The 70,290-nt window shown below is 40.5% G+C and overlaps 1 protein-coding gene and 1 non-coding gene across 2 annotated transcripts; both read left to right on the forward strand.

The window, feature by feature from the left end:
* The first annotated feature begins 35,448 nt into the window (after positions 1 to 35,448).
* On the forward strand, positions 35,449 to 35,521 carry TRNAH-GUG. The gene has a single exon. It is a non-coding gene; the product is annotated as a tRNA-His (tRNA).
* A 15,500-nt stretch (positions 35,522 to 51,021) lies between these two features.
* Positions 51,022 to 64,209, forward strand: PTGER4 (prostaglandin E receptor 4). Its single transcript, XM_040262403.1, has 3 exons — positions 51,022 to 51,577; positions 52,036 to 52,963; positions 62,276 to 64,209. Exons 2-3 carry the CDS (start codon positions 52,079 to 52,081, stop codon positions 62,867 to 62,869), a joined length of 1,479 nt encoding a protein of 492 aa, XP_040118337.1. The 5' UTR covers positions 51,022 to 51,577; positions 52,036 to 52,078; the 3' UTR covers positions 62,870 to 64,209.
* The last annotated feature ends 6,081 nt before the right edge of the window (positions 64,210 to 70,290 follow it).

The raw sequence follows: 70,290 nt of genomic DNA on the forward strand, positions 1-70,290 counted from the left end.
ATATATATATATATATATATATATATATATACACATATATAGGCCATTACAGAGTATTGAGTAGAGTCCCCTGTGCTATACAGCAGGTTCTTATTAGTTATCTATTTAATATACAGTAGTGTGTATATGGGGTTTCCCTAGTGGCTCAGTAGAAAAGAATCCGAGTGCAAAGCAGGAGCCTCAGGAGATGCGGGTTCAATCCCTGGGTTGGGAACATCACCAATCCCTTGGAGAAGGGCATGGCAAGCCACTCCAATATTCTTGCCTGGAGAATCCCATGGACAGAGGAGCCTGAAGGGCTACAGTACATAGGGTTGCAAAGAATTGGACACGACTGAAGTGACTTTGCGGGTATGCAATGTGTGTATGTCAGTCCTCCAGTTGTTTTTAACCAAACCAGATCAAAAGAAAGCAACATAATTTCCATAGGACTTTAGTCAATAATCTTCATGGCTAGTAAATTTTCTCTAAATTCATCTCTCTACCCACAAAACAGAAATTAAGGAAGTTGGAAGAATTTTTTCAAGTCAAAAATATCATACCTCCATCTCTCTGGTCAGCTAGGTTAAGTACAAGAAGTAAGAGGAAATATTTCCACATACAAACTTCCGTCCCCACCTCCCTTTACATGTGAAAAAATTTAAATAGAGTAGTAACAGTATAAACAATCTGAGGTCTCAACTTTGTTCAAAGCTTTACCCACATTCTCTCCATTTGACTTCTTCAAAAGCTTTATAAGATCAGTCCTGTTGCTCAAGTTTCTCCAGGTAACTTTTTTCTTCTTATAGGAAAAGAAAGACTTGTCCAAGGTCTTACATCGCAATAGGAGAGAGAGGATTGAGACCCTTTACAGTTTTGAGGAAAATGAAGCTGAAAAAATTAATTTACAAGGAAACATGGATGATGAACTTTATTCCAGTTGAAGATACTGTCTCTTTTTCACAAATCAAACAAGAGTAAATTCCCCATGCTACAGTTAAATTAGGCCAAGTTTTCACTAACCAGCTAGCTATGTGGCTTTGGGCAAGAGCCTCAGCCTTTTTAGGTTTCAGCTTCTTTATCTCTGAAACAGAAATGAGAAAGACTAGTCCCTTGAGGTGGTTGTGAAAACTAAGTGGGACAAAATATAAAAAGCCCTTAGTATGTAGTGATTACTCAGGAAAGAAACTTCTGCTAAACCCTCAATGGAAAAGATAAATTCCCTGTGCTCAGGATCTAGAGTTCAGAAGCCTTTAGCCTTGGAACAATTCCATTTCCACATTCAGAAGCTACTGGCCTCTGTCAATACCAGGAAGGGATCCCTACGAACCCACTCTCTCCCACCTTGACTCAGTCCCAAGGAACTCTTGCCTCTACCTGGCTCTTAGGAACAAGTCACCTGATGCCAAGAGGGCCTCCTCTTCAGCCCATTCATGGCCATTGGGACATCTGTAAATACAGTTTATTACATAAAACAACATGCATCAAAAATTCAGTGTCAAAATAGCTTTCTATTCCAAGGTGTGGACCTCCTTACCCCAACTCTTCATAGCCCTGAGCTCATAACCACAGTTCAGTTCAGTTCAGTTCAGTTCAGTTGCTCAGTCATGTCTGACTCTGCAATCCCATGGACTGCAGCAAGCCAGGCTTCCCTGTCCATCACCAACTCTTGTAGCTTGCTCTACCTCATGTCCATAGAGTCAATGATGCCATCCAACCATCTCGTCCTCTGTTATCCCTTTCTCCTCCTGCCTTCAATTTTTCCCAGCATCAGGGTCTTTCCCAAGGAGTCAGTTCTTCGCATGAGGTGGTCAAAGTATTGGAGTTTCATTATCAGTCCTTCCAATGAATATTTAGGACTGATTTCCTTTAGGATTGACTGGTTTGATCTCCAGAGTCTTCTCCAACCCCACAGTTCAAAAGCAACAACATTTGGGTTATTTCCAGTTGCGGGCTACTATGAACATCTGCATGCGAGTCTTCGTGTTTTCATTTCTCTTTGTCAAGTACCCATAAATATAATTGCTGAGACACATGCTAAATGTGTGTTAAACTTTTTAAGAAAGCAGCAAACTGTTTTCCAAAGTGACTGTATATTTTTGCATTCCTACCAGCAATGTTCCAGTTGTGCTGTACCCACACCAACAACTGACTTGTCAATCTTTTAATTTTAGCTATTCTAGTAGGTAGGTAGTGGTTTCACACTGTGGTTTTAAATTGTATTTTCTTATGACCGATGGTAAGTGTAAGATGAAATTGGTATTTAATGTGCTAACAAGAAAAGAATGTTGCAATTAAACAATGACACGCTTTCATATCACTTAGAAATTGTATTTTGTAAGTCTCCCTGAAAAGCTCTCTTAGACTTATTTAAGCATAGTCTTTTTATTATAAATCCTTCACACATCAATAAAAGAAGGATATATAAGCAAAATTAATTGGTGAAGAAAACCCTAAAACTTCTTCAAATTTAGAGTCCAACTCTTCTAAATGACATTTTGGTTCCATTATTGATGTTAGTGTTTTCCATATTACATTGACATTTGTGTTAAGCCTTTTATTTTGGAAGTCTGCACCATTGTGGCTTCTAAGATTTTTCTCCAAGTCACTAACAACATTCTGCAAATTTTGATGCTGACACTTACTTGATTTTACCAGACTGAATTCCTTATCAGAAAAGATTAATATTCCTTCTTCAAATGGCTTATAGATTAAAATGGCAAAAGGTTTCAGTTGTCCAATCATACTACTAGCAAGGATAACCTAGATTGCACATGACCAGGCAATGATAAATGAATGAGCTGCCCAAAGGTAGTAATTGTAAAATGTCATCAGTGTAACATAACATCCCAGCCTCAGAGATGTAAGACTATATAAAAAGATGAATCTTTTAAACATGAAACACAGTTTCAAATAAGCATACTTTAAAAAAAATTGTCTTCTTTATCTTAGATCTATTTATTTCAATACAGAGAACATACTAATAAAAACTGAACATCCATCATTCTTAAGCTCCATCATGCAGTTTAGCAACTAATTAATCGTAGTCTTAAAATACACTCAAAGTTTTGTAAGTTCGTTTTCTCTCCACAAATAGACCACAAGTCCCTCTTCTTCAGGAAATTTACCTTTGATTCCTCTCGCATCGTTTACACTATTGTTTCTCAAAATTTATGTAATGATCCATTAGAGAGTCATAAAATCACTTTAGTGGCTCATGACCAGCAGTTTTTAAACAAAATAGAACAGAATAAAAACCATAAAAGTGTAATACATAGTAAAGGTAAGGGACACTTCATAAACTTTTCAAACGTTTCATTTGAAAAGTTTGTTTTGGTCAAATGTTCAAAATGTTTGTTTTGGTCAAATACATACTTGAGTGCTGGTTGTGATAGCTAATGTATTTCTTAAAGCCTGCTGTAATCAAAAATGTTGAAAAGCACTACCGTAATAGCATGAGAAGCATACGGTAATATTGATTAATTGATTTTTTCAAACAGAAGTCAATTTTAAACTTTTTGAATGGCCCAAATTTTTGGCCCAATTCTTTTCAAGTTATTACCAGGGTCGTATATTTTTACCTTCTTTCAGTGAGAGTGATATTGGGGGAAAAAAAACCTTAAATTCTTGTCAGTTTATATGATTATAGTATCACAATCTGACATACTTCTGTTTCTAAGGGGAAGAGTTTCAATTTCTGATTCACAAATGAGATAATCAGAGTTCAGTCATCTAGACTGGACCCAGATTTTTAAGTCCTGGGTGGTTAATTATTTAGCACCCTTTCTAAACTGAAATTCTTTAAACAATTATTTAACATTTGTTTGAAAGAAACCTCTCTCCTCAATTCCTCAATCAGTAAGTCTGTCCCCAAATCTGCAAACTCAAACCAATGACACAAAGACCCTGATCCATCACTCCTGAAAGCAGTTCCAGGACTATTTGTTGGCAGTTTTTCAAACACACCGTTTGGGCTTCCCTGGTGGCTCAGACAGTGAAGATTTAGCCTGCAGTTCGGGAGATGCAGGTTTGATCCCAGTGTCGGGTAGATTGCCTGGAGAAGGGAATGGCTACCCACTCCAGTATTCTTGCCTGGAGAATCCCATGCACAGAGGAGCCTGGTGGGCTACAGTCCATGAAGTCACATAGAGTTGGACACGACTGAGCGACTAAGCATATAACTTTCACGTACATAACTTATCAAAATAGCTGTTATCTCCTTACCTCCTTCTTCCAACTAAATGTGATAGTACTCTAGGAAGAATTCTGGTACATATAATTTCTTCCATCTAAGTTACTTTTTCAGTAATGTACTGATCAATTAGATTTCTCCAGAGCTGTCTGGCCAACTTACCTCTCAGTGCCCTTAATCTAGCTCTGGCTTTAATAGGAAAGCCTCTACCCTGGAGCCAAGAGACATGAATGCCTATCCTGGCCATGTCATACAAGTGACATCTGACATTTTACTGGTTTTTCTGTATCAGCTTACAGAGAAATCCAAATGGACTTTTTGGCCAACCCAATATTTAGACACACTGGGCTCCAATTTCTTCATCTACAGATGAAATGAGCTCTCTGACTTTATGTGGTCTGATATTCTATCTACATAATTGCATATCTTTGATGAGTAGTTTTCATATCTGCTCCCAAAGATGGGGGTTAAAAGAAGAGAAAGTATGGACTCAAGACCAAGCCTTCCTTTTAGCCATGAAAATTCTACTATAATCAGTTCTGTTTGTTCAACATGTGTAATGTTTCATTTGAATGAATGATTCTGTGAACAAAATAAATAAATATAGGAAATGTATCCAAACATTTTCTGAGTAGCCTCTATGTGCCAGACATTGTTCTAGGTCCTAGAGCTCTTCTTATAAATAAGGCAGAGAAGGTCCCTGCCCTGGTGGATATTTGAGAGAGTATTTATGTTATTTAACTTGTAAACTTGAAAGCACTACACAAAGTAATATGCTAACTTACATTGAATGAAGATAATTTTGAAAAAAACTTATTTTACCATTAAAATATTTCTATCAGACATAGGATTGTTATAGTCCATAAGAATATCATTAAAATCATTCTATAATCAATTGGAATATATTAAAATAAAGAATATGGTATAAACAGGACTGACTTTCTGTAAACTATATCTCACTAGATCAGCTTAACAACATTGTTACAGCATTTCCTTTCAGATAAGGAAGTGCTGATAGAGACTAAAACCATGAGAACAGAGCAAAATAGATAAGAATATACCAGCATTATTTTGACTTTTAGTAACAGCTGTCTTTCACAGCTGCTTGAGGACAGGAGAGATATAAAACTACTATATATCTGTTTCTCTCAACAGCATCTACAATAGGACTTATTAGCTTAACGAACAAAATTGCCGAACACTCAACTCCAGGAGATAATACCCCACTGCCCCACCAGGTAAAGCAGAGTGATTACCACACTCTGGTTTACCCAGGGCAGTCCCACTTTAAGCCTTCTGTAGGGTAATAGAACCCTTTTCCATCCTCAGAGAGTCAGGTTTTACAAGATAAATCATATTCTTGCCCTAATTATAAGCTTCAGTCATATCATCCTGCCTCTCAGCTGCTTTTTTAAAATTTATTTATTTTATTGACATGTAGTTGATTTATGATGTTAATTTCTACTGTACAGCAAAGTGATTCAGTTATACATGTATATTCTTTTTCATATTCTTTCATTGTAATTTATCACAATGAATATAGTTCCCTGTGCTATACACCAAGACCTTGTTGCTTATCCACTTACTATTGTTTTCAATACTTAAAAGAACATGTGTATGTAAGAAATTCTAGACTATTTGGCTCCTCTTCCCAATTTTATTTTACTCTGTGAGCAAATAGTGTATTCCTTGAGAAATCCATTCCTGTTCCACTGTCTTTATAGTATTATAGACTATGACAATCCTCTGAGGGAAAGTTTATCTTTAGGAGACTAAGATATATCACAACCACACCTTGCCCTGTGAAGTCAAGGAAACCAAGAAACTTGTATGAAAGGCAAGTCTCAAGCTTCTACCAGAAAGACATGATCTGGAGGGAACCTTTCACCTCAATCCTGGTGATCCAACATTTCTATGAGGCGGATATGGCCCACTCCCTGCTACATCCAGGGATTTAGGAAAATAATTAGATCACATCTGTTAATTACCTTGAGTTCCATGGAAAACAGATGCCAGATAATTCCCGGCTTTGTTCAAGGAATGCTGCAAAAACCAGACTGTAGGAGAATTTCTCACTAGTCATAACGTCCGGGAAATTATCCTAGACTTCAGGTTCCGTGAAACACACATGACGATAATACCACAGGAGCACCATCTGATTTTTAATCATCTGCTCTCTCACACCAACTCCATGAGAGTGGATAGGGAGACAGTACCTCAGAGAAAATGGTGGCCCACAACATTACAGCAGGGACGGGCCAGCCTGAGTAGCCAAGTTGTGAACATAGAGAATAAGTTTGATGAGAAATAAGTAAGAGCAGTACACATCATTTGTATTGATATTCCCCAGTGGCTCAGATGGTAAAGAATCTGCCTGCAATGCAAGAGACCCAGGTTCATTCCCTGGGTTGGGAATATCTCCGGAAGAAGGGAACGGTAACCCATTTCAGTATTCTTGCCTGGAGAAGCCCATGGACAGAGGAGCCTGGAGGGCTGCAGTGCCTGGGGTCACAAAGGGCTGGGTACAACTGAGCAACTGGGACTACTGCTCAGGGTACTGAGCCACGTACTTCCGATTTCTAATCGTCCTTTTGATCTGGGCCTAGCAGTGACGTAAGCAGCCCAACTCATGTATTAGATGCCCTAAGAAGAAGGTCCCAGAAAGGAAGTACCACCTCTCTTCTTCCCAAGGTGAAGTTAATTCCTACCCAGTTTTAGAAGTCTAAAATTAGGTTAAAGATTTCTGGAGGCATTCCTCTGACCCTAGGGAAAGTCTGAAGCTGGATGCCCCACTCAGGTACTCTTAAGAAATTTATAAATTTATGTCCTATCAGTGGATTTATATCTCCCTCTGTTCAGTTCAGTCGCTCAGTCATGTCTTACTCTTTGTGACTTCATGGACTGCCACAAGCCAGGCTTCCTTGTCCATCACCAACTCCTGGAGCTGGCTCAAACTCATGTCCATCGAGTCAGTGATGCCATCCAACTATCTCATCCTCTGTAGTCCCCTTCTCCTGCCTTCAATATTTCCCAGCATCAGGGTCTTTTCTAATGAGTCAGTTCTTTGCATCAGGTGGTCAAACTACTGGAGTTTCAGCCTCAGCATCTTCCTTCCAATGAATATTCACCCTGGGCCTATATAATACAGAACATATATCCTAAATTTAATTCTGGTAACTTAACTCCCTTTTCCTCTTCACTACTTCCTAGCTATCCCCACTTTCTTACCCAAAATTGATGAGTCACTTGTTGTTGTTCAGTCACTAGGTCATGTAAATCATGTTGGACTCTGTGACCCCATGGACTGCAGCCTGTCCTCCTCTAACTCCCAGAGTTTGCTCAGATCATGTCCATTGAATAAGTGATGCTATCTAACCATCTTATCCTCTGCCACCCCTTTCTCCTCCTGCTCTCAATCTTTTCCCATCGTCAGGGTCTTTTTCAATGAGACGACACTTTGCAACAGGTGGCCAAAGTATTGGAGCTTCAGCTTCAGCAGTAGTCCTTCCAATGAATATTAGGGTTGATTTCCTTTAGGATTGGCTGGTTTGATTTCCTTGTAATCCTAGGGATTCTCAAGAGATATACCCAACTGAATGCAGAGTTTCATAGAATAGCAAGAAGAGATAATAAGGCCTTCTTAAATGAACAATGCAAAAAAATAGAGGAAAACAATATGAGAAAGACTAAAGGTCTTTTCAAGAAAATTGGAGATATCAAGGGAGCATCTCATGCAAGGATGGGCACAATGAGTCAGTTAAGTTCTATTTTAATTTCCTCATTGGCAAAATTGCCAGGGCAATCTGGAATGAAGTAGGGACTACATTTAGGCAACAACAACACAGAGTATTAGAATAGTCTCATATGTTTTCAGGAAAAAAGGCCATGGCTATTATCTCCCTACCAATCATCCTGGCAAAGTGAACACAGTGAAAGGAATCTAAGGCACCAACATCAAAGGCAAGCTAATTTGATTGCTACAAAAAAGGATGGTTATGGTGTAATTAGAGCCATACCAAGGTCTATAAAGCCCTTCATATACCAGCAGTAGTCACTGCAGATCCTCCCTAGATTCTTTTCTCTTTGTCTTCAACTTGAGTTTGGAGCCAAAGCGACTTGCCTTGAGCCCCAAACAACTTGCTCCCATCCACCCTGCCTATAGAGAGGGCCCAGAACCAGAACTGGGGACCCTAGGATCCAGCACACTCGCAGCAATACTGTGTGGCCTTGACATAGGCATTTAACCTCTTGGACCAGTTTGCTTCACTTGTGCCATGAAGAGCTTGGGCTTCATTAACTTTAAGATCCTTTCATATTTAAATATCTTCGATTCCCTAAAACTCCCTCATTAATTCTCTTACAACCCCTCCTTTCAGTCTTCTTACAGTTGTGCTCTTGTTCCCAAGCTCTTATATATTTAATCATCTGACAGAGGCAGAACAGCACAGAGGTTAAAAAGCACAGCTTTGACACAAATTTGTATATAAAATAGACAACTAAAAAGAACCCACTGTACAGCCCAGGAACTCTACTCAGTACTCTGTAATGACCTATGTGATAATAGAATCTAAAAAAAAAAGAGTGATATAAGTATATGTATGGGCTTCCCTTGTGGCTCAGCTGGTTAAGAATCCACCTGCAATTCAAAGAACTGGGTTCAATCCCTAGGTTGGGAAGATCTCCTGGAGAAGGGAAAGGCTACCCACTGCAGTATTCTGGCCTGGAGAATTCTGTGGACTGTAGTCCATGGGGTTGCAAGGAGTCGGACATGACTGAGTGACTTTCACTTCACTTCACTTCATGTATATGTATAACTGATTCACTTTGCTGTACAGCAGAAAGTAACAAATGACTTTTCTAAATAACCTAAGTTTACCTCTTGGAAGAGACAATTTTTTGTGTGTTAACCATTTTGACAGAAATCTAGTTGAACATTATCTTCTTACCTTACTGAACAAGAGTAAATGGACTGAAATAATTTCTTAGAGGGATTCTGGGGGTTCAGAGCTTAGGATTCTGTGCCCTCACTTCCCAGAGTCTGAGTTCAATCCATGGTTAAAAAACTAAAATCCCACAAGGCATGAAACATGACCAAAATAAGAAAGAATTTCTTGACCACTCAGAACCATTATTATAAACCAGCAGGAGAGCTATGTAGCATTATACAGATTCCTGAAAATGTTTTTAAGGTTTTGAAACTTTTCCTCCCATATATATTCAATGATCTCAGATATCAACACCTGGCATGAATAACTGAAATGAAGTAAAATAAGTAATGACCATTTAACTTGTCGCCAAAACTTTCTGTACCTGTGACCAAGTGCCTGTCACTGAATGTGCATATTCTATGTATTATGGATGAAAGCCTGAGGGTAACCCCCCTTTGACCCCCAATAGCAGGCTTACATTCAGTGACAGATACTTTTCTCACTGCTTAGAGCCTTTTTGTTTTATGAATCATTAACCCCAAAATGGCTAGAAGGCTGAAATACAGTCAATGTGTAGGAGGGACCCTCTTGCATAACGGTTACTTTGCATTAATTGTGTAAGTAATTCTGTTTTTTTGGTGGGAAAATTGTAATAGTCAGAGACCTGCAAGTGAGTATTACAGCTAATATCTCCACCTCCACCCCAATCATAAGACATAATAATCTAAATAGCCTTAAATTAAAAAAAAAATCTAAATAGCCTTTGTATTGTATTGGAGATCTGCTCGGAATTAGAGAGCTACGGGCTTAGGTCATTTCCTAAAAATGACCCACAAAATGCATAACTAGATCCTCGAATGTATTTGGTGACCCTCATATGATAAAGGCTCACAATTCCTTAGTTATAACTTTATATAAGAACGCCTGGAGTCTTTCCAAAATATCCATACCAACGAAAATAAGACATGCCTTAGATTTAGGCCAAAGTAAGCACTCACATCTAACAAGATATCATCAGCTACAACCATAAAAGATTTATTTGCCCTATTTGATAATTTTCTGATTGTTGAATTTGTGATATTTTAATACATGTATTTTCATACTTGAAGCTCCTGTTCCTTCTCAAACAAAAGTAAAAACTAAAACTATTTCTGAACCTCCACTGTTGTTATGGTATCTTCAGATCTGTAAATAAATCCTCATTTGTACATTCTGTTGGTGGCTTCTCTCTCTCTTTTTCTCTCTTAATTATTGGAAACTTGAAATGAAAATGAATCAGCAACACTGACTGCTGCACTTAAGGAAATGTATGATCTGCTTCATAATTTATGAATTAGCTCCTAAAGGAACTTAAGTGCTTAACTCCCAATTTGTGATGAAAATATGAGTAATGGCATGTCTCAATTTACATCTGATTCAACTTGCTCATTTTATCCAAATCTAAGGTCTAGATTTAGTTCTCATTATATTTTCATTTCACCTGCAGTTTAATCCCTAAATGTGGCATTGCAATCAAATATTTGTGTTTACTCAAAATGCCTTTTTACTAGTTTCAAGATAAACCATAGCGAACACGTAACTGCTCTACCTGCTGGAAAATAGCATTAGACATAGGAATTATTTTGCAAGATATTATGAGGGAGACAAGGAAAGGGAAAAGAGGACAGTCATGTAGCAGGTATTTGTTAACCTGATATATTAATAATCAACTAAGTATTGTCAGGAAGCAACAGTTAGAACTGGACATGGAACAACAGACTGGTTCCAAATAGGAAAAGGAGTACGTCAAGGCTGTATATTGTCACCCTGCTTATTTAACTTCTATGCAGAGGACATCAAGAGAAACGTTGGGCTGGAAGAAGCACAAGCTGGAATCAAGATTGCTGGGAGAAATATCAATAACCTCAGATATGCAGATGACACCACCCTTATGGCAGAAAGTGAAGAGGAACTCAAAAGCCTCTTGATGAAAGTGAAAGAGGAGAGTGAAAAAGTTGGCTTAAAGCTCAACATTCAGAAAACTAAGATCATGGCATCTGGCCCCATCACTTCATGGGAAATAGATAGGGCAACAGTGGAAACAGTGTCAGACTTTATTTTTGGGGGCTCCAAAATCACTGCAGATGGTGACTGCAGCCATGAAATTAAAAGACGCATACTCCTTGGAAGAAAAGTTATGACCAACCTAAATAGCATATTGAAAAGCAGAGACATTACTTTGCCAACAAAGGTCCATCTAGTCAAGGCTATGGTTTTTCCAGTGGTCATGTATGGATGTGAGAGTTGGACTGTGAAGAAGGCTGAGTGCTGAAGAATTGGTGCTTTTGAAGTGTGGTGTTGGAGAAGACTCTTGAGAGTCCCTTGGCTTGCAAGGAGATCCAACCAGTCCATTCTGAAGGAGATCAGCCCTGGGATTTCTTTGGAAGGAATGATGCTAAAGCTGAAATTCCCATATTTTGGCCACCTCATGTGAAGAGTTGACTCATTGGAAAAGACTCTGGTGCTGGGAGGGATTGGGGGTAGGAGGAGAAGGGGATGACAGAGAATGAGATGACTGGATGGCATCACTGACTCGATGGACGTGAGTCTGAGTGAACTCCAGGAGTTGGTGATGGACAGGGAGGCCTGGCGTGCTGCGATTCATGGGGTCACAAAGAGTCGGACATGAATGAGCGAATGAACTGAACTGAACTGAAGTATTGTCAAACTTTTTTAAAGGTCACTTTATTCATTTCTTTCTTTAAAAGAAAGAAAATGAAGCTGTTCAGTCGTGTCTGACTTTTTGTGACCCCATGGACTGTAGCCTGCCAGACTCTTCTGTCCATGGGATTTTCCAGGCAAGCATACTGGAATGGGTGCCATTTCCTTCTCCAGGGTATCTTTTCAACCAAGGGATTAAACCCAGGTCTCCCAAATTAAAGGCGGATTCTTTACCAGCTGAGCCACCAGGGAAACCCTATTTATTTCTTATCCCCACATCAAATCTCAGCTTCCCTGTATGGCTTTCCAAATTTGGCATTATCCTTTTTATCTAAGCTTCCCTGGTGGCTCAGATGATAAAGCATCTGCCTGCAATGCAGGAGACCAGGGTTCAATCCCTGGGTCAGGAAGACCCCCTAGAAAAGTAAATGGCACCCCACTCCAGCACTCTTGCCTGGAAAATCCCATGGACGGAGAAACCTGGTAGGCTACAGTCCATGGGGTCACAAAGAGTTGGACACGACTGAGAGACTTCACTTTTCTTTCTTTTTCATCTAATCGTATCTTCCACTTCCCACCAATACAAAGCATGTACCCCCTTGACTCCCACACAAGCTCTGCTCACTCCCACCTCTTGAACTGTGTGATCTGACCATCTGGAACACATGTGCATAATTGCAAAGAACATTACATAGGAACTGGTGAGCCTGGATTTTATTCTTTTCTTCCTAATAAACTGGGTGACCTTAGTTATGCTACTTAACCCCTCTGAGTGCTAGTTTGTTCATTTATAAAATGAGAGTGTTAGCTTGATATGGTCAGATTATATCACTCTCATTAGATCTCCTTAGATCATTCTCTATACCTATCTTACAACCAAAGTATACTTTTAATTCTATAGTTCTTATCATTGTTTGATATAATATTTGCTGTTGTTCAGTCACTAAGTTGTGTCCAATTCTTTGCGACCCCTTGGACTACAGCAAGCCAGGCTTCCCTGTCTTTATTACCTCCTGGAGTTTGCTCAAACTCATGTCCATTGAATCAGTGATGTTATCTAACCATCTCATCCTCTGCCGCCCACTTCTCCTCCTGCCTTCAATCTTTCCCAGCATCAGGGTCTTTCTCAGTGAGTCGGTTCTTCACACCAGGTGGCCAAAGTATTGGAGCTTCAGCTTCAGCCTCAGTCCTTCCAATGTATATTCAGGGTTGATTTCCTTTAGGATTAACTGGTTTGATCTCCTTGCTGTCCAAGGGATATAATATGCATTTTACTTATTTATTTTTTCTTACATACATCTATTAGAATGAAATCTCTGTGTGGGCAAAGTTTTTTCCCATCTTGCTCACTGCTGTATTCCCAGCACTTAGAGAAGTTCAATGCATCATAGCCACGAAATAAATCTTTGTTGATTGAGTTAATGCATTAAAGAATCATACATATTATTCTTCCTTAAATATTCTCTACAAATAAGAGCTCCTCCATCAGATTCTGCTGACTACTCCAAACCCAAATCTCCCTTCCATGCACTTCTAACACAATTATAGTTAGGGCTATAGAGTTTGGCATTTAAGAATGCTCTGAATACTCCAGATATATCAGCATCAACTATTTAAATAGAGAATATACATTTCTTAGAGTCAAGGGCTATGCCTAGTCTATCATACATTTGCTAGGTATTTGATTGATTGAATTGATGGAAAGTGTCAGCCTTGGGTTAGGAAAATTTTAGTCATCTGCATCTCTTATCTTCTGTTCTCTAAATCTATTTTCTGAACAGAGCTTTCTAAACAAAGCACCCAAGATACATCTCTGCAAGCAGCAAAGGAGAAGAACAGTCAACATTTTCCTGTGCCAGCCACTGTCCATGAAAGCGTGGAATCGTCTCTGCGGGTAATAGAGAGACTAAGGGGGCAGAATTTTGTGGGGAGAATCAGAATAAAAATACCTGGAAGGAGCTCCAAAAAGGAGAAAAGTCTGAGAGGACTTAAATTCAAATTTTAGAGATTGAACAGAATTAGAATTTACAGAGGTAGAATATAAAATAGAATCCAGAGATTAAAAAAATCATCTTAGACATTGTCTCTTACCCCTTGTTTGTCTGAGAAAATTGAGGATAATCGAAGTGAAGTGGCTTGCAAAAACGTACACACATTATTAGTGAAAGTACAATGCTACACTGCTCGTCAAACTCTGATCTGGTAAATTGAATATTTTGATTTATAGCTATGACCAAAATGCTTTCTAGAGTATATCTGCAAAGATACACAGTATATTGGAACATCTTACTTCTAAGTACAGTATAGTTTAAATAACTGAGTCTCCCTTTGATATTTCAAGGACATACATATTACTGAGCACCAACTCTAACTGTACCATATTAAAGATGTGAAAATTATAGGAGCAAGAACTTGCTAGGCTCTCTGACAATGGATTTGGTGATACTGGTTTTTAGAACAAATTGTTTTCTTTGAATTTACTTTTTTCTCCTAAAAGTCAAATGCTTAAAAAAAAAAAAGAAAAGAAAAGAAAAATTACTAAATTAGAAGGCCAAATTAGATCATTTCTAGTTCTCATTTTATAATCACCAAACAGGGCTGTTTTTTTAAAAATATTAATTAACTATGTCATTGTAGAAACTCTGGTTTTGCCTTTATGAAGAGGTGTTAGTAAGTAAATCCTTATTGACTATGCTTCTATTTCCAATGCAGAATCATAAAACCTTGGATTTGGAAGAGAATTTAAAGAACACCTTGCCCTATCACCAAGAAGTGATGGAGATCCAAAGAGACTGAGTGACAAACCCAAAGTTATACAACCAGTTAGTGGTAGGACCTCTTACAAAATCCTGGTGTTAACTTCAGAACTGTAACCAAAGGCATTCTAGTTGCTAGCAGATGCAACTTCCCACACACTCCAGTATCTCTCAGTTGCTATAAATCCAGAACCACACACATAACATCCCTGTGATTCCATAGACCTATTGTTGTGAATATTCTCCTTAATTGCTGGACATTGCCCCATTGGCCCTAGAGTGGTTGCTAAGTGAGGGCTCCTGAAGTTGTGCCAAGTCCTCCATCCTTTCTCTTAAGTAACCCACAGCATGGAAGCAACATCTGAAAAAGCTGATTCTGTGCCCTAATCCAATTTCTGGCTTGATTCCTTACTAAGAAATTCTGATCAATCCTTTCTGGATTTCGCTTTAATCCACTCATATTTTCTGAGCATTCATAACATGGAACACTCAATGTAAAGACCAAGGGAACCAGGATTTCTGAGTGAATGGATGTGGTGTTTGCTATACTGGTAAACTTTCTCAAATTTGATCTGGGAAGCATACATTTAACATCCCAGGTTAAAATTTTACCTTATTTGTAAAGTATATTTACCAATGGAACAATTTTATTTTGTCTGTTTAATTGAGTAACATCACAAGTGCAGAAGACAAATAAATTAGTTGGGTTGGAGGTAGAGAAAGGGTCTACAGTCACAAAGAAAGGCAATGCCAAAGAATGCTCAAACTACCCCACAATTGCACTCATCTCACACACTAGTAAAGTAATGCTCAAAATTCTCCAAGCCAGGCTTCAGCAATACGTGAGCCGTCAACTTCCAGATGTTCAAGCTGGTTTTAGAAAAGGCAGAGGAACCAGAGATCAAATTGCCAACATCCGCAGGATCACGGAAAAAGCAAGAGAGTTCCAGAAAAACATCTATTTCTGCTTTATTGACTATGCCAAAGACTTTGACTGCATGGATCACACCAAACTGTGGAAAATTCTGAAAGAGATGGGAATACCAGACCACCTGACCTGCCTTTTGAGAAACCTGTATGCAGGTCAGGAAGCAACAGTTAGAACTGGACATGGAACAACAGACTGGTTCCAAATAGGAAAAAGAGTACATCAAGGCTGTATATTGTTATCCCGCTTATTTAACTTCTATGCAGAGTACATCATGAGAAATGTTGGGCTGGAAGAAGCACAAGCTGGAATCAAGATTGCTGGGAGAAATATCAATAACCTCAGATATCCAGATGACACCACCCTTATGGCAGAAAGTGAAGAGGAACTAAAAAGCCTCTTGATGAAATTGAAAGAGGAGAGTGAAAAAGTTGGCTTAAAGCTCAACATTCAGAAAAGAAGATCATGGCATCTGGTCCCATCACTTCATGGGAAATAGATGGGGAAACAGTGTCAGACTTTATTTTTTGGGGCTCCAAAATCACTGCAGATGGTGACTGCAGCCATGAAATTAAAAGACGCATACTCCTTGGAAGGAAAGTTATGACCAACCTAGACAGTATATTGAAAAGCAGAGACATTACTTTGCCAACAAAGGTCCGTCTAGTCAAGGCTATGGTTTTTCCAGTAGTCATGTATGGATGTGAGAGTTGGACTGTGAAGAAGGCTGAGCACCAAAGAATTGATGCTTTTGAACTGTGGTGTTGGAGAAGACTCTTGAGAGTTCCTTGGACTGCAAGGAGATCCAACCAGTCCATTCTGAAGGAGATCAGCCCTAGGATTTCTTTGGAAGGAATGATGCTAAAGCTGAAACTCCAGTACTTTGGCCACCTCATGTGAAGAGTTGACTCATTGGAAAAGACTCTGATGCTGGGAGGGATTGGGGGCAAGAGGATAAGGGGATGACAGAGGATGAGATGGCTGGATGGCATCATCGCCTCAATGGACATGAATTTGAGTGAACTCCAGGAGTTAGTGATGGACAGGGAGGCCTGGTGTGCTGTGATTCATGCAGTCGCAAAGAATCAGACACAACTGAGCAACTGAACTGAACTGAAAGCAACATCTCAAAATGCAAACAGTTATAACACTTAGAATACCCCAGGCACTCTTCTAAGAGCTTTACCCTTTCGACTCATTTAATCTTCAGAAAAACTCTCAAGAGGTAGGTGTTAATATTATCCTATTGTATAGAAGAGAAACTCAGCACAGATACAGTAAGTAATTTGCCCATTGTTACTCAGCTAGTAAGTGGCAAGGCCAGGATTATGAATTCAGCAATTCATGTTTCACCATTATGTTATACCTAACACAAGAAACTTGAGAAAGGAAATTAAAACAACCTTTTAACCCCCATTTTATAAGCATTTCAGGTTAAATTATTTAGGTATCTGAGATAATTATTTGGACAACTGACCCAAGAGCTAAAGACAATACCATACAAATCATCTGATCATTTTAATCATAATTCAGTTTACATTTTCACAATTTTACAAAATATAGTCAAACGTATGAGAACATTTCTATACTACTTGACCTTGATAAATCAGATATGTCACTAGCTGCCTACTATGTGCAAGCCTTTAGTGCAATAACCATGAATTAATCACACTTCTTTTCAAGATGCTTACTATCTTCTTGGGGGAGACAGTATTTGAACATAGAAAAATGCAACAACATGGGCAATACATGGTATCTGTCAAATTGGGAGGCTGACAGCAAGTGCAAAAAAAAAAAATCCTTCTAGAAATAACTTGAACATTCAGCATTTTAAACACTAAAGAATATAAAAGCCTCCTGGACTAACTCAAAGTTAGAAAATTGTGAGGACTTCTCTGGTGGTCCATTGGTTAAGAATCCACCTGCCAGTGCAGGGGACATGGGTTTGAGCCCTAGTCTGGGAGAATTCAACATGCCACAGAGCAACTGAGCCTGCATGCCACAACTGCTGAGACCACAGGTTTTAGATCCCGTGCTCCACAACAAAGGAAACCACAGTGATGAGAAGCCTGTGCAACGAGAGAGGAGCCCCTGCTTACTGCAACTAGAGAAAGCCTGCTCACAGCAACAAAGTACAGCCAATTTTTTAAAATTAATTAATATTAAAAAAAGAAAATGGTGAAAAGCTTTTTATTTTCTATTATAACTTGTGGTGCTATTGCTTTTCAAATCTTGGTATAATCAAATAAGCATTTTACTAAATATGAAGTGTGAAAGTGTTAGTCACTCAGTCATGTCCAGCTCTTTGTCACCCCATAGACTGTAGCCCACCAGCTTCCTCTGACCATGGAATTCTCCAGGCAAGAATACCGGAGTGGGTTGCCATTTCCTTCTCCAGGGGATTTTCCTGACCCAGGGATTGAACCTGGGTCTCCCGCATTGCAGGCAGATTCTTTACCAACTGAGCCACCAGGGAAGACTAGTAAATATATATTCATTAATATAATTTAATAGGATTTTAAAGGACAGTGAATTGATACCAGGTGAATATTTTCTTTATTATTGAATAACATCTTCTATTAAACCTTCAGTATGCTTAATGTTTATAGCTTCTTTCCATGTCTGCTTTTCTTTAAAAAATAATAAAGCAACATAAGTCCCTTGCCTATAATGGAAGCAAGTTTTAAAAATAGACCATAAAAATATCAGAAATACCAGTAAGTTAATCTCCCTTCCCTGTAGATGAACAATTTCTTAATTGCTTTTCATTCTTTAAATGTGTAGACTAACTTTGTGTACATCTTAATGTAATTTTCAGTTTTAATTGTCTTTATTTTGCACTATGGGTTAGCGATTATCCATTATTCTTCAAAAAACTACAATTAGTTTGAATAGTTATAGTTATTTTATTCCCAACTCATTCTCACTGAAATCTGTAAGAATAACAAAAAGCTAGGAGAATCTATTGATTGTTATGGACTGAATTGTGTCCTCCCCACTAAATTCGTATGTTGACGCCTGAACCTCAGAATGCAACTTTTTTTTTTTTTTTTTTACTTTACAATACTGTATTGGTTTTGCCATACATCAACATGAATCCGCCACGGGTGTACATAAATTCCCACTCCTGAACCCCCCTCCCACCTCCCTCCTCATACCATCCCTCTGGGTTATCCCAGTGCACCAACCCCAAGCATCCTGTATCCTGCATTGAACCTAGACTGGCGATTTGTTTCTTATATGATATTATACATGTTTCAATGCCATTCTCCCAAATCATCCCACTCTCTCCCTCCCCCACAGAGTCAAAAATCTGTTCTGTACATCTGCATCTCTTCTGCTGTCTTGCATACAGGGTTATCGTTACCATCTTTCTAAATTCCATAATTATGCATCATTATACTGTATTGGTGGTTTTCTTTCTGGCTTACTTCACTCTGTATAATCGGCTCCAGTTTCATCCACCTCATTAGAACTGATTCAAATGTATTCTTTTTGATGGCTGAGTAATACTCCATTGTGTATATGTACCCCAGCTTTCTTATCCATTCATCTGCTGATGGACATCTAGGTTGTTTCCATGTCCTGGCTATTATAAACAGTGCTGTGATGAACACTGGGGTACACGTATCTCTTTCAATTCTGGTTTCCTCGGTGTGTATGCCCAGCAGTGGGATTGTTGGGTCATATGGCAGTTCTATTTCCAGGTTTTTAAGGAATCTCCACACTGTTCTCCATAGTGGCTGTACTAGTTTGCATTCCCACCAACAGTGTAAGAGGGTTCCCTTTTCTCCACACCCTCTCCAGCATTTATTGCTTGTAGACTTTTGGATCACAGCCATTCTGACTGGTGTGAAATGGTACCTCATTGTGGTCTACTTTAAAGAGGTAGATGAGACTCTTTAAAGAGGTAATTACATTAAAGTGAGGCCATTAAGGCATGCCCTAATCCAGTGTGATTGGTAGCCTTATAAGAAGAGATTAGAACACACCAGGATGTGCGCCAACAGAGAAAAGACTATGGGAGGACAGTGTGAGAGAGAAGGCAGCCATCCACAAGCCAGGAAGGGGGCCCTCACGAGAACCTGAATTGGCTGGCGCCTAGAACTATGAGAAAATAAATTTCCCTTGTTTAAGTCACCCAGTCTGTGGTATTTCATTATGGCCACCCTAGCAAATTAATATACTCATTGTGAGAGGTTTACTTTCCTCTCCCACAAAGTCATTTTCTTAGAATCAGTGGCTCAAGAACCCTGGTTTGCACATATTACCTCATTTTCTACCTTCCTCCCCATGTCATATGTCTTTTCTTTTTCTCTATTCAATCAAGCCTAATTCTAAAATACACACTCTAGCCCCAGTGAGAGGGTGATTTCTGAAATACATGCAAAAACTGACAACTTCTTGATTTTTAACAAGGACAGTATATGGGGTCAGAGTATCTCCTCAAAACTAAAAGCACTGTTAATTTTGAGAGCCACAAGTTCTTGTCCTCATTTTTATTGTGAATGCAATTTGCACCGATTTGATTTTTTTTAATCAAACAATGTGAGTTCAGTTCAGTTCAGTTCAGTCGCTCAGTCATGTCCGAATCTTTGCGACCCCATGAATCGCAGCACGCCAGGCCTCCTTGTCCATCACCAACTCTCGGAGTTCACTCAGACTCACGTCCATCGAGTTAGTGATGCCATCCAGCCATCTCATCCTCTGTCGTCCCCTTATATAAAGGTAAAAAAGCAAGCTGTCCCTAATCACTGACCATCCACCAAATCCTTCTCCAACAAAATATTAACTGTTGATAATTTGGTGTGTAAAACCTCTGCTTTGAATGGAGGATTCTCCTTTAAACACATCTGTGGTACTTGTACAAGCTATGTTCTTATTGTGTGAGCACCACTCTAGCAAATGTCTGATTCCCTAGAAGACAAGAGACCGTCTTTGTTTCTGGGATGGAGAACCAGTCAGGGCCTCACCACCTGAATATCTGCCAACAAGAGCAGACCATGAACCTTTGCAGACAGGCTTCCATAAAGTCCTAATAAAAGGAGCCCAGAATTGCTTAAACATCAGATGAGTAATTGTTCAGATTTATTTGTTCCTGACACAGTATACCAACCCTTGCAGTTGAAAATTAAATGATAATATACTTCCCCCTCGGTTCCACAAAGCAATAACTTGTTTCCCTGGTGGATAATCAGGGGCCAAAGGGTGGGTAATTTATCACAAAAGAGAACCGGGAGGATCGCCAAAAGTAACAAAGGGGCAGTGATAGCCTCTCTCCTACTATATGGCACCAGTTTAATTAAGGCAAAGCTAATAAACTTTCCCAGCCATGTAAGGTCAAGTCCAGCCTTCTCATTAAAGCCAAGGCGGCCAGCCAGATCACAGAAAATAGGAAATAATAGATATCATGTTAATCACCTTTTTTTTTAATAGTCAAGAGTTATATTCCTGGGAATCAAGAGACTACTGCATTATAATCTGGTTGGGTTCTCTAAAGCTCTCTAATAAATAATATTTCACATAATTATGCAAGTTGATATAGGCCATACTCCCAGGAACTAAAAGAAAGACAGGTTTCAGGAAAAGATACAAAGTCATTAAGAAAATTAAGTTCTCTTTTCCTTAAAGTTAATTTAAGGGTTATTTTTCTGAGAATTGCATATATATTGTGAGTGTGTGTAATTAAGTGTTTAGATTTTCTGTGCTTATTCTCATAATCATGTGATAGTTGAGCCTGTTTAACAAGTTGTTGGAGATGACCCTGAGGAAATAGAAATTATTAATAAATAGATGAGAAGTTAATGCAAATTTTGTAACTGCTAAATTTTGTTTGCTGATTCAAACTTATGTACATGGAAAGGGTGACTGTGGCCATACACACAAAATGAAACAGAATTCAAAGTCAACGTTTATGTAATCAATGCGAAAACATGGATAATGATATATATAAGGAAGAGATCACTTACATGCCTCATTTGGGGTGGGGAGGACACACCCTTAAAGACTATCGCAATAACAGCTAATATTTATTAAGTGATCATTATACACCAGGCATTATTAACTTTAACCCCTACAACAGCCTTGTTCAGTTCAGTTCAGTCGCTCAGTCGTGTTCGACTCTTTGCGACCCCATGAATCGCAGCACGCCAGGCCTCCCTGTCCATCACCAACTCCCGGAGTTCACTCAGACTCACATCCATCGAATCAGTGATGCCATCCAGCCATCTCATCCTCTGTCGTCCCCTTCTCCTCCTGCCCCCAATCCCTCCCAGCATCAGGGTCTTTTCAAATGAGTCAACTCTTCGCATGAGGTGGCCAAAGTATTGGAGTTTCAGCTTTAGCCTTGTTAGGTAGATTCTATTATGGTCCCCATTTTACTGATGAGAATATCAAGGCCAGAAAGGCTGTGACTTGTCCCAAGACACACCATTAACAAGTGTGGATTCCGTTGGTGAGCTGGCCATTTGATACCAAGTTTCAGTGTATCTTCAGGTCTTGAAATCCCCAAATTGAAAAACATCTTAAAAGTATTCTCTTTCAGTCCTCCACCAAAAACTTGAACAGGAAGTCCCCCAGCCTCCAGCGATACAGCTCTTCAGAAAGAGGAAGCTCACTGAGGAAAGCCCTGTAAAAGCAGCTCTCTTAGAAATTTCTTCCTTCTAGTTGGAGTTGTACTTGTTTTCCCCTGCAACTTTCACTTATGCCTTCAGTGTCTAGTTTGAGCCCTACCCCTAATAGAGTGAATCCCTTCATTCACAAGACAGCTTTTTTTTTTTAATTTTATATTGGAGTATAGTTAATTAACAATGATGTTAGTTACAGGTATATAGCAAAGGGATTTGGTATCCAATTATAATGAATACACCTATCCATTCTTTTTCAAATTCTTTTCCTGTTTAGGTTATTACAGAATATTGAACCGAATTCCCTGTGTTGTACAGTAGGCCCTTGTTGGTTATCTATTTTAAATATTGTACTGGCACATGCACAAGTCAGCTTTTGAACGTTTGTGGAAGACTCTCACATTACCCCTTGAGACGTCTCTTTATTATTTACTGGGCTTTGTCCATCTTCAGCAAGTGGCTTCTAAGGTGGCCACGCATACCTGCTGTAAAATGGAGATTAGCACGTAGGAGTTGTAGACCTAGAAAGGTACAAATAACTTCCACCCACATGGCAATTGTGATGACTCTACCACAAGGCTTCATTTAAGCGCAAAGGAAATGTGTTCACTCAGGAAGAGGAAGAAACAGCCTGGTGAGCAGCCAGCCACTCTCTGGAGACCTTGCCTTCTTTTTTCTGCCTCATGCACCACCACTTTCCCTCAAGCAACTATATTTAAATCCATCTCCACTTCCTATTATTCTAAAGCATGATAGGTCCTCTCTTTGCTTTATGTATGCTTCTTTGCTGTATCTAAGCTCCCTTCTTTGTTTTGTAAAATCCTATTTCTACTTCAAATCCTAGTTCAAATGTCTCTCCTACACTTCCTCATCTTTCATTCCCCTGACAACTAGTGTTATTTTCCGACTCTGCTGTCTTCTCACAAAACTTGAAACACGCATTGTAAAATTTTACATATCTATATGTGTATACATCACTTCATGGGAAATAGATGGGGAAACAGTGGAAACACTGTCAGACTTTATTTTGGGGGGTTCCAAAATCACTGCAGATGGTGATTGCAGCCATGAAATTAAAAGACACTTACTCCTTGGAAGGAAAGTTATGAGCAACCTAGATAGCATATTCAAAAGCAGAGACGTTACTTTGCCAACTAAGGTCCCTCTAGTCAAGGCTATGATTTTTCCAGTAGTCATGTATGGATGTGAGAGTTGGACTGTGAAGAAGGCTGAGCGCTGAAGAATTGATGCGTTTGAACAGTGGTAATGGAGAAGACTCTTGAGAGTTCCTTGGACTGCAAGGAGATCCAACCAGTCCATTCTGAAGGAGATCAACCCTGGGATTTCTTTGGAAGGAATGATGCTAAAGCTGAAACTCCAGTACTTTGGCCACCTCATGTGAAGAGTTGACTCATTGGAAAAGACTTTGATGCTGGGAGGGATTGGGGGCAGGAGAAGAAGGGGACGACAGAGGATGAGATGGCTGGATGGCATCACTGACTCGATGAATGCGAGTCTGAGTGAACTCTGGGAGTTGGTGATGGCCAGGGAGGCCTGGCGTGCTGTGATTCATGGGGTCACAGAGTCGGATACGACTGAGTGACTGAACTGAACTGAACTGATACATAAATCCATTGTATTATACTCATGTTCAGTGCTCGCTTTGGCAGTACATATATTAACTCATATTCATGTTCTTGTCATTATCTTCATTATTATTTTCTTATCTTTGAGTTGCGCCATGCAGCATGTGGAATCTTAGTTCACCAATCATGGATCAAACCTGTGCCCCTTGAAATGGAAGAACAGAGTCTTAACCGTTATACCACCAGAGTTCCTCTTCATTATATTTAAAAATCTCAGTGTTCCTTTTTTTCATCTCTACAGGCCTTTAATATGTCTTATTGGACCATCACAAAAGCCTCCGTACTGATCTCCGTTTCTGACCATCTTCCACCCTCCACATGGGGCCTGGAGTAATTTATCGTTTACGACCATACCACCCTGAATGCATAATTCATTGAAACGCAAATCATTCTGTGGATGCCACCTCCTACTGAAAACCTTGTAAGACCCATGGCCTGCAGCTGCTGCTGCTGCTGCTGCTGCTGCTGCTGCTGCTGCTGCTAAGTCACTTCAGTCGTGTCCGACTCTGTGCAACCCCATAGACGGCAGCCCACCAGGCTCCCCAGACCTTGGGATTCTCCAGGCAAGAACACTGGAGTGGGTTGCCATTTCCTTCTCCAATGCATGAAAGTGAAAAAAGTCGCTCAGTCGTGTCCAACTTTTCACGACCCCATGGACTGCAGCCTACCAGGCTCCTCCGTCCATGGGATTTTCCAGGCAAGAGTACTGGAGTGGGGTGCCATTGCCTTCTCCCATGGCCTGCAGAGCAGATCTTAAAACACAGGGATTCCCAAGTCCCTCCTCCAGAGGTTCTCTCTTCTCCAGAGGGTTTCATGCTGCAAGTCTAGAGTAGCATCAAAAAGCTGTGGTTTTAATAAATGCCCAAATGAATGGAGTTCTGCTGAGTGTTATGTGGCAGCCTGTCTAGCAGGGAGTCTGGGAGAAAATGGATACATGTATATGTACGGCTGAGTCCCTTTGCTGTCTGCCTGAAACTATCACAACTATCACTGTTAATCAGCTATACCCTAACGTAAAAGAAAAAAGTTTAAAGTTTGGTGGGGGTGGGGGGGAAGTGCCCAAATGACTTAGATGTAGGAGATTGATAGACTATATTTTGAAAAATAATGAGTTATAGGATAAATCCAAGGTCTTGCTATATCATGTGTTCTATTAATAACAAGTTATGTTCATGTCCCTGTAAATATGCATTTTGAGTCCACTATACTTCTGCACATATTCTTCCTTATACTTAGATTGTTCCTTTCTTTTTTTATTCATTAATTTTTTTATTTTACTTTACAAGTTCCTTTCTATGTGGTCTTCCTAATGGATTTCTAAATGCTGCTTAGACCTAATCCATCCTGGAGCCTTCCCAGTCCCTCCTTGCCCAAACAGAATTTATCTCTTCCTCCACTGTACCTTATAAATACTTATGTTTCTACATGTAACACATTGGCAGAGACACAACCCACCTGGACTGAGAGGGACAAAGAGAGTGAAAAGTGAAAAGAGATCATTAGACTCCCCCAAACTTCTATGAGCAGGAAGCAAGCTGCAAAAAACTACTCAGCTACAGACACATACTAAACTTTAACTAAACAAACAAAACCAACAGTCACAGGTTGGAAATAAGAGTAGAGGGTGGAGCCAAGAGTCATGAAAAACTATTTCCAGGCCTTGCTTCTTAATCAAGAACTTCAACCTGTGCTCAGCTGGGTTTCAGACCTGCCGTGGACCAGGGACTTCTGTGCACACTGCATGTTCCCCTTTCTTAACGGGAAGCTCTACAGTGGTTATGCCAGGCCTGTCATACCATTGCATGTTGGCTTCTGGAGGAGTAGATAACATGTCTCCTCAGTTTCTAGGTCTTCTGATAAATGGTATTAAAGAGGTATACTTAAAGGCGTCTCTTCACACTTGGATCTGATTTGGAAGCCAAAGTAATGGATTTTAAACTGATAAAATAAGTGACTGGGACTATTAGAGGGACTTTTAGGGAAAGGGGAAGAGTTTAGTATATTTTGCATGTGAAGACACTATAAGCATTTTTTGGTCAGAGAAAGAACTGTGATAGTTTCTAAATACGTCCATAAGTTCGGTACTCTTCCCTTCCAAAGATGGAGCTGTCTTCTCTCCCTTTAAGTGTGACCTGTGCTTGCTCAATTGCTTTTAATAATATGATGCAGTAAAAGTAACAGTATGTGATAGCCAAAACTAAGATATAGCTGGCCTTCTCCTTAATCTCCTTCTCCCTTGGATCATCTATCTGGGAGCTTCACCGGTGGCTCAGTGATAAAGAATCCATCTGCAATGCAGGAGACACAGAAGATGCAAGCTCGATCCCTGGATCAGGAAGATTCCCCTGGAGGAGGGAATGGCTACCCACTCCAGTATTCTTGCCTGGAGAATCCCATAGACTGAGGAACCTGGTGGGTTACAGTCCACCGGGTTGCAAAGAGTTGGATATGACTTAGTGACTAAGTATGTACACCTCCTTAAACTCATTCTCCTTTGGGTCATCTCTCTGGGAGAAGCCAGCTGCCACACGAGGATAACACTCAAACAGCCCTATGAAGCAGCCCGTGTGGCACAGAAATATTAGTTAGTAACTGCCCCTCCCCCTAAAAGATCCTCACACCCCACCCAGACCCTCAGAAGCATATGATCCTGGCTGACACCTTGATTACAACTCAGGAGAGTCTGAACCACAGCCACCCGACAAACCACCCCAAATTCTTGGTTCATTGAACCTATGAGCTGAGACATGTGTGTTATTATAAGTTGATGTCTAAGTTTTTGCATTAATTTGTCACACCACAGTAGATAACTAATACGCTGGGTCGTAACAAATCTTTTCTTTTATTCATTGGGCCAGGTGTTCTGGTTGGCACTTGGATATAGTAATGAATAACATGAGTGAGGATGAGATGGCTGGATGGCATCACCAACTCAATGCACATGAGTTTGGGTGAACTCCAGGAGTTGGCGATGAACAGGGAGATCTGGCATGCTGCAATTCATGGGGTCGCAAAGAATCGGACACGACTGAGCAACTGAACTGAACTGAACTGAACATGAGTGTAATTTTTCTCTTAAGATAGACTAGTGGGAAAGGCAGATATTAACAAACATGTGCATCTATTAACCGATTGCAATAAGTACTGAGAGAAAAGAGTATGCCATGAGGAGAAAACTGAGAGATACAATTTAGTTTTAGAGGCTCTCCCTAAGCAAGTCTCTGGAGAAAGAGGCAGCAGCCCACTCCAGTATTCTTGCCTGGGAAATCCCATGGACAGAGAAGTCTGGCAGGCTATAGTCCATGGGGTCGCAAGAGTGGAACACAACTGAGTGACTAAACGACCACCATCTAAGCAAGTGGCATTAAAGAACAGATCTGAAAGAAAGGCAGGCTTTAACCAGCTGAAACTGTGGGAAGAAACTTCCAGGCAGAGCAAACAGTTTGCACTAAAGCTTGTTAGTGCCTTAGAGTTAGGGAAGGGCATGGGTGGGTCAAAGAACCATGAGGGTGTGCGGGAAGCAGGCAATGTGACTCCAGCGTCATGAGCAAGAGGGAGTTGGGATTGAGTTGAGGTTGTAAAGGGAGGCCGGAAGTAGATCATGCAGAAACCTGTGGCCATTCTGAGGACTTTTTAGCTGAGGCAAGCCACTGAGGTGGAAGAATAACATGACTCAATGTATTTTATTAAAATGACTACTCTGAAATTCATATGCAGAATTGATTGGAAAGGGACATGAATAGAATGGAGAACTGTTAGAAGACTCTGAATGAGGATGAGGAGGGGAAGAAAGTGGGTCAGCTTAAGTAGTGGAGATGGGGAGAAATAAAGGGATTCAAGCAAAGCCAGTGGGGTCAGAATCAATATGACTTTCATCCATGAAGTCTGGCAGAAATTCAAATTAATAAATTTAAAGCAAAAGTCAAATCCCACATAAAATTTTCTATGACTTATTACCTAATATTTGACTGCTTAATATGGGCTTCCCAAGCAACCCAGTGGTAAAGAATCTGCCTGCCAGTGCAGGAGACGCAAGAGAGGCAGTTTCAATCCCTGGGTCGGGAAGATCCCCTGGAAGAAGATATGGCAACCTGCTCCAGTATTCTTGCCTGGAAAATTCCATCAGAGGAGCCTGGCAGGGTACAGTTCATGGGGTTGCAGAGTTGGATATGACTGAGCACATACACTTACTGCTTAATAACAATTTCACTTTTTCTAAAATGACTCTCCACAAACATATGAACTCTAGTGTTCTTCAGTGTCCAGAGAAAGAAAACAGAGGAACAATTTTCTGAACTTTTCTTTTGACTAAATGCGTGAATTATCAAGCTTTTTATAAAACAACCCCTTACATAACATCTTTGCTCAAATGGCAAAGAATCTGCATACAGTGTGGGAAATCTGGGTTCAATTTCTGGGTCAGGAAGATCCCCTGGAGAAGGGAATGGCAACCCACTCCAGTATTCTTGCCTGAAGAATGTCATGAATAGAGGAGCCTGGCGGGCTACAGTCCATGGGGTCACAAAGAGTTGGACACGACTGAGCCACTAACACTTCTTCACTTCCCTTACATAACTATAGCATCAAAGAGGTGAACTGAGGTGTAATAGAATACTATATGGGAGGGAGTCGTTGTTGGTTTGTTTCCATTTTATTGTTACTTGTATAGTCATGTAAAAATCTTAAGTTATAGTGTTTTTACCCGGCTACCACAATTATACTGATAATATGCCCATAAGATTGCCAAGGTAAATAAACTAAGGGTGATTCTTTCAAAAGCTAGGCCTATTCTATCAGGTCAGTTTCAAAGATGTCGCAATCAAGGGCTGTGTTTTGAGTGGGATGTTTCCTGTTGTGGTTACATAAACTGCACCACCCCTATGTTAAATACCACGTGTCGACATCTACACTAGGAGAGGCTAGAATGGAAAAAAGGACGAAACACACTTGACTGCATATTTTTAAAACTGAGGTCATGCAATGTAGAAGGATTTTCTTAGACGGTAACTACTCCAGAATGCCTTTCTTCAATTAGAGATGTTTATCCTCTGCTGCAGGGCTTCCCTGATGGCCCAGTGGTAAAGAATCCACCTGCAAAGCAGGAGATGCAGGAGACGTGGGTTCCATCCCGAGGTTGGGAAGACCCCCTGGAGAAGGAAATCGCAATTCACTTCAGTATTCATGCTCGAAAAATCCCATGAACAGAGGAGACTGGAGGGCTAAAGTCCAAGGGGTCGCAAAGAGTTGGACATGACTGAGTACAGCACAATCCTCTAGAACAACATTCCTCAAAGTGTGGTCCAGGGCCCATGTTCATGCATCAGCATCACCTAAAATGCTCAGGAAAATACAAGTGCTAATATAGTGAGTCTTAGCTCAGTCCTTGAGAGGCTTCCCAAGTGGCTCAGCAGTAAGGAAACTGCCTGCTTATGCAGAAGCTACGTGGGTTCCATCCCTGGGTCTAGAAAATCCCCTGGAGGAGGAAATGGCAACCCATTCCAGTGTTCTTGCCTAGGAAATCCCATGGATGAAGGAGCCTGGTGGGCTACAGCCCATGGGGTCACAAAGAGCTGAACACAACTGAGCATGAGCTAAGCCCTTGAACCTGTGTCTTAAACAAGCATTGAGGGAAACCTGATTTATATACATTAGAATTTATGTACCTGCACTATAGGATACGCTATCATGGCTTGATAAAAACTCTAAGTATATGCAAAGATATCTGGTTTAATAGCCAAATGGCGTCAGACCATTTCAACAGAAAGAGAGATTTTCGGTCATAAATATAAATCCACTTTTTACTTTGAGGACAGTAACAGTGTTAAGCACATTTAAATCTTTCAAAATCCTCCATTCTTCACAATTTGAAAACTTACTGTTGGCTGTCAAAACTAAATGGGTCAAGGGAACATCAATTTTCTTTCTTTAGAGGTTTTTGCATACAAAATGGTCTTCAAACTGAAAGTGAGCACAAGGACAGTTAATGTTCTTTTTTATCTGCAGACAACATTCTGTATTTTGATCTAGGTGTTAGTTACAAAGCTGGGTTCTCTTTATAAAAGCTCTTCAAGCTAACCACTTGATATGTGGACACTTCTTTATACAAAGTTTTCTTCAAAAAATGTAACCAGTCTTTTAAAAAAATTCATCCAAATTATATGAAAATACTTTAACATGATATTCTTCAAGCTAATAACCCTTAGCTGTAAAACTGAAATGGGCATTCTCATATAGATGACTTCTGGAAATACAAATTGATGTAAGCCTCCTGGAAAGCATTTTGACAATCAATATTTGTCCAAAACTTTAAAGCAAATCCATTGACCTAGTAATTCTACTTCTAGAATATATCCCAAGGAAGCAAGTCTTCAGCATAAGAAAAGCTCTATTCCCAAATTCCAAAATATAAACCCAACAAAATAATCACAATAGAGGAACTTTTATTCAAATCTTAATATATCTATATGGGGGTAAGTATACACTGGTGATGAAAGTAAAAAGAAAAGCAAGTAAATAATACAAAATTCTTTCTTAAATTTTATTGATGTATAGTTGATTTATAATATTGTGTTAATTTCTGCTATAAAGTGACTCATTTATATATACATATTTCATATTCTTTTCCATTATGGTTTATCACAAGATATTGTATATAGTTACCTGTGCTATATAGTAGGATCTTGTTGTTTATCCATCCTATATATAATAGTTTGCATCTGATATAAAATTTTTGATGCAGCTGGAAAAAGGCACAAAGGACTCCTAAGTGCCTATTAATATCCACATTTGGTACATATATAGATAGTCCAATTATCATCATTATTTAACTTTCACATAGGCTTTATACACTAATATACACAAATATATGTTATACTTTACAATATACACATTTTTATAAATTTCATAACAAATCATATTTACCTAAAGTTTATCAATATGAAACATGTTCAGGTATAATGGTAAGTTGAAATCATCTCAAAACAAAAGAAAGGAAGAATGCACCTAAACTGATATTTTTTTCATGTGATATAATGACATACCTAGAACTTTCAAAACAGTCAACTGACAATGTTATAGAACCAAACTGGGGTCTGCTTGCCTGACATCCAGAAAAGCCAGGTTGTGGTGAAGGAAAAGTACAGCATTTATTGCAGGGCATCAAGCAAGGGAGTGGAGAAGGAAATGGCAACCCACTCCAGTATTCTTGCCTGGAGAATCCCATGGACAGAGGAGCCTGACAAGCTATAGTCCATGGGGTCGCAAGAATCGGACATGACTTAGCAACTAAACCACCACCACCATCAAGCAATGGAGTGGGAGACAGGTCTCACATTCACTCCAACTTGCTCTGTGTTAGATGTATAAAAGGGGATGAAAAGAGAGACTGGGATTAGCATTATTTTTTGACATTTCTTCATTGTAGTTTCAAGAGTAAGTATGTCTATAGTTCTTGGTAAAGAATATGCCTGCAATGCAGGGGACCTGGATTCATTTCCTGGGTTGGGAAGATCCCCTGGAGAAGGAAATGGCAACCTATTCCAGCATCCAGCATTCTTACCTGGAGAATCCCAAGGACAGGGGAGCCTGGCAGGCTACTGTCCATGGGGTCGCAAGAGTTGGGCATGACTTAGCGACTAAATCATCTCATCATGGTTTGGGGATGTGTTGGTTCATCTTGCCCTGGAGCAACTACCTGAATGTGTTCATTAATGATGATGACTATACTAGCAATTTTAGTCACCTAACTCTGGTTGATTAGTGTTCAGTTAGCACAGAATTAGCAAGGAGATCAAACCAGTCAATCTAAAGGAAATCAATCCTGAATACTCATTGGAAGGACCAATGTTGAAGCTGAAGCTTCAATACTTGGCCACCTAATGTGAAGAGCTAACTCACTGGAAAAAAACGTGTTGCTGGGAAAGATTGAAAGCAAGAGGATAAGAGGGCAGCAGAGGATGAGATGTCAGATAGCATCACGAACTCAGAGATAACGGAGGACCTAGAAATCTTGCATGCTTCAGTCCATGGGGTAGCAAAAAGTCGGACACAGCTTAGCGACTGACCAATAACAGTGCAGTGCAGTTCAGTTCAGTCACTCAGTCGTGTCTGACTCTTTGCGACCCCCTGAAACCACAGCATCCCAGGCCTCCCTGTCCATCACCAACTACCAGAGTTTACCCAAACCCATGTCCATCGAGTCAGTGATGCCATTCAACAGTCTCATCCTCTGTCATCCCCTTCTCCTCCTGCCCTCAATCTTTCCCAGCATCAGGGTCTTTTCAAATGAGTCAGCTCTTCACATCAGGCGGCCAAAGGATTGGAGTTTCAGCTTCAACATCAGTCCTTCCAATGAACACCCAGGACTGATCTCCTTTAGGACAACAACAAGCACAGAATTGATGTAAAAGGGGACAAGATTGTGCTAGACACCAATGGTAGTAACAACAACTAAAAATTTTTGAGGACTATGTACTGAGCACTATATTAAATACTGTTTAGTATATTGATTCCTTTAATCCTGAGCGATATTAGCATTATTATCCTGATTTTAAAGAATAAAAAAATCCTAAGGAAAAGATAAGTAACTATGTGAGGTCACACAGCTAATAAGTGACAGAGCCTGGCAGAGTTTGTTCATATAACCAATATATTATATTGCACTAACAATAAGCAGTTAGAAAATGTAATAGATCACAGGATCTCATTCATAAAACAATAAAGGATCATTAAAAACACAAACAAAAATCAAAACAAAATCCTAAAAATAAATCTAACCAAAAAGTCACATTTAAAAAAATTGAAAACAAGACCAGACTCAATAAATTAAATGGTTGTCATTTTAAAATGTGATTCCAAAATAACAAAAAACTGGGAGGCAAAGGGCATTACAAGAAAAAAAGTGTTAAGCCTTATCTTAGTTCTCTAGCCAGTCACTTAGGGAAATCTCTGAAGCTTGAACTCCAAAGTTCTCTATTCATACAAAGGTAGCTCAAATCCAGCAATCTGGTTTGACTACTTTGAGAAGAAAGTACAAGGAAGTCTCAACAGCATGCCATAGAATGAAGCATTTGGCTCCACTGCCATCCAGGATCCGAGGCATCAGCACGACAGCCTGGTCAACATGCATTCACCAAGGTGTGGTTAGGGCAACATTTGGCCACCGTTTTCCTGGTAAAGACAGCAATGCAGGTTGTAATTTTCCAGCTAGACAGGGATAAAAGAACCCTTCCTGAGTCCCAGAGTGCATGAAAGGGGCTAGCAGATCAGACCACCATAATCTTCTGTCACAACGACACTGTTAAGCTGAAGTCAACCATAGATCTTCTCCAATCCAGCTCTCCCTACTTATAGATAAAGAAACTGAGGTCTAGAACGGACTTCTCCTCCCAGGTAACAAAATTATTTTAAACTAGAACCAGAATGTTAACTCCTCTCTTCCCCCAAGTTTCCTGATGACCAGTCTGAGTTTGCACATCCAATCTGTCTATGGATGAAAGCAACATTTCCCAAACTTCAGACATTCACCTACCAGCTTCATGATTTTGCTACACTATATATTATCTTTACTATTATTTATTTTATATATTCTTTGAATATGTTTCTTTTTCATACATTAATCTAGCTTCATTCTAAGCAACGATATCCACTCGGTCATGAATGAAATGTGCATTTTCCCAAACACATTGAAATAAATATGTATCTACTGGAATTACATTTGTCTCTGAACTATTCCCCAGAAGGGTAAAGCATCTTTTGCTGCATCTGGAGAGATCGCCTACATGTGTTCCAAGGAATTCTAATCTGTATCAGGTTACTAGGTATGCATGATCAAATAAACTTAAGGGATGCTAACTAAAATGAAGTTAAAGAGCTTTGAGTTTTATTAATGGTTACACACCTCAGAGCTTTTCATAAAATATAGAATGAAACTTTCCAAGGAGGGAATGTGGTGCTATATTTCCAAAATTTATCTGATCATGAAATCTTTTTTCCTAAGCAGAATCAGTATTAAAAACATATTCTAAGCTGTATTAATTTTCAAAAGGCAACAGTGTTTTTGAGCTCATGTTATAAAAAATAGATACTGCACATAATAATTTACCCTGTATCCCTATTAGAACATTTAGAACATTTTTATGGTCAGAAAAAGAGTGGGTAGAAAATCTTATTTCCTCTTGTCATTTTAAAAAATTCAGTCTCTTGGGTAAAGCTAACTTACCTTGTTGATAATGAAACCATGCAATAACATTGGGCATTCTAAAAATATATTTATCACTTCTAATAAGTCATCCAAATCTCCTACATTATTGATTGTAGTCGATGACACATAGGCTTTTTATGAAGGTTTGTTTTAGTTGCACTGGGGACTTCTAGGTGGAACTTTAAGAGTGACAGTTCTATAACCTCACATCAGTCTGTGGGTGTGGCCATGAGAAAGTGTGCACCTGATTTACCACACAGGCATTTTCTTTCTCTCTCTGTCTCCTGGCCCTTCCTTCCTTTCCTCCTTCCTTTTTCTCTTCCCCACTCTCCTCCCTTTCAAATGCTTTGATAAAAAACTAAAAAGGATTTTTCATCTTTAGGCATTTTTAAGTATTTTTGTTATCATTGGGGAAAACATACCATAGTTACTAAACTAACGCTATAAAGCCAAAGTTTTATGGTTACAAATATTTCTTTTCCTGCATTTTCAAATAAAATTAAAACTAAGATTCAAGGCAGAGAAAATGCTGTAATGCCCCCTTTTCAGTATTCCTGTCAATGAAATTAAACATTAGTAAGGAAGAATGCTGATGTGTTATGATAAGATATTCCTTCATCCAAGCATGCACCAAGTCACACACTATCTTGAATATATTATTCTTAAATACTTTTTTCCCCCAACAACCAAAATCTCAATATATTCTTCCTCCACACCCCATGGAGGTAATCAAGTTATCCAGTGAATTTTTATTCTATAGAATGCTTTCTATGCTCTCATTTGAAAATATGTATTAACTAGAAAATTGTGTGTTGAGATTCCTCACTGAATGCTGGAGGCCAGGAAAACATTCAGAAAAATGACTCAGCTCTTGTGAGTGTCCACATTAAATACTAGTGCATTGTAACAGAATTGGCCTGAATAAAGTCAATTCTCTGAACTATTTAAGGCAGATACAAACAGACTAAAAACTGAGTTTCCTCCTCTCTCTGGTTCTAGAGTCAGTTCTGCACTGCACTCATAATAAAGAGATAGTGTTTCACTTTTTCAGTAAAGGAGATTTTAAAGAGTTCAAAGTGTATAAATACAATTTAAAATGTTTCCTTTTTTATATGAGTCAGAATTATTAAAATACACAAGCACCAAGAACAAAAGATAAAGTAGAGAAAATAAATAAATATTTGATCTTTTAGGGAAACATTCCCCAAACGGCTCTGTTATTATAGCCATAGGTTTCAAATAACTCAATTCAAATACTGATTTCTGTGTATGTTTGAACATCATAAAGTTCACTAAAGTTAGGTTTTAATGATTGCAATTAATCTTTTTTTCTTCAATTACTCGCCCCCTACTTGGCTTCCAAAAGTCCATTTAAGGTACTGGAAGATTTAAATGGTTCATAAGAGTTGAAAACTTAAATGTCATGGTTGGACCCAAATACAATCTGTTCCTACCTCTTTAATTTCTGTTCTGCTGCTCTCTGAATAGGGCTTCCCTGATAGCTCAGTTGGTAAAGAATCTGCCTGTGATGCAGGAGACCCTGGTTCGATTCCTGGGTCAGGAAGATCCCCTGGAAAAGGGATAGGCTACCAACTCCAGTATTCTTGGGCTCAGCTGGTAAAGAATCTGCCTGCAATGTGGGAGAACTGGGTTTGATCCCTGGGTTGGGAAGACCCCCTGGAGAAGAGAAAGGCTACCCATTCCAGTATTTGGACCTGGAGAATTCTATGGATTCTCCCTGAATTGCAAATGCAGGTGTTTTGCAGAAAGGCATGTATGATACTGTTAGATACATTCTAGACATTCTTGAAGTACTTTTTAAAAATAGGTGAATATGCTTTAAAAGCAGGACCCTCTGTCCTAGGTGAAACTTTTTTTCTAGTCACATATTTAATGATCATGATCTCTTGTCTACTGTACCCCTTTCCTACTCTCTTGGCAAAAACTTTGCCCTCCAAAGCAAAAAAACCCTGAAGAAGCATCTTCAGAGCCCTTCCATAATCACCTGGACAAGGAGGACCTTACCAACATACTTTCCAAGTTTACAAAACCTCCTTGTATTAGGATCTCTTTGAATCAACTCTATACACAGCATATGCTAAATCAAGCATAGTGAATAACTTCTATCTCTTGTGTCAGTACTAGTAGATGGTGGTGAGTCCTTGAAGGGAGAATGATGTTGTGGATTAGCAACGTCTGTGATGAGAACTGAGAGACAAAAAGAGTAGCTATGTGTCTCCTACTCCCCCCATTTTTATCTCAGTTTATGCTAATCATTCTTGTAAATGCCCACTCCTACCCCATCTCCCAGGAAAGAGAGGCACCAAATGACTGTGGGTTTTTTACCTGACTTTACATCCTGAAAGAGCTGCAGAAGCAATAATGCTATCTCTTCTGTAGGTTTACTATAGGCTTATCTAAGATAAATACGAAGGGTTTAGCCTAATCCCTGGCACACGGTTTATACTCAGTCGATGCTTTTTTCATGTTATTGACTTCACTCTCCATTTTATCTGTGCATAGGATCAACTTAAGCAGGAAATTTGATTTTGGTTGGGTGCTTATGAACAGAATAAGACAAATAAGGAAGTATATGATCATTTAAATGTCAGAGAAGCTATTATATATACCCTTGGTAGTTGCAGAAATGGAAAACTACTCTGCATAAAATAGAAAATTAAAATAAGTGGCAATAAGTTCCAATCCGAAATACTGTGAAGAATTTTCTACTTTCTGCTTTTTTTATCTGCTTCCTGAGCACCCAAGGGTGGGTGGCAGGTGGCTAATCTAAATTTACTATTATTGCTCAGAGAAGTTTTACCTTTGTCCTTTTGAAGTGTGGTGACCTCTTTTTTTGTGTTTTAAGGGGTGGAGGGAAGTGTTAAGGAGTGCTGTGCTTAGTCACTCAGTCATGTCCAACTTGTGTCAGACTGTAGCCCGCCAGGCTTCTCGGTCCATGGGGATTCTCCAGGCAAAAATACTGGAGTGGGTTGCCATTTCCTTCTCCAGGGGATCTTCCCAACCCAGGGATCAAACCCAGGTCTCCCACATCACAGGCAGATTCTTTACACTCTGAGCCACCAGGGAAACCCAAGAACACTGGAGTGAGTAGCTTATCCCTTCTCCAGGGGAATCTTCCCGACTCAGGAATCAAACTGGGATCTCCTGCACTGCAGGTAGATTTTTTACCAACTGAGCGACCAGGGAAGGCTGGTTTGCAGAACAGAGAGAGGTATAATAAGGAATCTCCTGGGCTTCCCTTGAGGCTCAGTGGTAAAGAATTCACCTGCCAGTGTAGGAGACATGGGTTCCACCCCACATGCCACAGAGCAACTAAACCCAGCATCACAACCACTGAGCCTGTGCTCTGGAGCCCAGAAGGCATAACTACTGAAGCCTGCATGCCCTAGAGCCTGTGCTCTGCAACCAGAGAAGCCGCCACAGTGAGAGGCCCTCTCACAGCAACCAGAGAGTAGCCTCCACTCTCTGCAACTAGAGAAAAGGCCCAACGGCAATGAAGACCCAGCATCAGTTCAGTTCAGTTCAGTTCAGTCGCTCAGTCATGTCCTACTCTTTGAGACCCCGTGAATTGCAGCATAGCCAAAAGTAAATAAATAAAAAAATATTTTCAAAGGAAGCTCCCAGTTCAGTTCAGTTCAGTTCAGTCGCTCAGCTGTGTCCGACTCTTTGCGACCCCATGAATCACAGCACGCCAGGCCTCCCTGTCCAGGAGTTCACTCAGACTCACGTCCATCAAGTCAGTGATGCCATCCAGCCATCTCATCCTCGGTCGTCCCTTCCTCCTCCTGCCCCCAATCCCTCCCAGCATCAGAGTCTTTTCCAATGAGTCAACTCTTCTCATGAGGTGGCCAAAATACTGGAGTTTCAGCTTCAGCATCATTCTTTCCAAAGAAATCCCAGGGTTGATCTCCTTCAGAATGGACTGGTTAGATCTCCTTGCAGTCCAAGGGACTCTCAAGAGTCTTCTCAAGAGAGTCTTAATTTGAATTATAGGAAAGCTTTTATCATTATTACGGATGTAAATGAGAAAAGAAAAGTCAGCATTTGCCCAAGCTTAAAATGCCACAATTAACACGTTAGTACAGGGATCATAAGATCGATACCGGCTTTGCAAGAGAAATGATTTCCTCAAACTCCTAAAAAACAAACAAAAACCCAACAAAAGTGTGCCACTAACCTCTACAGAGCAATGTAGGGATCACCTGGACAGAACTGACCACTTTCTAATAAATAGAGCTTTTAAAAGCAATAATATCTCAGGTGTCTTTCTCTAAAAGTGAATGCTTGTGCAGATCTGTAAAACAGCACATCCAATTCTCCAATCCTCCTGCACAAACTGAATCTCAGAAAAATACAGGAAAAAAGTCAAATGCAAAAGCACATTCTGTCAAAATCCAAAGAGAATAAACCAACCTTTTAAAAACAGGAAAGGGAAGTCTTCAAAAAAAAAAAAAAAAAGAGGGTACTGAATTGTTTAAAAATGTATTTTTAAATCTTTCCTAAGACCAGTCCTTGGCAAAGGCTAAAAGATTCGATTTGGTGTTCAAAGCTGACTGGTCTGTCATTTGGGCCAAAAAGAGAGAACTTTGGACTTCCTTTAACAGTCTAAGACTTATGGACACTTCATAAAATGGGCATTTCTAGTGCCACACCTTCAAGCCCAGGTGACTGTGTGGTGTGTAAGAACCCAAAGAAGTCTGTAAACAGGATCTCCAAAATCATATAAGTCCAGGCCAAACTTCATCTGGAGGATGGCCTCTTCCTCAAGAGGGAAATATATTTTATATTTGGTAGTATTTTTGTTAATGTTCAATTTGGAAAACAAAATTTTAATGAGATGCATGTCAGGAAAAGGAAAACAAAACTAAATAATACTTTTTCTTGTATGGTTTGTTTAGCTATTAAAAAGTGTTTTGGAACTTCCCTGGTGGTCCAGTGGTTAAGATTCTGTGCTTCCACTGCAGGGGGCTCAGCTTTCAGCCCTGGTCAGGGAACTAAAATCCTGCATACCTTACAATGCATCAAAAAAAAAAAGTTGTAATCCATAGGTAGAATAGTAAAGTAAGAACTGACTGCTATCAAAGCTTAAATTGAACATACATAGTTTAGAATGAATTACCCTAAACTTTAGATTGTCAGCAGATCTTTTAAAGTCCCTTCAGCACTAATGGAGTAGGATCAGAGATGAACTCAAATCATTAACACAGCAAGACACTTTTGAGAAGTGTATATTGTTTTTTCAGTCACAAAAAATTCACAATATTTTACTTCTCAGCAACTGACACTTTTATACTAATTCCTGATTTGAGAGAAAAAGAATTTGTATTCAATTCACAGTCCTCACATTCAATATCTTAAAAATGTACTTGCTTCTTCAACTGTCCATCGATACATGAATAGGTTTTTTTTTAAAAAAGGTATGATATATATATTCAACATTGTTTTGGAAGTCCTAGCCACAGCAATCAGAGAAGAAAAAGAAAAGGAATCTACACTGGCAAAAAAGAAGTAAAACTCTCACTGTTTGCAGACAACATGATACTATACATAGAAAACTCTAAAGATACTCTCAGAAAATTACTAGAGCTAATCAGTGAATTTAGTAAAGTCACAGAATATAAAGTCAATACACAGAAATCTTTTGCATTTCTTTACACACAATGAAAAATCAGAAAGTTAAGGAATTAATCTCATTCACAATTACAACAAAAAGAATAAAATACCCAGAAATAAAACTACCTACAGAGACAAAAGAGTTGTATACATAAAACTATAAGACACTGATGATGTAAATCAAGGATGATATAAACAGATGGAGAGATATATTATGTTCCTGGATTGGAAGAATCAATTTTGTGAAAATGACTAGACTACCCAAAGCAATCTACTGATTCAATGTAATCTCTATCAAATTACCAATGCATTTTCCTTAGAGCAAAAAATTTTTCCAATTTGTGTGGAAACACAAAAGACCCCAAATGGCCAAAGCAATCTTGAGAAAGAAGAATGGAGCTGGAGGAATAAACCTTTCTGACTTCAGACTATACTACAAAGCTACAGCCATCAGGACAGTATGGTAGTGGCACAAAAACAGAATATAGACCAGTGGAACAAGATAGAAAGCCCAGAGATAAACCGAAGCACCTATGGGCACCTTATCTTTGACAAAGGAGGCAAGAATATACAGTGGAGAAAAGACAGTCTCTTCAATAAGTGATGCTGGGAAACTAGACAGCTATGTGTAAAAGAATGAAATTAGAATACTTCCTAACACCATACATAAAGATATATTCAAAATGGATTAAAGACCTAAATATAAGGCCAGAAACTATAAAACTCTTGGAAGAACACATAGGAAGAACACTCCGACAAAAATGATAGCAAGATCCTCTATGACCCACTTCCTAAAGTAATGAAAATAAGAAAGAAAAAAAAAAAAAGAAAGAAATGGGATCTGATTAAATTTAAAGGTTTTGCACAGCAAAGGAAGCCATAAACAAGATGAAAAGACAACCCTCAAAAAGGAAGAAAATAACACCAGATGAAGCAACTGATAAAGGATTCATCTTCAAAATACACAAGCAGCTCAATACCAAAAACAAACAATCCAATCAAAAAATTGGCAGAAGACCTAAACAGACATTTCTCCACCTCCATAGAGGTGGGCTAATAAATACATGAAAAAATACTCAACATTGCTTATTATTAGAGAAATGCAAATCAAAACTACAATGAGGTGTTGCCTTACACCATTCAGAATGGCCATCATCAAAAAATCTACAAACAATAAATGCTGGAGAGGATGTGGAGAAATGGGAACCCTCTTGCACTGCTAGTGGAAATGTAAATTAGTAACAGCCATTAGGGAGAACAATATGGAGATTCCTAAAATATTAGGAATAAAACTTACCATATTAACCAGCAATCCCACTACTAGGCATATACTCTAAGGAAACCATAATTGAAAAATATACATGTTCCCCAATAGTCATTGCAGTACTATTTAAAATAGCCAGGACATGGAAGCAATCTGGATGTCCATCAACAGATGAATGGATAAAGGAGCTGCAGTACATATATACAATGGGTTATTACTCAGCCACAAAAAAGAATGCATTTGAGTCAGTTCTAGTGAGTTGGATGAACCTAGAGCCTGTTATACACAGTGAAGTAAGTCACAAAGAGAAAAACAAATATCATATATTAATGCATATATATGGGATTTAGAAAAATGGTACTGATACTGATGAACCTATTTGCAGAGCAGGAATAGAGACATAGACATACAGAACAGACTTGTGGTCATAGCAGGGGGAAGGAGAGATTGGGATGAATTGAGAGAGTAGCACTGAAGCATATATATTACCACACAGCCAGTGGGAATTTGCTCTATGATACAGACAACTCAACCCAGTACTCTCTGACAACCTAGAGGGGTGGGATGGGGTGGGAGGAGGGAAGGAGGTTCCAGAGGGAGGGAACATACATATACCAATTCATGTTGATGTATGGCAGAAACTGGTACAACATTGTAAAGTTCCAATTAAAAATAAATTAAGACATGCTAAAAAGAAACAAAACAAATAAGCCACAGGATATAATATACAGTAAAAGAAATATGGTCAGTAATATTGTAATAACTCTGATGGAGACAGATGGTTACTAGATCTGTCATCATTTTATAATGTATGCAAGTGTCAAATCATTGTTGTACACCTGATACTAACATAAAATTGTACGTCAACAACGTTTCAATTTAAAAAGATGTACTTGCTTTTCTTCTGCTAGATTAAATGAATGAATCTTGCTGCAGAAACACCTTAGGCAAATTATATAGCTCTTTTAATATATAATCTATTATTTTATAGATTATAGAAAATACAGTTTATAGAAAATATAGTTTATAGAAAATACAAAACAATTTAGCATCAGAAAGTCATATTTTTAAAACTGTTATTTATACAATCAAATCTTATTTCTCGTTAAGTATTACAGCTTTTTTTTTGAGAAATATCAGTAACCCCAGATATGCAGATGACACCACCCTTATGGCAGAAAGTGAAGAGGAACTAAAAAGCCTCTTGATGAAAGTGAAAGTGGAAAGTGAAAAAGTTGGCTTAAAGCTCAACATTCAGAAAACGAAGATCATGGCATCTGGTCCCATCACTTCATGGGAAATAGATGGGGCAACAGTGGAAACAGTGTCAGACTTTATTTTTTGGGGCTCCAAAATCACTGCAGGTGGTGATTGCAGCCATGAAATTAAAAGATGCTTACTCCTTGGAAGGAAAGTTATGACCAACCTAGATAGCCTATTCAAAAGCAGAGACATTACTTTGCCGACTAAGGTCCGTCTAGTCAAGGCTATGATTTTTCCTGTGGTCATGTATGGATGTGAGAGTAGGACTGTGAAGAACGCTGAGCACCGAAGAATTGATGCTTTTCAACTGTGGTGTTGGAGAAGACTCTTGAGAGTCCCTTGGACTGCAAGGAGATCCAGCCAGTCCATTCTGAAGATCAGCCCTGGGATTTCTTTGGAAGGAATGATGCTGAAGCTGAAACTCTAGTACTTTGGCCACCTCATGAGAAGAGTTGACTCACTGGAAAAGACTCTGATGCTGGGAGGGATTGGGGGCAGGAGGAGAAGGGGACGACAGAGGATGAGATGGCTGGATGGCATCACTGATTCGATGGACGTGAGTCTGAGTGAACTCCAATAGTTGGTGATGGACAGGGAGGCCTGGCATGCTGCGGTTCATGGGGTCACAAAGAGTCGGACACGACTGAGCAACTGAACTAAACTGAACTGATAAAACAAACAGCCTTATTCAATGACTTTATCTTTCATACACTTAGACCTTCTTAAACTACAGCAAAGTTTTGGTGATACTTTTAGTTTCCTTTGTGACCAATACTTTTTAACATGAAATGCAAGGAGTTGGCCAGGCCTCATACTAATTTTGACTTGAATTTTAATAGTCAGAGAAGTTGGTATTATCCTCAGAAAGCAATCCTGCTTCACTTCTCCTCTACCTCACCCTCCACAATGGAGAGCTTTGAACTTCTGTTGCAGAAGTTCACAGTAAAGGGGCAGATTTTCTAAGGTCATGGGTTCCTCTTTTCAAATTTCAATGATTTCCTTTACTTCAATGCACCTCAGTTGGGTTTATTCAGCTCCTAGTTTCCTCAGTCCTAAAGTAAATTAAGCCTGAATATTCACTGGAAGGACTGATGCTGGATCTCCAATACTTTGGCCACCTGATGCAAAGAGCCAACTCATTGGAGAAGATGCTGATGATGCGAAAGATTCAGGGCAGGAGGAGAAAGGGGCGACAGAGGATGAGCTGGTTGGATGGCATAATTGACATGATAGATGTGAGTTTGAGCAAACTCTGGGACTTAGTGAAAGACAGTGAAGCCTGGTGTGTTATAGTGCATGGGGTTGCAAAGAGTCAGATATGATTTAGCAACTGAACAACAAGAGTTTCCTCAAGATCCATTCTCTGAATTCTCAGAAACCTTCTCTGCTCTAGCCATAGGCCTATAGAATGTGCAGCTATCTTTTCTGAAGCATCAAACAGAGTGCTTGAGAAGCTCTGAGGCAGAATATGCTTAAAGCTTCCTGTACTGTGAGTGGAAGATAACCTGTTGTTAACTAAAGAGCCATCTTGAAGGGAAACAAACTATACTCTGGTTAGAAGATACACCTCTTCAGATGGCCATTCCTGGTCTCAAATCTAAATGAAGCATTGATGCCAGGTTGTAAATATCTAAGTGTATGTGCTCATATGAATGTTTCCCTTTCTGGACAGTAAGCTTTTCCCCATTACACAGAGTTACATAAGGGCAGGAACTGTTTATTTTGTTCAAAGGATGCACGCAGAGGTTATCCTAGTCCTTCACACAAATACTTTTGAATGGATGAATGAATGGCAGGCTGAAAGGAGGAAGAAATGTTTGTGACTGGGCAATTCAAGTGCAATGAGTACACCAGGTAAAGCACCTCACTCACAGAAGAATGAAAGCATCATGTTGGTCCATGTCCTGGGTCAACTGAGAGATCTATGTCTGAGGATGCACGCAGGGATGTGTTATTGGCAGGTTGGGGGCAGCGACTTGTGTGTATGTCTCTTTAAGTTGGCTGTGTCTGCATATAAATATCAGAAATGAAGAGACTACTGCAAGACTAGATGTAAAGTGGAATTTGTATGGATGACAAAGGTCAAGAGGGTAAGTTCTGAACACTCATGTTACTCTGGATTTGCCATGCATTGTGCTAACAGACTAGCAGTTTTTGCAGGACAGAGTTCCAGTGGTGCCCTGGATAAGCTGATGCAAATCAAGGGACCTCATAGCTATAGACAGCACCTGGCAGAACAGGCTGAGCCCTGTCCAAGAACAGCTACTTTCCCCATCATATCTTTGCTCCCAAAGATGCTTTTTTTTTTTTCTATCCATTTTTGATTGAAAATGTCCCCTTCCCAGTCTTCCTCCCCTCTGCAAGTTCCACACATTGGCTCTTTGCTTCCAGGGAGAGCTGCATTCATTTCTTCCAAATAAAAGTGCTTTGGTTCTTCTTATAAATATCTCAAAATTGAAAAAAAAAAGGAAACTTATTTTGGAAGAAAACCAGGTAAATTCTGTCTGGGTAAAATTTACTAATATCAGCTCAATAGCTAGACTGTGATTGCAGTCAATATTAGGTGTACTCTTGAGAAATTATCTAATAAAGTTAACATAAGTAGGCAATAGGAATCATCTCTTTGAAAGTAATTCTTTCATTCTCACGAAGGGAAGGAAAGGGGATTGACTAAACTATCTTATTTGTTATTGTTATTGTTTAGTTGTTAAGTCATGTCCAACTCTTTTGTGACCCCATGGACTTTAGCCCCGCGAGGCTCCTCTGTCCATGGGATTTCCCAGGCAAGAATACTGGAGTGGGTTGCCATTTCCTCCTCCAGGGGAGCTTCCTGACCCAGAGATCGAACTTGCATCTCCTCCATTGATTGACAGGTGGATTCTTTACCACTGAGCCACCAGGAAAGTCCAAAATTATCTGATAAATACCTTAATTCTCTTTCTGTGATTATATACAACCAGTCTTTGGATATTTTGGGCAAGGCAGAGGCAAAAATAAGTTCTATCAAAGTAATATATACTCAACTTATTATGATGCCCTCTAAAACATCAGGGAGGATAAATGCTATATGCATAAATTTGGGGAACATAACTGTATGTAGAAATAATAACTATTTTTAATATGTGCCAGATATTTTCTTCATTTGGATTACTATATTACTTAAACTTCAAAAGAATCAACTTAGTAAAAACTCCTTTTCAGTAAGGTTTAGGCTACTTAACTTACTTACTATGACCTTGAATCCAGACTTTCTTTATCCCAAAGCCAATGATACTGAGGAAGAAAAAAAGAGTAAGAGTTATGTGGCTGTAGTTCCTGGGCTAAGAAATACAGAGGTTAGAGATAGAGGTTTGGGGATTGGACAGACCTAGATTTAAATCTTTGTTCTGCCATTTATCAGTATTGTGATCTGTAATTTACTCAACCTCTCTGTGCTAGGTGGGGTGATTATTTGCAAGCAATAGACACTGAGCATGATCAATTTAAGTAGGAAAATAGTTTATTGGAAAGACAATCAACGCACAAGGGATCAACAGGAAGACAGAGCACTCTCAGCCAAGGTCACACCTAATCAAGATGGTCAGGAAGCCTCAACCAGCAGCCAGTGGGTCCCTTCACATTGCCATCCCCAAATGCTGTGTAGTCTTTTAAGAAATTACAATGTCCTCCTCCACATTCCTCAACCAAGTATCAGTTAGCTCACCTGTAAACTGGGCCTACAACTATGTAGTACCTTCTTCATAGGTTTCTTGTGTGGTTAGATGACATAGGCATAAATCATTCAGCACACTGTCTCACACAAGCTAAGCACTGGCTAAATTTCAGCTGGTCTGACTAATTTTTGTGCCTTTGAGCAAGTCACATAGCTTTTCTGGGCCCACAGTCTCATTACTGAAGACCGATGATTCCAATCATACTGTTTTATCAGCACCGGGTAACTGCCCAAACAAGCAGCCCCTCAAATCTCAGGGGATTATTCTTCTTCATTTCATTGTCCAGTGAAGGTCACTGGGATTGGAATGAGGTCCTCCCTCCATGCAGGTATACAGGGAGCCAATTACCTTCTACCTAGTTGTTCTGCCATACACCAGGGCCTTGTATCCTGTTGGCAGAAAAGGGAAGCTAGAGAGCACAGAGGATCAGGGTCCCTTAGGGACCAGGCCTGAAACTGATACACATCACTTCCTCCTATTTCCACTGGCCAGAGTACAGCCACATGAGCCTCAGCTAGCCACAAGAAGTCTGGGAAATGCCATCCAGCTACATGTTCAGGAAAAAAAAATGGAAACAGGATTTGGTAAAGCATGGGTCTCCATCACACCTACCTAACATCTTCAGGGGGTTACTAAGAAGACCACAGTTCAGTTCAGTTCAGTTCAGTTGCTCATTCGTGTCTGACTCTTTGTGACCCCATGGACTGCAGCACGCCAGGCCTCCCTGTCCACCACCAACTCCTGGAGTTTACTCAGACTCATGTCCATTGAGTCGGTGATGCCATCCAACCATCTCATCTTCTGTTGTCCCCTTCTCCTCCTGCCTTCAATCTTTCCCAACATCAGGGTCTTTTCCATTGAGTCAGCTCTTTGCATCAGGTGGCCAAAGTACTGGAGTTTCAGCTTCAGCATCAGTCCTTCCAATGAATATTCAGGACTAATTTTATGTTGGATCTCCTTGCAGTCCAAGAGACTCTAAGAGTCTTCTCTAACACCACAGTTCAAAAGCATCTCCATGGCACTCAGCTTTCTTTATACTCCAACTCTCACATCCATACATGACTACTGGAGAAACCATAGCCTTGACTAGATGGAACTTTATTGGCAAGATAATGTCTCCGCTTTTTAATATGCTGTCTAGGTTGGTCAAAACTTTTCTTCCAAGGAGAAACCGTCTTTTTATTTCATGGCTGCAGTCACCATCTGCAGTGATTTTGGAGCCCCCCCAAAATAAAGTCAGCCAGTTTCCACTGTTTCTCCATCTATTTGCCATGAAGTGATGGGACCGGATGCCATGATCTTAGTTTTCTGCGGGTTGAGCTTTAAGCCAACTTTTTCACTTTCTTCTTTTACTTTGTGAATGCAATTGTGAAAGTTCCATGGAAAGCAGTCAACAAGCTATAGAAAATGAGGGTGTTGATGACTAAACCAGAGAGTCTCTGTGTATTTTCTGAAGTGCTAAAATATACAGCAATTCAGGGGATGTGAGAAGAAACTAAATTATAATTAGCATGTCCATCTTCCTGGAGAAGAGACACCTGGACTTATAAAATTTATCTCTCCACCTGTACCTTCCAAAATGAGCAAGACAGTTAGGGAGTTTGGGATTGACATGTACACACTGCTATATTTAAAATGGATAACCAACAAGGACCTACTGAATAGTACATGGAACTCTGCTCAATGTTGTATGGCAGCCTGGATGGGACGGGAGTTTGGGGGGGAGAATGGACACTTATATATGTATGGCTGAGTCCCTTCACTGTTCATCTGAAACAATCACAACATTGTTTGTTAATTGGCTGTAATCCAATACAAAATAAAAAGTTTCTTTTTAAAAATGATCAGCATTAATTAAATAATCTTCTTTCTTTGTCCATTAGCCCAGTTTACAATGGGAGTGCAGTGGAAATATCTGTCTGGAGAAAGAAGAGGGGAAGAATAAAAAGGTAGAAAGCTGTCACTTTGATGAGTGAAACTGTCAGAGAAGAAGCAAGCCTGAAGCAATCACTTGGTGGCGACCAGCCTCCACAGTGGTAATTCAGGCCCACATGAAGATGCTGAGGAGTCAATCACAGTACTAACATGTATAACAGACCTAAGCAGCAGAATCAGCACAAAACTTATGCTTGGAAAATGAAAATAATTAGGTGCACATTTAAAATGCACTGCTAAAAAGGGAGGGACCAAAGCCACAATCATGGACCTCTTTTCATGCCCAACATCAGGTTAATGTCATGCTTGTAATTTACTAAGCCAGTCGGGTGAGCAGGTGCAAGGCAGATGTGGCCATGGGCACTGGGTTATCTGCACCTGATAGACACCTTTTTCACCTTTTTGAGTATCTATAGTATCTATATGGCCAGCCCTGAATGACAGAAAGCAGGTTTTGTGTGGGCTTTGCTATGTGAATGTTAGCTCTTTAGGAATGCTCTAAGATCTGGCCAGCTTTGCCTCAGTATGGGGTCCAGGCCAGATCTGATTCATCCTGCTACCTTCCTCCCAAGAACTAGCCCCTTGGTTACCCATTCTTTTGACCTAAGGAAGATTCAACCTAGTCAAAGGGAATGTAGTTGGTAGCCTCCAAGTGGACTCTGCTTTTAAGAGTTCCCGCCTTATGATGTTGACCTAAAAGAATAGTCCAGTAATTAGCTAGCAGAGAGCAATCAAAAGGATCAGTCAGGCCATTCCTGGACTAGTGCAAACCTTCAGGGAGGATTTGATGACAGAATTGAAACACGGACTTACAGTGTAGAGTAGGGATTGAGGCAGAAATGGTAAGAGAGGATACAAGTCAATACTTAGAATAAAATCTTTTCTTAAAATACACAAACAATGATAAGAATTGTCCGCCTAATCGTGGTGATTCTTTGTTTTCTTTTGCAACGTACATTCCCAGGAGACTGTGAGGGACACTGAACAACAGTGTCCCAGTTTTTCAAATAAAGAAAATAAAATATTTGTTTCCAAATTTTCAACTTCTACTTTTGAAAGCTAAACTTAAGTTTTAAGAATCATGTACCAGGAGAGGGTAGAGGTAAACCTCATAACATTTTTTCAGTCTTATGTTCTGGATTCTTATTTATTTTCATTTTCGTAAAGCTACTTTGGAAAGTAAATGTAAATGACTAGTAAGAAAAACAGCTCTATTGGTAACAAGTCCAGTTTATCAGGAATGTGCTAAAATCTCTAATCCTAATTCTCTCAACAGAGTGCCTCAACTTTTATATTTAAAATACTCTTCATCACGAAAAGTTAACAAGGACCAATTCAAATTGTTCTCCATTTTAGGAACTTCAAATGCAAAGAGAATTGGAAAAAAAATTTTATTAGCAGAGGGTGATTATAAGGGGAACTTCCCACTTTGCCTTCAAACTCTTACTAACAACCACCTGACAGGGTGACAGTGATGCAATGTGGTCACAAAAGATTGGGGGTAGAACGTGCAGTTTCCTTTTTCAATGCTGACACAATCCTAGAGCTTACTACTTAACAGGAAGCACAGACAACAGGAGTGGTTATAGTGGATTAGGGCTCTGAGAAACTGAGGGATCTCCATCAGTTCTTTTTACATCTGCTACCAAACGTGTGTTTCTTTCCGAACCCCTGATATTCATGTGGAAACAATACAAACAACAGATTGGTGTTATATCAATATATCCACATGGTGCCTTATACAATTATGTCCTGTAATTAGCTGAAAACTGGAATGCTTTGTTTCTCCTATTACTCATTTGTTACTGTGTCACTTGAGAATAACTAGAGCATCAGATAAATTCTTAGGTTTGTACATTCACGAAATAATAAAGGCATGAGTGCCTGCTTTAGCATATAAAAAGGCTCAAGTTATTTATCTATCCTGTGAGGAAATGCATTATGTTAAAATGCATGTATCCGACCTCTGGAAAGAGATCCTAGGAACTGAAATTATGAAGGCTCACACAATCTCACTTTACGGTTTAAAAAAAAAATGGTGAATAGGTTATAATTATGCCATAAAGTTTTACAATCTTTTTTTTTCAGTTTTCAGTTCTGACTTTAGCAAGTAAAATATTAATAGAACAGTTCTGACTGTAGCAAGTAAAAGAGAAAGGAATAACGAGAAGCCACATTGTAATTCAAAGATTAAAAGGTAGAGCAAATAGGCTTTTCCCAGAGTTGACCAGTGAGGTAGTGACTGGACAATTCCTTTACTTGAAAACAATCCCAGTCTCTCTGTATCAGCCTTTCCAAGAATTCATGGTGAAGGTGTCTAAATCCGACTGTTAACCGAGCCCAGACACGAAACTCAGTCTAGCCGTTCTCACGGGCCGGAGAAGTTCCCCGAAGGAGGACAAAGGTCTCCGCGGTTCGACAGGCAGCCCTCCGCAGTCACTGTCGGTCCCCTGGAGGGCCGCGCCGGCTCTCCGCAGCCGCTGGTCTCTGCCACTTGCGACGGGAGACTTTGCTGTCCCGGCTTCCCCCCACACCCCCCTCACCTTTTTTTTGCCTCAGCACTGCCAACGAACTCCTTTCGTGGTGAGAGGATGGACTCCTCGTCGTTTCCCCGCCCAACCCTGGTGTCCACTCTCCCATCCAGCCACCACCACAGTCACGCGCACCCTTACTTCTGATCCGGGGCCACTCGCGCACGCACCCTATTTCTCCTCCCCGAGCCGCGCGCGCGCACACACACACACACCTCGACAGCTCCCAGGTAGAATCCTAAGCCGCCGCTGACCTCCCTTCCCAGCACCCAGATGTTGCAACTCGGCTGAAGAAGGTGCGAGAAACAGCCCACTTGGAGAAGGAGGCAGCGAGGAAGATGCCGGTTTCAGAGCTGTCTGCCCTGGATACCGAGTTCAAAGTAGCTAAGAGGGTGCACAGGAGAATACCGGGACTCCCCCAGGGTCCCCGCGGACCGCGGCCTTTCCGCACCACCTGCCTGGAGCAGGGAGGCCAAGCCTGCACCACCCCAGCCCCGCGGTGGGCTGGAAAGCCGCAGGCAAGCAGCGGGCAGAGGCGCGGTGGGACCCGCGCCGCCCCGGGCCCCGCCCTCCGGCCCGCAGCGCTTCCTCTCCGCGCACAGGAGCGAGCGAGCGCCCCGCCCACTTCACATCTGGCCAATGGGCGCCCAGGCCGCGCGCTGTGTGGCCCCGCCCCCGCCAGGGAAACTTGAAGCTGCAGAAAAGTTTGTACAGAGGCTGGACGGGCGAGAGCAGAGCTGGAAACCCGGCAGCCTGAGAGGAAGATGAACCGCCCCAGGTCAGAGCCTCGGGCCGAGAGGACCTCAAGCCGCCCCCAGGGCGTCAGAAGCGCCCTCAGCTGTAGCCGCCAGCCCCGGTAGCCGCCCGCGCTGCCCTGGGCTGGGGAGGAGGGCGGCCCGAGCCGGGTATCCAGGCTCGGTGCCACCAGCTTGTGCCGCCGCACACCTGAGAGCTGTCCGCCCACGGACGATTCCCGCGGGCTCCGCAAAGCTTGGATCGTCTTTGAAGAAACGAAGGAAAAGACGAAGGAATAAAGCAATCCATGATCGGGCTTCACTGACCCATTTCGCTGCCCTTCTGTTTGTCCAAGTTTTTGAAAGCTGACCACTGACCCCAGTTCCGGAAAACTGGCAGCCACCGAGAGCAGGCTGTGAGAAGGCAGAGGCTTGGCAAGCTCCACATTGAGCAGGGCACGGCTGAGGGCAGGTTGAAGGCTTGTCCAGGACATCTGAGGCTTGACCCTGGGGGCTTACGTAACTGCAACCTCCGCGGCTGCCACAGGTGAGACAGGGTTGGGGGCACTGGGCAGAGAGCGGTGCGGGCGCCCCTTGAGCGTAGCCAGGAAATGAAGAGTGCTCTCTTCAAATTATCTTCCATAACTTGTTTTCAGCGAGACTTTTATTGACTCAGAATCTGTCGGGAAAACGAGCAAGCCAGTTTTCCCTTGAGATAGGTCTTGTTCATCTTGGCAGTGGAATGAGTTGGGTTGGGGAGAGGAGAGAAAGACAGTATCAACGTATAAATATTAATGCCCGTAGAGTGGTGCTGCCGGCAGGACTTATCCGGAGCCTGGAGATTGAGGTTGCTGCAGTTGGTAAGTGGCTGCAGTCCACAATGTTGGATCGAGTTGCTCCCCCGATCTCTCATCAGCATATTGTTTCTCGGGAGCGGGTCTGACACCTTTTTGCAGGTGGTGATTTCTGCTCATCGCTTCTTCGTCTCTCTCCTATTCTCCACAGACCCAGCCTCGCACTCCAAGGCAGTGTACCGTCGGCCACCACCATGACCGCCCCTGGGACCAACGCATCATCCTCCCAGGCCTCCAACCCACTGAACAGCCCAGTGACCATCCCGGCGGTGATGTTCATCTTCGGGGTGGTGGGCAACCTGGTGGCCATCGTGGTGCTCTGTAAGTCGCGCAAAGAGCAGAAGGAGACGACTTTCTACACACTGGTATGCGGGCTGGCGGTCACCGACCTGCTGGGCACGTTGTTGGTGAGCCCGGTGACCATCGCCACCTACTTGAAGGGCCAGTGGCCCGGGGGCCACGCGCTGTGCGAGTACAGCACCTTCATCCTGCTCTTCTTTGGCCTGTCGGGGCTCAGCATCATCTGTGCGATGAGTATTGAGCGCTACCTGGCCATCAACCACGCCTACTTCTACAGCCACTACGTGGACAAGCGGCTGGCGGGGCTCACGCTCTTCGCGGTCTACGCGTCCAACGTGCTCTTCTGCGCGCTGCCCAGCATGGGCCTGGGCAGTTCGCGGCTGCAGTACCCGGCCACCTGGTGCTTCATCGACTGGACCACCAACGTGACAGCGCACGCCGCCTTCTCCTACATGTATGCGGGCTTCAGTTCCTTCCTCATCCTCGCCACCGTGCTCTGCAACGTGCTCGTGTGCGGCGCGCTGCTCCGCATGCACCGCCAGTTCATGCGCCGCACCTCGCTGGGCACCGAGCAGCAGCACCACGCGGCCGCCGCCGCCGTCGCCTTGGCCCCGACCGCCTGCCGGGCTCCCCCGGCCGCCTCCTCCCCCGCCCTGCCGCGCTTCAGCGACTTTCGCCGCCGCCGGAGCTTCCGGCGCATCGCGGGCGCCGAGATCCAGATGGTCATCTTACTCATCGCCACCTCCCTGGTGGTGCTCATCTGCTCCATTCCGCTTGTGGTGAGTGGCAGGGGTCAGGGCCCCACTCGGCCCTTTTCCTGCGTCCACCTCCCTCCTCCATCTCCCGCTCCCTGCTCTCCCTCTCCTCGGCCACCGGCCACCGACGTGTCTCCTCCAGGTCGGGACTGGGGTCCCCACGCCCAGGCTCTTTTTAGGCCCCATCGCTAGCGAGGTGCAGCAGGTGCTTTTCCCCTACATCGCCGAGTTTCTTTCCCCGAAAGCCTGGTTTCCTCTCCCTCCCGGGACAGCCCCTACCTCTGGCTGCCTGACAGTGGCCTTGAGCCTTCCGAGAACACGCGCTGCTCTCGGTCAGATGTAGAGAGGAAACCGCTGTAGTAGTGTGACTGAGCCCCATCCTCAGGCGGAATCCGAACCGTCGGGGCTTGGTGATTTCTTTGGTGTCCACTCCTTACAGTAGTAGCGTTTTCAGTGTTCTGATTTATGTCCTTTTTAAAAATTTTTTCTTTTGGTAGCTTATGTCGAATTTTAGAGCTTGAAGGGATATTGGATGCATTTTGGTCTAACTCCTTCACTTTACACTGGGAATTACTTGCTGAAAATAATCCCGCAGAACTAGACTGTCAAGCTAAATTCCTTGCTCTTTGCCATGCAGTGAGCCCCCCCGGGAAAACATCTCGGTGCACAGGTGGTCCTCCACGGGCAAGGCCCAGAGCTTCATTCTTTCTAGGGACCAGGAAAGCAAGGTGTTTCAGGGGACCTGTTGAGGGTAGGCTGATGCGTCTGGGGTACTGAATTCACCTTCTCAACTGTGAGAGGTAGAGTGCCTTTCTAGAGAGATGGGGCTTTAGAGACGGTCACCTTATTTATTGCCAAGCCAAAGCTTTGCAACTTGAGATGAACCTCAGACCAATCTAACCCCAACGCCGCTTCTGTAATATGACGTCATGTCTCCCTCCTAGAACACTTCTAATTTTGGCCTTCGAAACAGTGTGTGTGAGTCTGGGTTTTGGTACCTTTATTTTAAGGACACCATCTTTAAAATTGCCTGTGCATTAACTTTTAAAATGTTTTAAAATGTTACAAGCAGGAAGTTTGAAAGTCTGCCTAGCTCTCCTCTCTGCACTAGAAACCCATGGGCAGATGCACATAATAAATACTTCATCTAGAGTTTCTCATGAAAGCAACTAGTCCTGAGTTTTTCTATATCTCAAAACACCACATTCCTGGAAATTCTAAACTATCAACTTGAAAAAGTTGGTTTTGTTTTTTTTCAACGCTGATTGGAAGCATGAGAAAATAAATGTTATAGGTTATTATTCCATCTTTTCCCTTACTAATACTGTTCAGAGATTTTAAGATAAAAATATATCATAAAATTGATGTTATATCTAATAAAATATTTTAATATAAATTATTTAAAATTACAGATGGATAAAATTCCATCTATAAATGGAACTGCAAGGTGGCGGAGAGCCAGTGATTGGCCAAAAGGGCCTTTAAACCGTCCCAGGACCCAGGATAATTTACAGAGTTAATTGAGCCACATAAACATATTTTACTGTCTGTAATGCCACCTTTAGAATAGAGGGAGATTCAGAAGAAACAGCTCTCTGGCTGGGGCCTCTTTCTGTGGCCTCTGCCTTATGTTTTACAGAACAGTAAATGCCAGAGTGAGTGGTTGTTATTTACAGAACATCCACTTTAAGGAACTGAGGAATCAGAGCTAGAGATTTAGCAACACGCACAGAACTTTTAAACTGTGTTTTGGTTGGAGGCAAGCATGCGAAGCTGTTGATGACCACACAGACAGAGATGAACTGTTCTCTTCAAAGCCTCTTATGGGCTGAAATGGTAGATCTGATGGCAAAGCCATTTATCACAAAGTCTTTGACATTATTTGAGGAACAAGAAGCAAGAAATTATAGGAGTTATATTTGTGGTTTGCAGACTGACCACATTTAAACTAACAAGGACTGTCTACTCTTTGTAAAGTCATTGTTGTGTAGTGATATTAAGTCTTTTTACCCTGCAAATTGAAAATGGCTCAGCTGAGAAATAATCACATAGACATACCTTTGGAAGTAATAAGAAATCATACAAGTAATGGTAGCTTCAGAATAGATTTAATTGTAAATTAATGATAAGAATGATGTCATTATATTACTCACCCACACACAGTTTAGCAATGACTGAAAGAATTAAAAGGGAAGCATCCACAACTGTAGCCTTCCTTGGATCACTTTTACAACTTTCTTGGCTTTTTTTTTTTTTCACATTTCTCACATTCATGTTGTAATTTGAGTTGAAAAATTCTGAACTCTGACTTTTAAAACAGTCAAATCTATCTTCAGTTTCAAGGAAACTAATGAAGAATCTCTTTTAACTTTATCAAATCAAGTTCGTTGGTAATCCTATTTGAGGCAAATCAAACCGTACCAAACATTTAAATGCTTTGGAAATAATAGAGAAAATACAGTTTATGTGCAGTTTCACAAATCTTAACTTACAATACATAAGGAAAACAAGCATCACTGCAAAGCGGCCATATTTGTGTCTTTCAGATACCAGAGAAAGAAAAACGACAGTGGCTCTTAGAAGGCAGTTGATATTGAATTTAGTATAAAAGTCAATTTTAATTTGTTCTCCAAAATATAAATATCTCATAAAATAGATTTTAGAATGGAAATTTGCAAAAGGTTAGAAAAATTAATTGCAGTTATATAAGGAACTGTGCTGAAGTTGCAAAATTTTCTAAAGTGAGTCATAAGCAATGAAGAGAAAAGATGTAAATACAGTCAACAGGGAACATTGCATGACAAGGTTTAGTGGGACAAGGTTAATGTCATTTTGTCTGTTCTGTTTATAAGCAGTCTCTGGTTTTTGAAATACAAGAGAAGCTAAAGAAATGAAAGCGTTTATGCTCAAAATAAATAAAAGGGAATGAATTCTTTAGAAATATGCAAGTGAGACAGCCTAAGGTCCTGGTGTTAAATGCTGCAGCTGGATCAATGTCTGGTACCTAATTTTGTTACTAATGTTAGACATTATTGTAATCCAGTCTTTGGCCTAGGGCTAAACGGTTACACTACAGGATTTGAAAGGCATTTTCCCCCACGCACAGGCATGCTATGGCAGTATTTATTGCTTACTTGTTTCTTTTATTTTCTTTCTTCTTACTCTGAAGTAGCAAGCCTTCACCTCTATTAAGAGTAGAACGGCCAGTTTGATTCATCTTCTGCCTGGGAGGAGTGAAGCTTAGGAAAATAGCTTCCTTTAAGTGTTTATTTGGTTCCTTACTATAAACTAGTTGTCTATATAAGCCCTCATCAGCATTTGATCGCCAAAGGTTTATTAGAGCAGAGGAAAGCTGTGTAAATAGATACACTTTTGTTTACTGCAGGCAGACTGGAAGTGGAAACTAAAAGAAACTGATGGGGTTACAGATGAGTTAAAAATCACATCTAGAGGTACATGAAGAATGCCATAAATCCAGGCACTATTACAGCAGAACCTGAAGGATTTATTTTTCAAATAAATTTAGCTAAATTTTTTTTTAAAAATTAGCAGTTCTCAAAAGCAGAATTTTAACCAGAACATAAAATTGCAGACCCAGGAGTAGTACTTTGAAGACTGTGGAGTAGCACATAAAAGTAAGGTGGTTTTCCCTGCTTTTCCTCTGAGTCTTTAAAAAAGCTCTAGGAAGAAAGGAGGGCTGACCAACATTTTCACTGTCTCTGCAACCTCAGATTCCTCAACTGCAGATAATGACTTTATTTCCTGCTATTTCCTGGGTGAGTGAGTCCTAGACTAAGGCTCTTTTCACCATGCTTTGCTGACCTGTCAAGGCTTGATTTTATGGAACATCTGCTAACAAGATCTCTTCCCTCCAGAGCTGAAGTAATTCTTGAAGGTTCTTGTTAGAATATTGAAAGTTAAGGGTTCAAAGAAACTAAACACTTCAGAAGTAAATTTTCAGTGTACACACTGACCTGTAGAGGTAAAGCAGTTGGTCTGCAGTTAAATGGCCAGTCAGTGATGCAGAGGGAAGGAGAACTGAGCCCTCATTCCACCACCCACCCAAGAACTCTCTCCACTCTCCTTTATTTAGAGATTTTTGTCACTAAATTAAAAAAAAAAAAAAAAAGGAGGTGGGAAGAATTTCTAGTAACAGCTGTGTCAATTTTAGACCCTTCACAGGGCAGTTAGATAACTGATCACACACAGATCATTCCTTGCATGTTTTCGGAACAGAACAAGGAGCACATACAAATCCAATCACAGGTTCTCGTCATTTATTGGAAAGCATTTCTGTTTCGACAGTCAACTTCCAAATCAGTCTAATCAAAATTTCAACATTCCTCTTCAATTAGACATTCCCTGCCAACAGGTTAATTCATTAAACAGGAAGTATGTGTTTTAGATACCATGCGCGTCATTAACTATACCCCAAAGCGACCTCTAAGCTGTGGTTTTCGTATTATTGATGTATTCCACAGTAGCCAAGCTTCCACATATTTGTACTAAGCCCTTTCATGTTTTTGCTCATAAATTATATGGAGCAGAGAGCCAGGATTTGAACAGAACTGGGCATTTATCTTTATAACATGTAGCCTTCCTTATAACTTTTCCCATCATCACATTTAATTTTGGGTTTATCATGTTTTTTCCAAGTTATGTTCCTGAATCCTAATCTCTAGCCGTCCTCAACAAGTTTGGAATATTGTCATGTATGCCAGTTCTAACAATAAGCCACATGTGCAAATCTGCAGCTAATAGACTACAGACTGTAGCTGAAATAGACTAATAAAATTGCAAGAGACTACATATGTTGTTTGTATTCAGCGAATTCTTTTAAGGTGTTCCCCCACCCGCCTCCCACTCAGAGGTTCAGTTTTCTCAGCAGCACACTCTTCCAACACTGAAAACTGCCTGAACACGTTTATTTGTGTAACATACAGAGCCTGTTGGACAAGAATTGCAGAAAAGTGCTCTCTCCTCCCTTCGTGACGCTGGAGTCCTGCTGTGGATGGTCCCATCTTAATCTGGGGTCTACCCCTTTGGGGAAGCAAATCAAGTAAAGCCTTTAAAGTGAGGCAGAGATGGCTGTGTTTTTTTTGAAATCTAGTGAAGTGCGTGGAGCTTTTGCTCACTTTTGCCTTCTTTCTCTCTATTCAAGTCAGTCTCCATTGAGATCACGCTGCAAAGGAAAGCTCCATCTTCATTTTTTTCAAATCATTTTACCAGCTTTTGAGAGTGTTTTCATATAAATTTGGAATGTTGCTTTTCATACTCATCTTTGTTGCTACCCCATGAGCTCTGCTTTCCTGAGAAGACATGAAATGACCAGGTTCACTAGCTTATATTTTGTAAGTCCCCTGCCCACCCCACCCCCCACACACACACCATGGAACACTGAAATAAGGCTCCTTTTCATGCCCTTATAGTTTCAATTAATTACTACTGAGCATGAAGTGAGCCACAAAATAATTCTTTGCTTGCCTCTTGTCACCTTGATTATGAAAGTTCACTATTAATTTTTTTTACAACACTGACTTTTCTGAAGGGTCATAGGAATTTAAAAAAATAAGTAGTAACTCCTAGTTTATTCCCTTAAATAGCTACAAATTTCATTCCTTCCATAGTCATTTCAGGTGTTAAAAAAATTTCCTCCTTTCAGTAGTAAATGTGTTTCCCTCAAGGAACTGGTGGGAGAAACAACTACCAATGAAGTATTTCAATGTTAAAATTTTAAGAAATGCAAACTTTAGACCTAAAATTCTGTTCTGAAAGAGGGTCTTGAAGCAGCTGGGCAAACCTCTTAGGGAGGGCTGTGGGACCAACTCCCAAGTAGAGCAACACTGCCACCTACTGGCTAAAAGTCTCAAATTCACCCAAATCCCGCCTCGGGTTTTTTCTTGAGGCTTCACTCAGATGGGAGAAGGAATTGGCAACCCACTCCAATATTCTTGCCTGGAGAGTCCCAGGGACGGAGGAGCCTGGTGGGCTGCCGTCTATGGGGTCGCACAGAGTCGGACACGACTGAAGCAAGTTAGCAGCAGCAGCAGCACACTCAGAGGAGGGCCTGATACTAAATCCAGATTTAAATCCATCATTTCTTTTACCCTTAACAACCTACTGTGTGATGTGAGTAAAATATAGACCTCATGCTTTGTATTTTACCAATAATTCCATTGTCAGGAGATAATTCTTAAACAGAAAGCTAGCTAGCCTGGTAAAACAGAAAAAGCAACATGAAAGTAATTTGGAGACCTGAGGCCCAGGCCAGAATCAGCCACCAACAGGGTGGGGGATCTAAGTAAGGTTCTCAAAACTTCCTGGTTTCAGTAACACTTCATCTGAGAAAAGGTCCGTAGACCTGAGGGAATCTCTGGGCCCAGGCAGAGCTGAGAACCTCAATGAAGAGTATGGTAGGAAGAAACCAAGATGCTTTGTTCCGTTGGTTTTTGAAAGGACAGAAGGTCAGTCATCCTTTGTCTTGGTTGAATCATTTATACAAACATAGTTTCTAAAAATATTTTAAGAGTTGTCATCATAGGAACTTCACTGCAGGGGAGTGTGAGTTCTGTCCCTAGTCAGGGAACTTAAGATCTCACATGCTGTGTGGTTTGGCAAAAAAAAAAAAAAAAGCATAGTCATCATATACTGTCGTTCATTCTAGTACACTTTTTATTTAGCTGTCTTCCAGAGATCAAGGGAACAATTTCATCTTAGAGTCATTTCACCATTTTATTCTATGAGAGTTACAGGGCTGTATGTAATTGCTTATCCAAAATATTTAGGACCAAGTGTGTTTTAAATTCAGAATTTCTTGGCTTTTAGAAAAGTAATTTAGTAATCTACATATATGTAATATCCCCATCAGAAACTGGAATGGGACCTCTTGAGCAAAACATGGGAATATTCACATCAAGAAATTGTAAATAGCATCATGGTCTAGTCAGTTCAGGTTTTGCAACTGAAAACAAAACAAATGAATATCAAAATAACAGCAACTTCTTGATAAAGGATTATAGACCTGTAGTTGACTGAGGTCTAAATTCCAGTATAGGAAGAAGTAGAAATATAGTTACACCCCACTGATCTAGCATCATTTAGAAATGTTGAACTTTTGCAGATTAATGAGAATTATTTACATGTTTTAGACTTTTTATCCAGTTTGTTATAATTCTAAAATATCCCTATTCTTAGTGATTCATACACCATAAATATTATCATACTGTATGACAAAGTGGCAGTATCATCAACTCTTCTTAATGTTAGACATATTTGCCCTTGGTTAAATGGCTCCAGCTATGCTTTTATAGTTCTTTCTTCTTTTTATGGTTTTTAATGCATCTTTCTTGGCTGTGAGACTCACCTCTTACTTCTCCCTGACCTAAAATGGTTACTAATGGCAAGTAATAATTATCAAAGAATTATATTATCTTAAAAACCACTAATTTTATATGAATTATTATGAGATTTTTATATAATGATCCTGGTGGAATTAGAAGACTCAGATAGCATCATCATCCTTTAACAGTAAAATTTTGGGTTTTTTGGTGTGTGTCTTGTGTGTGTGTGTATTTATATACACATTTATTTAGATATAATTGACATATAACATTATATTCATTTCAAGTGCATAGCATAATGATTTGATATTTGTATATAGTGCAAAATAATCACTATGATAAGTCTAATTAACATCCATCCCCACACTTAGTTACAAGATGTTTTTCTCATGATGAGAGCTTTTAAGATCTACTCTGTAGGAGTAAATATGGAAGTGTATACAGACAACAAACTAGTGGTTCCCAGTGGGGAGAGAGAGGGGGATACAATATAGAGGTAGGGAATTAAGAGGTAAAACTATTAGGTATTAAATAAGATACAAGGATATATTGTACAACACAGAGAATATAGCCAGTACTGACTATATTTATATAATAGCCAGTACTCCATTTATATAATAACTATAAATGGAGTATTACCTTTAATAATTGTGAATCACTATACTGTACACCTGTCATTTACATAATATTGTACTTTAATTTTTAAAAAGAGGGAGAAAATAAGAAGTGCCTTTTCCACTAAGGAATAAAATGATAGTTTTCCTCAAATTTACAAATTTATATTCTCTTCATTGAGTCTGGTCTCTCCAGAGTGCTCCCGGCTGTTTATTCTAAAATGCTCCAGAGATACAAAGGAGGGGTGGATTCCAGTGGAGGCTTCAGGATGGATTCAGAGTGACAGATGTTGAACAGAACTATAGTTCCCAAGCAGCAGGGAGCCATTGAAGGTTTAGCAGCCGAGTAGCATAATCAAATCAGCATTTGAGAAATAATCTTCTGGTGGCAGTTTGGAGGATGGTTTGGAGAGAACAGGAAGTGGAGATGGGAAAGCCAGTTTGGTGGTTGATGCAATAATCTAGGTGAGGAATGCAGTTAGAGGAAAAAAAAAAAACTAACTGGAAAGTATTTTCTTTTTTCTTTTTTTATTATTTATTTATTGACACATAATTGGTTTATGGAAAAGGTTTTTGAAATAAGAGTTGATAACATGAGATTATTAACTAGGGAACAGCTTCATATAGAGAAAATAAAAACTATTCTCTGGCCATTCTAGATGATAACAGATTCAAATATTGGTTTAAAATTTCCAAGTTTAAAAGTTTCTCACTATTCTGTGAGAAAGCACAGAAATGAAGTTAATAAAATTCTTCTCCAGGACCCTTTATGCCTATGTTACCTGTACACACATCGCATTCTTTTATCCATCTTTGACCTAGAGAAACTATTCATAAGGTAGTTACTGATATATTAAAGTTATACTAACTTGATAAATGGTAATCGGTGGTCTTCCTGGTTCTATATATGCTGCTCTTTTCTCGGCACTTTTTTAAACTTTTTAAATTTTTTTGACCATTCTCCAAGGCATGTGGGATCTTAGTTCCCCTATCCAAGGATTGAACCCAGGCCCCCTCCATTGTAAGTACCAGTCTTAACCACTGAACCACCAGGGAAGTCCTTCTTGGCACTTATTAACAGAAAAGAGGGCAGCTAATGTTACTAACGGTTCAGTTGGTAAAGAACCCACCCGCAATGCGGGAGACCTGGGTTAGATCCCTGCGGCGGGAAGATCCCCTGGAGGGGGTCGTGGCAACCCACTCCAATATTCTTGTCTGGAGAAGCCCATGGACAGAGAAGCCCGGCGGGCTACCGTCCAAAGAGTCGGGCAGACTGAGCGACTAAGCACTCTCAAGGTTACTAAGTTAGACGTTGCATGCAGATATTTCCCCAGTTGATGAATGAATGCTAAACACCAAACGTGGGCGTCTCCTTTCCGCAGGTGCGGGTGTTCGTCAACCAGTTATATCGGCCACACCTGGAGCCAGTCATCAGCAAAAACCCGGATTTGCAGGCCATACGAATTGCTTCTGTGAACCCCATCCTGGACCCCTGGATATACATCCTCCTGCGGAAGACGGTGCTCAGTAAAGCCATAGAGAAGATCAAATGCCTCTTCTGCCGCATCGGCGGGTCGCGCAGGGAGCGTCCCGGGCCGCACTGCTCAGACAGCAGAAGGACGTCCTCCGCCGTGTCCGGCCACTCCCGCTCCTTCCTCTCCCGGGAGCTGAAGGAGATCAGCAGCACGTCGCAGACCCTCCTGTACACGCCAGAACTCAGTGAAAACGGCCTCGGGGGAGGCAGGAATCTGCTGCCAGGTGTGCCCGGCGTGGGCCTGACCCAAATAGACAGCACGTCGCTTAGGACTCTGCGGATATCGGAGACCTCAGACTCCTCACAGGGGCAGGACTCGGAGAGCTTCTTACTGGTGGACGAGGTTGGCGGGAGCTGCAGGGCTGGGCCCGCCCCCAAGGGGAGCTCCCTGCAAGTCACGTTTCCCAGTGAAACGCTGAACTTATCAGAAAAATGCATATAGTAGTGAAGGGAAGACATACAGCACTATTTCTGGAAGCTTTGAAGATCCGTGCAATAGACACATCAGTGAGCTGTTTGGCCAGTGCTGAGGGCTCTTTTCATCCTATCACGCACATTAGAGAACACCCGGGCTTCTGAGCACTTCGCAGACAGACGAGTTGCCCCTTCTGGGTCCTGAGGTCTGAAGCCTTGGCTGCCACCTCGCTGTGATAATAGCGTTTCGGTGACAACTTGATGGCTGGGAAGATGTACCCTCGGTTTTTCTACTTGACAGGAGGACAGCATAAGTTTTGCTATTTTCATAAAATCAAGAGCTTTCTATGTGGCACACAGCAGAAGTCCATGTACAGAAGGGCTCTATTCCAATAAACCATAAAGGACTGCTTGTGGATGATTTTAGGGTCTCACTAAAGCATGAAATGTGAATTTTATTGTAAATATGATTTAAGGTATTTAAAGTATTTTCTTCTCTGTGAGAAGGTTTATTGTTAATACGAGGTATAATAAAGTTGTGGTAATCCCTCTCCCTGTAGTATAACCAGCTGAAGTTGCAGATGTTAAGATATTTTTCATAACCAAGGTGAGGCCATGGTGTTGAAAATTCAGTGAGTCAGATCTATAAAAATAAGTACAAATTTTTAAAAGAGTTTAGCACTATTAAAGGAATAAAGCAAAATGCTATTTAAGACATGGACATTACAGGCCAAAATACTAAAATTCTTTCCAAGCTATGTGTAATACATAGTGAAAAACGTTTAGTGATGCTGCATGTATCTATCCAGAAAACTGTGATTTCAGGAGAACCTAACATGCTGATAAATATTTTGTACTTTTGTCTTCATTAGCTGGTACTTTTTAAAATGTAACAAAGCTTTTAAAAAGTGTTAGTAACCCATAATTGAAGTGTATAATATAAAAAGTAAGCAGCTTGTTTTCCCCCTTGGAAATGTGTATAGTTTTACTTTCCTAAGGAATGACTTAGAATATTCTTTAAAATTTAAGAGAAAGGCAGATTGCACCATGAAGGGTTTTACGGGAGGTGTGGAAGGATTAGCCTTTCACAGATGTCACAACAGAAGAGGTACAAAACTTGGGCATGTGAGAATCATCTTCTAAAAGTTCTGTGTAATGCCCAGTCATGCTGTACACATAGCTGAAGCACCTTTCTCAAAGAAATATTGAGCATGTTTTGTTGCTTACAATGTCTTTGTGAATTGCTTGGTTGTAATTGAGCCTGATAGTAATGTGGTTTTAAGAAGCAGTTGTGCCAACTGAAATTATTTTGGAGATTATAATAAATAAATACACTCAATTGGAGTTCCATATCATCAGTTTTGGAAACTTGTATGATTTTTGTGTGTTTGTTTCAGGTCATCTTACATCTTTTTAAATTGAAATATTTTAACTTCATTTTACAAATAATGTCCAATGTAAAGTTGCAAGAATAGCACAAAGCCTTGGAGCCACTTAATGAAGAATGGCATTTAGAAACCAAGATCTGGGGGCAAAGTGTGCTCAAAATTACCAGTTTGTATGGATGGTGGTGGAGACAGTATTAAGCTTAACCTGCTACATGCAAAGAATCTAAATATTTATTATTAAAACATTAGCATAGACTTGTGGCCTTTCCTACTTGTAAATTCTTTAGATCTCTGCTTTTCAAACTTTAGCATGCATCAGTCATGCTAAACAAAGTCTTATTCAGAAGTTAGCAATACTAGTCAAGGTATACTCTCACTTGTCCTTTACTTCAGGTTCACCACCCAGAACGCTGATTCTAGCTGATTCTTTTTTTTTCTAATTGAAATAAATCTCAAATATAATAAAAATTTCCTGGTATTGTAGCATTTTCACAGAGTGCAACCATCATTCCTAATTCGAGAATAAAAGAAACCACATACCCATCTGCAGTCACTGCCAATTCATCTTTCCCCTAGACCAGGGCAACCACTACATCTCTATGGATTTGCCTATTCTGAACTTAAATGAAATCATACAATATGTGGCCTTTACTGTCTGCATAATATTTTCAAGTTTCACTCACATAGCATGAATCAGTACTTTCTGATTTATAGCTGTAAACTCCGGGAGTTGGTGATGGACAGGGAGGCCTGGCATGCTGCAGTTCATGGGGTCGCGGAGTCAGACACGACTGAGTGACTGAACTGAACTGAATATTTCATTTGTGTGAATATACCACATTTTGTTTATCCATGCATCAGTTGATGGGCGTTTGAATTAATTCCCTAATTTGGCTATTATTAATAATGCTGATAGCCACAGTTGTATACAACTTTTTTGGGGGGGGGGGAGGAGATACTGCTTTATATCTGGGGGTGAAAGTGCTGAGTCATAAACTACACATTTAATTTTTTGAGAAACTGCCACATGTTTTCCCAACTGCAACATTTTATATTCCCACCAGCATCAAGTTCTCCACATCCTCAATACTTGTTATTGTCTTCTAAATTATAGTCATCCTAATGGGTATGAGGAGCACAGAGGGTCCATCCTGATCAGGTCAGTACCCCAGAAGGGTTTCCTTTCCCCATGATCCTGATCCATTCACTTCCTCACTCTCTTGGATTAATGAAGTATGACTCAGTTGGGCCCTCAATAGTCACCCCTTGCTCACACTCAAGAGTCTGTGATCCATATACTTCTGCCAGATGCATTTGATGCAAGCAAATCCACCCACCTGAATGTCACTGTCCTAGGTGGAGCAATGGTAAACAACCTGCTTGCTGAGATAGGAGATGGGCCTCTATCCCTGCATCAGGGAGAATCCCCTGGAGGAGGAAATGGCAACCCACTCCAGTGTTCTTGCCTGGAAAATCCCATGGAGAGAGGAGCCCAACGAGCTACAGTCTATGGGATCCCAAGAGTCAAACATGACGATGACTGAGCACACAGTGGGTATGAAGTAGTGTCTCCGAGGTTTTGATTTGCATTTACCTACTGACAAATAATGTTGAGAATCTTTTCATACACATACTGGCCATTTGTAGATTTTCTCTGGAGAAATGGCCATTCAAATCATCTATGCATTTTTAAATTGGTTTATACGTCTGTATTAGTTTGCTAGGGCTGCCACAACAAAATACCATGAACTGGCTGACTTCAATAACAGAAATTTATTTTCTTACAGTTCTGGAAGTTGAAGGTCCAAGATCAAGGCACTGGCAGATGTGGTTTCTCCCAGGCCTCTCCCCTTGGCTTGCCATGGCTGCCTTTCTCCTATCTTACCACATGGGCTTCTCCGTACACACGCATCCCCGGTGTCTCTTAAGAGGACACGGGTCACAGTGGATTAAGGCCCACTCTTAGGACCTCATTCAACCTTAATTACCTCCTTAGAGGCCCACCTCTAAATACAGTCACACTGGGAGTTAGGGCTTTACCATGTGAATTTCAGAGGATACAATTCATTCCAAAACAATGTCTTTTTTATTGTTGAGCCTGGCTTATTCTAAAAAGAACATTCAGCATTGTTCACCATCTAGTCCATTTTTATTTATAAGCTTTACCAACTATGCTATGCAAAGACAGTTTTTTGTGGTAAACTTGTTTCTAACCATTCAGAGCCCCTAACTTTTTCGGTAGGTCAGTTCTCATCTAAACGGTTAGTACTAAATCCTATCTGGTTCCAATAGGATATAATAGACAGGAAGATAACTGTCACACCACTGGCTTCCCTGGTGGCTCAAACAGTAAAGAATCCACCTGAAATGCAGGAGACCCAGGTTCATTACCTGGGTCAGGAAGATCCCCTAGAGAAGGGAATGGCTACCTACTCTAGTATTCTTGCCTAGAGAATTCCATGAACTGAGAAACCCGGTAAGAAGTTTCTCAGAAGCCTGGAGAATTCTATGGATTGTATAGTCCATGGGGTCACAAAGAGTCGGACATGACTGAGCGACAACCAACACTTTCCCTTTTTTTTTTTTTTCTTTCATAATCTTTACGACAATCTCATAATCTAACCAACCAGGTCAAGTCAGAAAAAACTGTGCTACTGATACAGCAGTTCAAATGGTACTCTGACCAGAAAACCATGGAATGCAAGAATCATTTCCCAAATTACAGCCACTTCTCTCCACAAGTTCCTTATTGGAGCCAAAGTCACAGAGGGCCATGGAAAACTCAAGGCACAGTAGTATTCCCTGTGAGCTATGCCTTTGGCCTTAGACTGAGTGCAGAATATCTGCACTACACAAAACAGTGATTTTTCCCTAAAGTGCTTGTCAGCTTCAAAATAAAACAAGCCATGAACTTTTATGCTTTCATAGTCCCCCCTTCCCACCACCCTCATAACTTCCCTCACAGCTCAGTTGGTAAAGAATCTGCCTGCAATGCAGGAGACCCTGGTTTGATTCACTGGTTGGAAGATCCCCTGGAGAAGGGAAAGGCTACCCACTCCAGTATTCTGGCCTGGAGAATTCCATGGATTGTATAGTCCATGGGATCATAAAGAGTCCGACAGGACTGAGTGACTTGCATTTTCACTTTCCCACTACCCTGAACCTGCATCTAGGCTGCAGCAAGTATTAGCTCAAGATCGCTCTCCAGGTACACCAAAAACGGAATCAGGAAGAAAAGAGACTCAGAGCAAGAGAGAACATTTGGCCCTACTGTCTAACCTGGAGCTGCCCTGGGTCACACATGAGGCTTTAACTCTAAGCTGGAAGGACTTTGGAAGAAAAGAGAGAAAGATAGTTGGGCTTCTCGTCCTTCTATTCATATCAGTACCTCTACCATTCATTCATAACCTTGTATTTACCCTTTTAGGTCATCTACTCCATTTCACCACAGAAGAGAAGGACAGGGCACAGCAAACATACCTGTGTCATAACAACTGCATCACAGCAAGTCCCTACACTGAAATCTGAACAACTGGGTAAATACTTCTCTTTCTTGAGTTCAATACAAGGAGGAAGCAAAGAGAATTCCAAGAACAATGATGAAAGAGAACTCAAGGCAACAGATCCACAGAGGAACACAGTAAAGCTGTGTAAAAGGCAGTAGGGGGGCTTCGGATGTCTCTAGATTAAAACCAAGAAAGAAAGAAAAGAAAATTAATGGATTGTTTTATATTTGGAATATTGAGGGGAGTATTCTATTTCTATTAGTCAGAGGGGATGTTTGTAATATATACTACATAGAAAACTAAGAAACGTAAAAACAAGGCAATTATTGACTCCATGAAAGACAAAGAGAAGTACTCGAAAAGTAAAATGAAAATAATAGACCCGGTGAGATCAACTATGTGTAATAATTACATAGTCATATTAATAATGAATATAGATTGAGGCCAAAATTACAATCAACTGTATTGGAAATGGATGCAGGAGTTGTAAGTAAATATATCGAGGAAATGAAAGACAGTCAAATCATATTCCTCCATAATAAAAAATCAATACTTAATGTTGCAAATTTTAAAAATGAATTAAGCACTGAAATCACAATTATTGTAATTTCACTGAATGTATATATATGTATATTATATCCTTATATACAAATCATATTCATAAAAATTTTACAGCCTAAAAATACCAAGTATGCTTTAGAAACTCTGATACAAAATTAGAACCACTGAAAAAAATGAACTTGGCACGATCTACTGAAGCTCAAGATTATATTCATCAATATGAACAATAACTGCAAGGACTGAAACATAGCATATATATACCTCAATGCATGACTTCATAATGATACAAAAATACAACAGAACACTCACTAGTCACCTTTGGAGGATACTGGACACCCAACCTATTATTTTGAAAAGTGCTAAATAAAGGGTGAGAACAAAGCCTCCAATACATAAACTGCCTGTACTACATAAATCATTTCTATGGTATAAAATAATTGATGAGAAGTTTTCCTTTAAAGATGTTTTCTAGCACCAAAATTCGAACAGTTATCACCATTCTGTGGCCTCTAATGCAACAACAGATCTAGGCAATGATAATCTGACATTACAAAGGGATAGCCAGAAGTATTTAACTTTCGGTCTAAGTATCCAAAACCACCTGTAATATATTCTTACCAGAAAACTGATGTTAAAGCTGAAGCTCCAATAGCTTGGCAACCTGATGCAAATAGCTGACTCACTGGAAAAGACCCTAATGCTGGGAAAGATTGAAGGCAGGAGGAAAAGGGACTACAGTGGGCAAGATGGTTGGATGGCATCACCGATTCAATGGACATGAGTTAGAGCAAGCTCTGGGGGAGATGATGGACAGGGAAGCCTGGTGTGCTGTAGTCCATGGGGTCGTTGGACATGACTGAGTGACTGAACAATGAATCACTTTATAAGAAATGTAGGTCAAACTACTGCACAACTGCACTCATCTCACATGCTAGTAAAGCAATGCTCAAAATTCTTCAAGCCAGGCTTCAGCAATACATGAACCGCGAACTTCCAGATGTTCAAGCTGGTTTTAGAAAAGCCAGAGGAACCACAGATCAAATTGCCAACATCCGCTGCATCATCAAAAAAGCAAGAGAGCTCCAGAAAAACATTTATTTCTGCTTTGTTGACTATGCCAAAGCCTTTTGACTGTGTGGATCACAATAAACTGTGGAAAGTTCTGAAAGAGATGGAAATACCAGACCACCTGACCTGCCTCTTGAGAAACCTGTATGCATGTCAGGAAGCAACAGTTAGAACTGGACATGGAACAACAGACTGGTTCCAAATAGGAAAAGGAGTACGTCAAGGCTGTATATTGTCAACCTGCTTATTTAACGTCTATGGAGAGTACATCATGAGAAACGCTGGGCTGGAAGAAGCACAAGTTGGAATCAAGATTGCCGGGAGAAATATCAATGACCTCAGATACGCAGATGATACCACCCTATGGCAGAAAGTGAAGAGGAACTCAAAAGCCTCTTGATGAAATTGAAAGAGGAGAGTGAAAAAGCTGGCTTAAAACTCAACATTCAGAAAACTAAGATCATGGCATCTGGTCCCATCACTTCATGGGAAATAGATGGGGAAACAGTGGAAACAGTGTCAGACTTTATTTTGGGGGCTCCAGAATCACTGCAGATGGTGACTGCAGCCATGAAATTAAAAGACGCTTACTCCTTGGAAGTAAAGTTTTGACCAACCTAGACCGCATATTGAAAAGCAGAGACATCAGTTTGCCAACAAAGGTCCACCTAGTCAAGGCTATGATTTTTCCAGTGGTCATGTATGGATGTGAGAGTTGGACTGTGAAGAAAGCTGAGCGCTAAAGAATTGATGCTTTTGAAATGTGTTGGAGAAGACTCTTGAGAGTCCCTTGGACTGCAAGGAGATCCAGCCAGTCCATCCTAAAAGGAGATCAGTCATGGTTATTCATTGGAAGGACTGATGCTAAACCTGAAACTCCAACACTCTGGCCACCTCATGCAAAAAGCTGACTCACTGGAAAAGAC

This window comes from Oryx dammah, unplaced genomic scaffold (genome assembly GCF_014754425.2).
Source record: "Oryx dammah isolate SB20612 unplaced genomic scaffold, SCBI_Odam_1.1 HiC_scaffold_20, whole genome shotgun sequence".
NCBI classification, from domain to species: Eukaryota; Metazoa; Chordata; class Mammalia; order Artiodactyla; family Bovidae; genus Oryx; species Oryx dammah.

Coding starts and splice junctions, on each gene's coding strand:
- PTGER4 (XM_040262403.1), top strand. CDS start 52,079: ATGACCGCCCCTGGGACCAACGCATCATCCTCCCAGGCCTCCAACCCA. Junction 52,964..62,275: donor TCTGCTCCATTCCGCTTGTG/GTGAGTGGCAGG, acceptor TCCTTTCCGCAG/GTGCGGGTGTTCGTCAACCA.